A 72,089-nucleotide genomic window follows, 5' to 3' on the forward strand; every position below is an offset into this window, starting at 1 on the left:
ATGAGTGGTTGACAGAGTGAGGAGGCTTCCCCAGATGTCATCACAGGTATATTGACTGTTCAATCTCATGATGTGTATGCCCTTATTGATCCCGGATATTCTTTGTCCTATGTTACTCCTTATGTTGCTACGAGTTTCGGGATAGAACCGGAACAGCTTCATGAGCCGTTCTCTGTATCTACCTTAGTTGGCGAGTCTATTATGGCTGTGCGGGTTTATAGAGATTGTGTTGTCACGGTGCGTGGTCGGGATACCATGGCTGATGTCATTGAGCTGGGGATGCTTGATTTTGATGTAATAATGGGAATGGACTGGCTCTATTCATGTTTTGCCAAACTCGACTGCCGGACTAGAATTATGAGGCTTGAGTTTCCTAACGAGCCAACTGTTTAGTGGGAGGGAAATAATGTTATTCCAAAAAGGTAGGTTTATTTCTTACCTTAAGGCCACAAAGATGATCAGGAAGGGATATATTTATCATTTGGTCCGAGTTATGGACACCACTGCTGAGGTGCCTACTCTTGAATCTGTACCAATTGTGAATGAATTCCCCGATGTTTTTCCGGATGAGCTCCCTGGAATTCCTCCAGACAGGGAGATTGAACTTGGGATTGATGTGATGCCAGCCACACAGCCTATATCTATTCCACCTTATAGAATGGCACCAGCAGAATTAAAAGAGCTAAAGGAACAACTAAGGGATTTGCTAGAGAAAGGTTTCATCCGACCGAGTGTGTCTCCTTGGGGCTCACAGGTTCTCTTTGTCAGAAATAAAGATGGTTTGCTGCGAATGTGTATTGACTACCAGCAGCTCAACAAGGTCACAATCAAAAATAAATACCCATTGCCAAGGATAGATGATTTGTTTGATCAATTGCAAGGTGCTAAGTTCTTCTCCAAAATTGATTTGTGATCCGGGTACCATCAATTGAAGGTAAGGGAGCATGATATTCCAAAAATAGCTTTCAGAACCCGGTATTGGCACTTTGAATTTTTGGTAATGTCTTTCGGGCTAACAAATGCCCCGACAGCTTTCATGGATCTTATGAATCGGGTCTTCAAGCCGTTTCTTGACTCCTTTGTGATAGTATTCATTGACGACATCCTTGTATATTCACGAAGTCGAGAGGATCATGCCGACCACCTCAGGACAGTTCTGCAGACTCTTTATCACCACCACTTGTATGCAAAGTTCTCGAAATGTGAATTTTGGCTTGAATCTGTTATATTCCTGGGTCATGTCATCTCCGGAGAAAGAATTAAGGTTGATCCTCAAAAGATTGCAGCGGTGAAGGATTGGCCTAGACCTACTACTCTAACAGAGATTTGTAGTTTCTTGGGTTTGGCTGGGTATTATAGGAGGTTCGTGGAGGGGTTCTCCACACTTGACTCACCATTGACTAAATTGACGCAGAAGGCGATTAAGTTCCAGTGGTCCGATGCTTGTGAAAGGAGCTTTCAGGAATTGAAATCAAGATTGACTTCGGCGCCGGTATTGACCCTGCCAGAGGTACCGAGGGGTTTTTGGTGTATTGCGATGCTTCAAGGATCGGTCTTGGGTGTGTATTAATGCAACATGGTAAGGTTATAGCATATGCTTCAAGGCAACTTAAGAATCATGAAAAGAATTATCCAACTCATGACTTAGAAATTGCGGCGTTGGTTTTTGCATTAGAAATTTGGCGTCATCATTTGTATGGAGTCCATGTAGATGTATTCACGGACCACAAGAGTCTTCAATACATTTTCAAGCAGAAGGAATTGAACTTAAGGTAGAGAAGGTGGCTTGAATTGCTCAAAGATTATGACATCGACATTTTGTATCATCCGGGGAAAGCTAATGTGGTGGCGGATGCTCTTAGTCGGAAATCTATGGGTAGTTTGGCTCACTTGGAGGCATGTCAAAGGCCCTTGGCCCGGGAGGTTCACCAGTTGGCCGGTTTGGGAGTTCGTCTTGCGGACTCTAATGAAGGGGGAGTGATTGTGCGAAATAGGGCGGAATCATTGCTTGTGACGGAAGTCAAGGAGAAACAATATAATGATCCAGTGTTGGTGCAGCTGAAGGAAGGGATTCATAAACATAAGACTATGACTTTTTCTCTTGGCATGGATGACAGTACATTACGGTACCAAGGACGACTATGTGTTCCAAACGTAGATGGTCTTTGGGAAAGAATCAGGGCAGAAGCTCATACTTCTAGATATTTCATTCACCCAGGCTCTACAAAAATGAATCATGATCTCAAGGAAGTTTACTGGTGGAATGACATGAAGAGGGGTGTGGCGGACTTTGTGGCAAAATTGTTCAAACTGTCAACAGGTGAAGGCCGAGCATCAAAGGCCCGGTGGGTTAGCTCAGAGTATAGAAATTCCAATATGGAAATGGGAAATGATCACTATGGATTTTGTGGTAGGGTTACCGCGCACTCCACATAAATTTGACTCAATTTGGGTGATTGTGGATCGACTCACGAAATTAGCTCACTTTTTGCCGGTTAAATCCACTGACACTGCGGAATAGTATGCTCAAATGTATATCAAGGAGATAGTCGGGCTTCATGGCACTCCAGTTTCCATCATTTTTGATCGAGGGGCCCAATTCACAACTAATTTCTGGAAGAAATTTCAACACGGTTTGGGTACGCAGGTAAATCTTAGCACATCTTTCCATCCACAGACTGACGAGCAAGTAGAGCGGACTATTCAGATGCTTGAGGACATGTTGCGTGCGTGTGTGCTTGACTTCAAGGGTAGCTGAGATGATCATTTGCTGCTCATAGAATTTTCTTATAACAACAGCTTCCATGCCAGTATTCAGATGGCACTGTTTGAGGCCTTGTATGGTAGAAGATGTAGATCATCGATTGGGTGGTTTGAGGTTGGAGAAGCTGAACTAATAGGACCAGACCTTGTGCATCAGGCTATAGAAAAGGTAAAGATTATAAAAGAGCGGTTGAGAACTGCTCAGAGTCATTAAAAATCCTATTCGGATGTTCGTCGCAGAGACTTCGAGTTCAAGGAAGATGATTGGGTGTTCGTGAAGGTATCTCCCATAAAGGGGATCATGTGGTTTGGAAAGAAAGGGAAATTAAGTCTGAGGTATGTCGGGCCGTATAAAATCATTCAAAGGATAGGCCAAGTGGCGTACAAGCTTGAGCTACCACCTGAGATGTCATTAGTGCACCCGGTATTCCATGTGTCCATGTTGAAGAAGGTAGTTGGAGATCCATCCGCTATTGTGCTGGTTGAGACCATCAAGGTTAGTGAAGAACTGTCATATGAAGAGATTCCGATTGCTATCCTTGACAGATAGGTCCGAAAGTTGAGGAACAAACAAATTGCATCTGTAAAGGTATTATGGCGAAACCAGCAAGTCGAAGAAGCTACTTGGGAAGCCGAGAATGAAATGAAAGAGAAGTACCCTAATTTATTTGAATAGCCATGTAATAGCTCTATAAAGTTCCCCCCCCCCCTAGAGTTTGTATCACTTGTTCGGCTAATATAAAGACACTCCTTTCTAGCTATATGTCCCCCATGAGGCTTCGGTTGGTGTTATTTTGCATTCTGTTGTGTCATTTAATTCTATATATGTTGCTAAGTTGTGCTTGGGGGGCCCTCTGACAGGTGGATAGGCCTAAATACAAAGGAAACTCTGGCGAAATTTTTAGGAAGTTAGGAAAATTTGGGGCTGATGGTATGTGGAATAACTGAAACTGTGTTAAGTGAACCTTGATCCTCATTCGAGGATGAATGATCTTAAGTGGGGGAGGATGTAAGGACCCGTAAAAAAAATTTTAACCAAAAACTCGGGTTTTCGTGGTGCCAAGATAGATTCCTGCGTTACTATAGTAGAAATAGTAATGTATGTATGTTGGATTGAACAGTACCCTACGTACTTAGAGGAAAATGTTTAGCAATAGAACGCGTTTCTGCGGCCCATTGTGCGGCCGCATAATCACTCTGCAGACCGCATAATGGCCGCAGCGTGATGCAGAAAGTTTGGCCAATCTGAGGTTAGTTTTGCGGTCGATTATGCGACCGTATAATCACTATGTGGACCGCATATTGGTCGCATAATTCTTCTTGGTTTTCTGCGGAGGAAGTTCTGCGGTTCATTATGCGACCGCAGAACAAGTATGCGGACCGCATACTGGTTGCATATCTGGGCCGAAAGTTTATGCCTCTGAGGGCCATTTCTGCGGTCACTTTGCGGACCGCATAACCATTATGCGGTCGCATATGCGACCGCAGACCTGTGCCGGGGCACCCTTTTTCTTAATTTAAAACCTGACACCCATTCCGTTAAAACACCCCTTTAGTCTATTTTGAAGCTCATTTCTGATATTCCTAGAGTGAGAGAGAGGGTTCTAGAGGGAGGGCCTAATTTTTCATCAAATTGATCTTCGACCATCACTCAAAGCTTTGGAAATATTCAAGTAGAGCACCAAATTCTTCATCCTAAAAGGTAAGGCTTCATCACCCCATCTCTTAATTTCAAACATAGCTATAATGGGGTACTAGAGTGATACTTCATGGGTATGAGGGTGGTTTATCTTGCATGCATATGTGATAAAGAGTGTGGGAAAAAAGTGAGCTAGAACCATGAACGTTTTCCTAATTATCGGTTCAATTTGTATATTGCTAAAATAGATTGAGGTTTCTAAGGGTTTCGGATAATTGTAGAGTTTAAAGAAGCGCAATTGAGGTATGTATGGCTAACTCTCTTCTTCTTAGGATCAAACTCCTGTGTCCGAAGAATTGGTGTAAGTTCCAACTTGATCATACTAGAATTGTTTGCCTTAGTCTGTTGGATTGAACGATTTATGTTCCCTAATTGTTTTAGATAGTTACCATGTCATCATGCTATTTGAGAACGTAATTATGATTTTCCAAGCTCCTTCCCTTATGTGCGCAATGCCTTATGTGATGGTACTTATCGACATGAATTATGATGTTATTTGAGCGAATAAAAAGGGAAAGATTTGAATTGTAAAATGTTCCCAAGTGCCAAGAACTACTTAATTAATGAGGTTGTTTGTGCCATGTAACGAAAAATAGGAAAGAAATGTGAATTGAGTGAACAATTGAAAGAGGTTATGTCTCAAGTGAGATGGCTTAGCCGATCGGGCCGAGATCGAATGCCATGCTATACACATGGTGGCATTTGTGTTGGAATTATTGATTTACATGGTGGATATAGATATGTCTCACTTGAGATAGCTTAGCCGGTCGGGCCGAGACCGGACTCCGTGTAAAAACACGGTGGCATTGTGAGTTGTGGCTTTGGCACTAAAGATTATTAATCTAAAAAGATCGAAAGATTGAATTGGAAACTATGTGATCCTTACTTGGTGTTTATTTGTATTTCTATGAAGTACTTCTTGATTATTATGACTGCCTTCTCTTTGTTTCACTGTTCATTCTACTAAGATTGGTGTTTACCTTACATACTAGTACTATTCGATAGTAATAACGTCCCTTTTGCCGAGGGCGCTACATCTTTGAATGGATGTAGGTGGTTCCATCGCAGATAGTGCCGATCACAGATAGTGGTGCTCTCTTTCTCTCCTCACAGCAGTCTTGGTGAGCCCTATTTCTCCCAGGGGTCATGTAGTCCTTCTTTTGTATAAGTTTTCACATTTTGAGGTATAGCCGGGGCCTTGTTGCCGACATTATCATGTTGCTCTTTTGTACCCTTAGAGGCTTCATAGACGTTTATGTGGGTCATGTATGTATGTTGGGGTAGTCGTTGGATCGAGTTGTATTTTGGAAACTCAACTATGGCATAATGTATATAAGGAAAAAAAAATAAACTAGCAACGTTTATATATTTATATAACTGATCTCTCCCCTGTTTTACAAATGGTGATGCGATCCCTCTTTGGATTATGAATGAGTCGGGTAGGAAAGTTTTAATAGGCTTGCTCGACCGGGTTCACTCGGTTGAGCGCCGGTTGTGCTCCCCGAGGTTGGGGCATGACATTATGGTTTTCCTATTTCTGGTATATAGTGATATCCATATCTCCTTAGTTATGGTCACGCGCTTCGTGTGCTTGATGTTGATATGCTTATGGTTGTTGATTGTGAGTATCATGGCTCGACATATTCCAGGTGGACCGGTGTTGGATTGGGCCATGCATCGCAGCAGCGTTATGCTAGGATATGATTCTTTGTGCTTATTTCGTGTGTTATGTTTCCCCTTGTGTGGTGGATTGATTGCATTGCACTTCGTGGTGGTATCTTTTGAGTTGGCGAGATGGTTTCTTTATTTCCATTCTCTTTCCATCATTGGGTATATTTGAGTTATTGTTCATTGGTGCACGGATTGCATGGTATGTGGCTCTAAGTAGGATTTGTATGACAGGTCGGTCGAGTAGCTTGTACTGGATGAAGTGAGGTTATTGGGCCTGAAATGAGTGCCATCAAATTTGATTAAGGTATGTTTGCCAGAATTGTGTCACTAGTCAGCTTAGATTTTGGCTATGGTTCTTATCGGGCAAGAGAGCTCCACGACTTGTTAATCCGATGGGTGGTTATGAGTTTCTGTATGTTTCTTTCATCATTGGTGGTATACGAAGGTTTAGAACAAGGTTTTAGTTAATATGAGGTTTGTTACCGGTGTCAGGTTGGTTATCGAGAAACTATTGCGGCCGGGAGTTATTGCTCTGAGTATTTCAGTTATGTGGTATATCATGTGATTATGTCTTGAGATATGGTTATGGATTGATACAGCTTGTTCAGAGTTATACGGTGACTAGATGCAAGAATCGGGTCATATAATGAGTTTCGGATGTTGGGGATTTGGGTTTTAAAGTTTATGGACTAAGGTTGAAGTAAGGATCCTCTCTTAAGTGGTGTTGTCAGGCTTATATGGATTGGAATGATGTGGGATCACCCATGGTTATGTGCATAGTAAGGTTATATGGCGATTTGATGGCTTTGGAACGACTCTTAGTACGTTCGAGGATGAATGTATGTTTAAGTGAAGGAGAATGTAACGACCCGACCGGTCGTTTTGAGCTTCAGTGTCCATTCGGTGGTTTGAGACTTTGAGTAGCTTCATATTATGTATTATGACTTGCGTGTATGGTTGGTTTCGGTTTTCGAGAGGTTCGAGATTAATTTGGAAGAATGATTCTCGTTTTAGAAGCTTTAAGTTGGAAAGTTGACCAAGGTTTGACTTTTGGGTAAACGGACTCGGAATTAGGTTTTAATTATTTCAATAAGTTTGTATGATGATTTTGGACATGTCCACAATGTTTGGTTAAATTCCGATGAGTTTTGGAAAAGTTTGGGTTGTATGGTGATTATTTTCGGTTTCGATGTTGATTTGAGCATAAAGGTTACCATATTGAGCAAACGGCCTTTGATTAGTGTTTCGACTAAAACCATTATATCTGTATCGCAATTTTGGAACTATAACAACTGAAATCATCAAGTTTTGACATTGTATGAGGAATTTATGGTCTTTTTACTAAGAATTGGATTGCCAGATTTATCAGATTAATTACGAAATGGGTAATGATTTCATATTTAAAAATCTGCACTATTTTCAAATATTAAAACCAACATATCTCTTTCATTATAAGGTCAAATGGAGTGATTCAAAATCCTAACTTGACTGGAATGTTATGAGGAATCCATTGAAGGCATCAAAAGTGAGTTTTGGGGACCGTTTGACATAAGAAACGAGGCAGAACCGATGGGTATTTTTGGCTATTAATGTTGTTGGAGTTTTTCTCATCTTGAAAGTTTGGAATTGGGAGAATTCAAGGATGTTCTTCAAGTTTATTCCATGGGGTAAGGTTTAAATCATAAATTAAGTATTCCGCTTTGATTCATTCCCTTTGTTTAAGCTTTAATCCAATAATTTAATTGAAAACCCATTTAATTCTTTAAATCGGGACCTAGGGTTATGTCCTGAATTTTAAAAATTAAAAATGAGTTAGAGGTGTTTATTTCCCGATTATTTTTGGGGTCTTGTTCTCCTATATTAGGAGAACAACATACTCGAATTTGGCGAGTTTTGGACGAGTATTTCAGGAGATATGGGGCCCAACTAGTGTGGGTTGGACTCTTGGGTTATGAACACCCAAGAGCGATGTTTTGGCGAATTGGTTGAACTATCGAACTCCGTTTGAATCGATTTTCATTCATGTGAGCTTGTATTGTTCGTACTTCACTCGGGTAAACTTGGATTTGGAATCTAAGGCAGGCCAGTGATCATAGCTTTATTTATTATAATTGATTTCTCTTGCATTATTTGATGTTATTAAGTCATTTTTGGTTAGATTTGAGCCGTGTGGAGGCGAATTTTAGGGGAAAAGCTATTTCGGAGGGTTGAGGTTGCCTAGTTGAGGTAAGTATCTTGCCTAACTTTGTGTGGGGAAAAACTACCCCTTAGGATTTGGGTTGATTGTGCTATTTGTGTTATGTGAAAGCCGTGTACGCATGGTGACGAGTTGGTACACGGGGTATATGTGGTATTTGACCAGTTTAGATTATCTAGACTCTTTTTATGCCTTTAATTGAACTGTCATAACATGTTATATCTCTCATTGTTAATCTACTCTTACATGCTCTATTTCACGTTGCTAGCACTTGTTCTATCTCTTACTTGTTATTCTACTCTTATATGCTTTAGTTGAAGTTATTGCCTTCTTTATTGTCTTGTTACCTCTTACTTGTTGAATTACTATTAATTGAAGTTGTTATTTCGTGGAATATCATCTTGTTGAGTTATTGGTGTTGAAGTTGTAATAGCCGTTATCACATTGAGGCGAAGTTGTTAATTGTTGAGATACATTTCCTTGTTGAGCTTTCCCATTCATTTTGTTATTGTTGAAATTCTTGTACACATTATGGTTTAGCCATGGGCTATTTGTTGTATATATTGGTGTTGTTGACTTTGTGGCAAGTTGTGGCATATGGGCACTTGTGGTGCGAGTTGTGATTATGTTGTGATATTGATACACATGCGGTGGTATAAGGCTAGGGTTTGATATGCATGCGATGAGATAAGGTGGGCTTGATACGCATGTTGCTAGTTGGGGAACTACTTGAAGCCACGCAGTGAGATAAGGTGGGCTAAAACGCGTGTAGCTATTTCGGGAAAATGATTTTCAAAACTAAATGTAAGGCTCATTGTCACGACCCAAAATCCAACTAGTCATGATGTCACATAACCCAACCCGCTAGGTAAGCCAATCAGCAACAATCCAATTCAAATGAGATCTACTGAGAGAAATAATGATAATATAACTGAACTTTTATATAAAGAATCCCCAAGGACTGGTAGTACAAATCATGAGCTTTTAAGATTTAGAGTTTACAAAGCTAGTTGAAATAAATACATCATCTGTTTGAAATGTACATAAACATATTTTTATAAATCTAAAGCTACCATGGACAAGAGGCAGATACAACCGGAACGCAGGTTCATTTTCAATTCCAGCTCCCGCCATACAGAGCAATATCAGCTCCAAATTTGGACACAAGGCGCAGAAGTGTAGTATGAGTACAACCGACCCCATGTACTCAATAAGTAACAAGCCTAACCTTAGGTTGAAAGTACTAAAAAGCTTGGACGACGGTCAGAGTCCAACACCAATAGCCAGGAACAACTCGTAACAATGTAATGAAAATCGTACAAATAATACTCAAAGATACGATGCTAGCTCATTTACAGTTATGAAAAATAGGCATGCTTCTCAGGTATAACTATAAAACCTAAATCTTTCACCGAAATCACCAAAAATGTGAGTATATCAGAAAATTATGATTTTTCCCAAGAACTTTCAACAACAGATAAGATGTTTCTCTTTATCAGATGGCATGAGGAAAGTAAATCTCTATGCCTACTTGTCAATGTGCATGTGAAGTCATGAATGTCACAATACCGTACATCATGAGGAAATGCATCTCCATGCCTGCATGTCAAGTATGCATGTCAAGTGTAATGCACCACAGTGATAAACTCATGTGCTAATTGTTACACCCCATATTTTTGTACATAAAAGTACGTCGTAAGTCGGTTGATGTAATCTCAGAAGGAATGAAATCCCTCTACAAGGATACAGAAGGTTTATCGAAGTATTAAGTAAGTTAAGTTGAATGAGACTTAGAAAAAACAAATGAGATAATAGATACATAAAATATGATTGCTTGCTTACCGGGATACTTGTTTGAGCTACTTAACACATGTAGTGACTATTAAATGAGGGTAAGATACGTGTCTAAGTGAATAAGGGCAGCATGTGACACCTATTAATTAACCAAGCAGGTGACAAGTAGGCGTGTTACCTACTTGCTAAAAGGGAAGGCCCAAATTAGTACACTAAATTAACATGTGTAGGTTAGCCAAGAGGGACCTTTTAGGGGCTGAATCAAGTCATATATCCTCATAATATCCAAGTAGTAGAAACATAAAGAGAGCCACGAAATTCTCTCCCAAATTGACCTACTCCAAACTCTCAAGAAATTGTTGATAATCTTCTTCTTTCAGTTCAAGTTAAAGGGTAATCTTCAATCTTGAAGGATCTGATGTGAAGCAAGTTAATGGCCATCAAGGGAAATATACTACCATTGTTTCATCCCTATATGATCTGATATAGGTAAGAAAATTCTCCCTCCTTCATATATTTGAGTTTATCTAAGTTTTAGCTGGGATGTTTGGTGAAAGACTTGTGAAGCAGGGGCTGGAAATTGAGTTGAAGTTGTTGTGGTGTTATGGACTGTTTGGAGTAGTTTCATATTATCATATGGCTATCACATAAGAGTATTGTCTTGTACATGTTGTGTTTAATCTTATTGGTGCTTTAACTAAGTTGTGGGAGTAAGAATTGATGAAGTAATAATCTGAAAATCAGTTTTCAGTTGTTGTAATTTGTGGATTAATAGGTGTTCGTTGTTTATGTGGTGTTGTGGCTTTAAAATCAGTATGTATAACCTGAGTATATTGTGGTTGTCATTATTGAAGTGCATTCAAGTTCTAGCTAAGTTATAGGGATGGAAAAATGCAAAGTAGCACTTGGTTGTTGTATGAGATTTTGTGGACTGTTTTGGTGATGTATTGCGATGGATATAAGGTTGGATATTGATGTAATATATTTATTGATATTTTGGACATGTTGGTCTTGTTTGTGGATTTGAGGAAAGTGAAAAGAATAAGGGGAGGTGCTGTACAAAATTTCGTAGATGAGCTAGTCGCTCATTTGTGTTGAGTTCTAGCTTCCGTAAGCTTAACAATGGTCCCTTATTGTTTATTGTAGATTGATGCACTAACGGGCTGAACTGACATCGTGTGGTTAGGTAAACGAAAAAGGTATGTTAAGGATATCCCTTCTTTTCGTTTGGCATGATCCATATGATACAATGGAAACGAGCAAACGCGCAACTTTCACAAATGACACTATTCTTAAAAGTACTAGGGGTTCCTATGTTCTTGATTCCCCATGTATCCTATTATTCTATCGTCTGTTCACGGGTCTCAGAAAATACAAAAGTTGACAAAGTTTATTTCATGATATTAGTCGAAAGCATAATGATTTTATGACATTCCGAGAGATCTTATTGACTTACTTCTCATGCGTTGCATTCATTTATACATGTACATTGACCCATGATCAAATGGCGTTATATACCCGTATATTATATGTATATGGGTATGGGAAAAAGTTATGGCATTATATACGCATCACCACCTGATCAGCTGATATACGTTGATGATTTCGCCCATAGAGACCGAGATGATATGATGGGATGCCCTCATAGACTTGATGATGTTATGTACTCATATACCTATTCATGGTATGACATTTACACACATATGCATGACATTATAAATTTTTCATGCTTCACAGAGCTATCCATACTAACAGGCGAGTCCTTTACTTCATGTCTTTTATATACCGATTTACATGCCTTACATACTTGGTACATTATTCGTACTGACGTTCTTTTGTTGTGGACGGTGCATTCATGCCTACAGGTGTAGGTAACCAGTTTGACGAGCCTTCATAGTAGACAAGGTTAGCATTCGGCGAAGGATCGGTAAGACCCCACTTCATTAGGAGTGCGGTCGAGTCTATAAGTCATCGTGTAAGAGTATTGCTACATACTTATAGGTAGGCGGGAGGGGGGGGGGCTGTCTCATTTGATGTCGAATACTCTTAGAGGCTTTGTAGACACAAGTTCATTTTGTAAAGTATGTTAGAGGCCATGACTTTCACGCCCCAAACTCGGGGAGCGCGACCGGCGCTCAATCGAGTGAACCCGGTCGAGCAAGCCTATTAGATTTTCTTCAACCCAAACTCATCCATGAATAAGGATAATACATATTTTCGTTAATTAGACAGTAGAGAGATCATGTACACAATACTAAATCATTTCATTAGTTACCTCATTCAATAATTCTCAAATCACACACACACCCCTTCATGGTTCAAAGTGGAACGAGTGATTTAATCATAACACAACTTGTTTAACATTCCCAACACCCCATATACAACCCACACTTAGTCTACGGAGCCTCTAAAAATACCAGAAAGTACAATGATAGTGCCGGAAATAAGGCTCAGGCTATACCTCAAAATACGATAACTCATACGAAACAAAAGATGCACAATTCCAGAATGAGATGGGGCTCACCAAGTCAGCTGGGAAGAATGAGCACTGCTATCACTGGTCAGTATCCTCCGCTATGGAACCACCTGCATCTATTAAAGATGCAGCACCCTTGGCAAAAGGGACGTTAGTACATGTCGAATAGTACTAGTATGAAAACCAAACACCAATTTAAGAACTCGGAAATACAATATGAACATGATGAACCAGGGCGACAATAGCTGTCATGATGAACCAGGGTGACAATATGATGAGCCGGTTAAACCAAATCAAGCTTATCAAGAGCTGTCATTAATATTTATAGAATTCAAGATGAGATGCTCTGTAACCATTTCCACACAAAGCGGCACCGCCTCCTCACCCCAATGTATGCGGGTGGAGGTGTAAACACAATACCAAAACTCTACTCAAGCGGCCCTGCCGCCTCACCCCAATGTATGCGGGTGGAGGTGTAAACACAATACCCATTTTCACACAAAGCGGCCCCGCCGCCTCACCCTAATATATGTGGGTGGAAATGCATCAATGATACCAATATCTACACAAAGCGGCCATTCCGCCTACCAATACTTACACAAAGCGGCCATGCCGCCTCACCCCAATATATATATATGGGTGGTGGTGCAACAACAATACCAAAATCATACACAAAGTAGCCCTGCCGCCTCACCCCAATATATGCGGGTGGAGGTGTAACCCCAATCACAATCTCTACACAATTTGGCATAATAGTTTTCCACATAAATCACGACTTGGAATCATAAAACGTAGATACACAATCCAGAGTTTGGAACACATCATCAATTTACAACACAATATCATGAGAGCATTTGAAACACAAATTAAACATATATCTTTGTCACAAAACTTATTCGGAATACTCAATTTGTAATAAATATCTTGGAACTTACAAGGATATTGGGGTTCCAATTCTTAAAGAAGTGTTTAGCCAACATACCTCAAATTAGCTTCCTTAAACTCTAAAATATTTCGGAATTCTTAGCAACTTCAATCTATTTTAGCAATATAACAAATTGAACCAAAAAATTAGGAGGATGATTATGGTTCTAGCACATTTGAGCATTTTATCAAACATTAGGTGTGCATTGAGGTTTCAAGGTCCTTTTATGGAGGATTCCATCACCCCCACAACCCACTCTTTACAATTTTTAGCTCACAATCTTCCTACACCATATGATAACACATGCATGCAAAATAAACAACTCCCATACCCAAGAAATATTTTGCTAATTACCCATCCTTAGCTAAATTTCGAAATTAAGGGTTAGGGTGTAGAATCTTACCTCTAGGATGAAGACCTAGTGAGTTTTCCTTGTTAATCTTCAAAGATTTGAGCAAGAACTGAAGGACAATTTGTTGAAGATCACTCTCCCACTCTAGAGCACTCTCTCACTCTCAAAATATCACGTTTTAGCTCAAAAATGGTCCATTGCATCTATTTAATCGAAGTAGGGTCGGGTTATAAAAACCCAAAAATGAAGCTCCGGAACGGGGTATGCGGTCGCATATGCGACCGCATAATGGATATGCGGTCCGCATATCAGCCGCACAATTTTGTGCCAAAAATTGGAAAACATCTGCTTGGGTCTGCGGTCACTATGCAGCCCACAGACCTATTCTGCGATCACATAATAAACCGCAGAACAGTTCTGTGGTCGCATAGTTGATCACAAAATGCCATCCAACCCAGCCCATAACTGCCTCACTTTGCGGCCATTATGCATCCCGCAGAGTGATTCTGCGGTCGCATAATTGACCGTAGAAACGCATTTATCTGCCAAAACTTTTCCTTTACTCCTCAATGCATTGTTTGACCCAAAAAGTCCGAGCCACGGTGAGCTTTTGTATTCATGTTTTAAATACGAATTTCTAGAATCCTCAAACATGTAAGCCTAGTCCGGCACAATGAAACATTATTTTCCTTTGCAAAATTTTACGGGGCCTTACAATGATGGCCCATGTGTATTCATGTTTTAAATACGATGGATCGCTGATATAGTGTTTGCCCACTAACAATTATACATTACGAGTTGTGGCCATGTTGGCCCATGATAGTAACAAAAAGAATGAATTTAGCCAAGTCGGCCTATCTATGTTCTAGTTTTCGTCAAACGATCATGAGTTATAGAGTGGTTCTCTCGGGCCAGTAAGGCACTGGGTGCCAGCCACGCCTCCCCAGGTTAGGGCGTGATAAAGTGGTATCGGAGCAGTTCTTTCTTAGGGAGTCTACAAGCCGTGTCTAGTAGAGTCTTTTTTATGGGTGTATTGTGCACCACACTTATAAGTAGGAGGTTACAGGGAATTTAGGGCTGTCACTCTTTCTTCTTACTCTAGATCATGTGGTAGAGCTTAGTTGTAAGAATTCAAACTCCTAAATTCTATTTTATTCGTAATACAACGATACCTACATCTAGAAAGACAGATGGTAAGAGATTGACTGTGGCTGAGGAATATTTGAGTCAGAGGAACTCGATTTTGCATCAAGCTTATGATGAGTAAATGTGAGGTCTTCAGTAGATCATATGTGTACTAAGACGTGTAAACTTCTTGATAAGGAGCCCTAAGGCATGAATATCTTTCCACCCATATGGTTTAAAGCAACGAGATAATTAGAAGGTAGATACAAGTTTCAACAAGTAAAGGAAGCAAGGCGAAGAAGGGTACGATGTACCTAATTAATGAAGACTATCAGTATTTACAATTCAGGCGGAGAAATATAAGCATTTTGAGTTACCTTCAATTGTAGCAGAGGTATGTACAATTGGCACACCCATCTCAGTTATTCTCCATGGGAGCCAACATATATAGTTTAAGAGAAGGATGGGATATCAGGATCCAGCTGAGGTTAGAGTAACCCAAAATAGTAGATGGATTGTTAGAGTTAGCTGACATTTCCGAAGGATTTTATAATAGTCGGCATCGTGAGAATTTTAGATATAGAGTTCCAGTAATAATAGAATGGAAAACAAAAGAATAACCTTTAAAGTTCATTCAAGAAGACGCTTCCCTAAATCAAGCACTTTGAGTAGAGTTAAGTTTAAGGGACTGTGTGCCACTTACACTATGTTACACCATGTGCGTCTCAAGGTGATGCATAATAAATATGAGACTTGTTAATCATGATTTAAATGATTTTAAAGTCATAATATGACTATATATGATGTTTGGATAGAAAATATAAAGTTTGGGAAAAATCGGATTTAAGGTGCGGAAAAACCGACTAAGGATTTTCCTTGTAACAGAGCTTTTTGAGAAATATATTTCGTGTGATATATGAGGTATTTTTGGGACATATTATATACCAAATTTAAGATCTTGGATTTTAGTTTCCAACTCACTTAACCGTTCGTTCATACGACATCCGGATAAAAAGATATAAGCGTCGGAAGATGGGCCAATGCGAGGGTGCCAAGCTAGCACCTCTTTGACTTTTCAAAAGTTGATATATAGGTTTTAACTCGTCTCTCTCTTCAATTTTTACATAGAACCCGACAAAGAGAACATCATAAAACCTATCCTTGAGATCTCTAATAGGGTTTCAAATAATACTAACATCTCGGATACAAAATCGAGTAGCGATAACATCATAACGATACCTACGACGTAAGTATCATTATACCACCTTTCTTTTTTCTTTGTAGTTCGTATTTTGTAAGGTACTTCATAGTTAAGAAACTTCTAATTTCTGTATTTAAGTGTTTAAATATCAAGGAAGGTTGATAAATTAGTGTCCTAATAGTTAGAACTCACGGGACGGTGATCGGAAGCCGTTAGTTTGATTTTTTTTCCACTTTTAGTGGACTGTTTTGTAGTCCACTCGTGATGGCCTATTGTGCTGCTGATTTATGGAGTTTGGAAGGATAAAATGGCATGGAGAAACACCACATGTGGTAGGGTAGTAGGTTGGTCGCTCGTCATTACAGTTTCAAGCTAATTGATAACTTATTGATTGGGTGTGTTATGGTATATTTGAGGTTTTTGTTGTATTGAAGGTCCCGAATTGTAATTAGGTTAGTTTTGAGTAGCTGATTGTATTGTGTTTGTATCTCGTCTATATTAGGCTTGAGGGAGCAGTAAAATCAGGGGAAATGCTGCCCGTTTTATTTTAGAATCGAGTTATCGTTTGAGATACGTAATATACTAGCGCCATCTAAGTTCTACATGTATTTCTTTGTTATAGGGTTGGCGTGCTAGTTATCATAAGTTTGTGGTTGAGTTGCATTGACGACTTGAGGTATGTTAAGGCTATCCCTTCCTTCCTTTTTGCACGATCCATATGATACAATGAAACGAGCAAGCACACAACTTTCATAAATGATTCTATTCTTAGAAGTACTAGGGTTGCCTATGTTCTGGATTCCCCATATGTCCTACTATCATATCGTCTGTTCATGGGTCTCATGACATTCCGAGGGATCTTATTGAGTTACTTCATTATTCATTGCATCCATTTATACATGTATACTGACCCATGACCAGATGGCATTATATACGCGTATAGTATATGTATATGGGGTATGGGGGAAGTTTATGGTGTTATATGCGCACCACCACCTGATCAGCTGGTATACGTTTATGATTTCGCCCACAGAGGCTGAGATGATATGATGGGATGCTCTCATAGGCTTGATGATGTTATGTATGCATATACCTACGCATGATATAACATTTATACGCATATGCATGACATTATAAATGTTTCATGATTCACAGATCTATTCAGACTTACAGGTTGAGTCCTTTACTCCATGTTTCTTTCATGTATGTTATATACTAATTTTTATGCCTCACATACTCGGTACATTATTCGTACTGATGCCCCTATTGCCTGGGGGCCTGCGTTTCATGCCCGCAGGTGCAGGTAGAGAGGCTGACGGTCCCCCATCTTAGGATCCTTGCTCAGCAAAAGTTGGTGTGCTCCATTTGACCCAGAGCTTCTATTGAGTTTTGGTACGATACTTTTGTATACATATGGGTATGACGGTGGCCAGTCCCATCCTTTATACAGTTGTACACTCTATTAGAGGTCTATAGACAGTCATGTATAGTTGGATAGTATGTGACATTTCCGAAGGATTTTATAATAGTCGGCATCGTGAGAATTTCAGAGATAGCATTCCGGCAATAATAGAATGTACAACAAAAGAATAACCTTTAAAGTTCATTCAGGAAGATGCTTCCCTAAATCAAGCACTGTGAGCAGAGTTAAGCTTAAGGGACTAAGTATGCCACTTACACTAGGTGTCACCCTCGTGAGTAAGAAATTTCATTATCCTTGATATAGAAGGATTATCGCAAGGCGAGTAAGAGTCAGTGAATATGTGAAAAGACGCCAAAGATGAAGAGAGGGGGAAAGATGGTGTGATATGTTATTAAGTAGGAGTTATACGGTTGAGGAAACTATAGAATAGTAAAGGAAAAATGCGATAAAAATGAGAAAGGGATGATATTGCACTTATTCAAATCCCACAGATAGGTTACAACTCCAGAACATTACGCAAGCACGACGACAGGGAGGGGCAGTAAAGGTTCCCGTCCAGGATGTTATTGATAAATAAGGATGAATGAATACTTGATACATAAGGAGCTAGTGCGAGAGGTAAGTTAAGACAAAGGACATATCCCAAGAGAGATTACGCGGAATATAGATATGAGAATGGACCAACGAGTAGTTAGTAGTTGATTCAGGAAGATCCTAGTTATGGCTAGACAAGAGGATACATACAAATCAGCATATCGTTCAAGATAAATAGATACATACAAATCAGCATATCGTTCAAGATAAATATAGTGAAACCCAATATGGTGAATTCAGTCTCGCAGTTATGATATTGTAACCCTTGAGAAATATTCAGATAGATTTAGGGTAGTTAAAGGTAACATATTGGTGTTACGGAAATAAAAGAGAGTGCCACTGGGAAGACAGTCAAAATATCAGTTCAGAAGTAACCTTACAAGCACAAGGTCATGGAGGTGAGTAACTAAGGATAATTATAGGCGAGGAAGAACATCAAAAATATTCCGTCGAGTATACGATGTAATAAGCTCGCAACTTTACAAAGAGACATAGGGTCCTCCCTAAGTACTACAATGAAAGACTAGCTAAGAAAATAAGGAAGAAGGATTCAACCTAAGCATAGTAACTTGAAGAATAAATGGTCATGTAAAAATAGTCTCACTACAACAGTGTATGCACTCCATAAGAAAGTGGAACCTACCGTGGCTAATGAATGGGAAGTGATAAAAAAATCCAAAAGTGACATTTGAGATCATATGAGTCATAGGGAATTCTAGTATTTGTGGGCACTAAGATAAGCCAATTATTCATGCAGTGGGTAGGAGAATGCCCAGGAAAAGTAATTGCCTACGTTTAAAGAAAGCTAAGAAGGAACAAAAGGAATTATTTTATCAATGACCCATAGTTAGCTACGTTATAAACACATTTAAGATTTTGGAGTATGATCAATGCAGCATATATGTTGACATTCATACAGCCGTAGAAGACTCCGATATAAGTTAAAAGAAAGAATTGAGCCCGGGTCATAGACAAAGGATTGATAGAAGAGTATATCATGGATATTTCATAGCGTCCATGAAAGGCTAAAATAATAACTAATACCCTGAGCCACAGATCAGAAGATAGCTTAAGCCTACATAAAGGCTGAGAGAGAAGAGGAAACTAAAGAGTTACATCAGCTAGGTAAATCAGGAGTCTGATTATTGGACCTAGATAATTATAGAAATCGTGATTGAAACCATTGCAGAATCACACTTAATATCAGAGGTATAAGAGAGATAGTACATCAGCCATATTCTATAATGGCTCTACGATAAAGCCAGTTAGAAGAGTATCAGCCTCATAGGAAATCAGTATGAAGCTTCCATCGGATTGTGTATGCACCAAAGGTACAAGTATTATAGTAGAGCTTCAAGTTGTGGATGTGAATTATACCTATGTGGAAGGGAGTTTATGAAAGAGATGGAAGATACGATGTGAGATTTTAAGGTATGTAAGGTAAAGGTAAATAAGGTACGAGATACTCATGTGCAGAAGGTTGTGAATAGTCCGTACTTCAGATATAGGTCTAGAAACACTACGATTCAGTATCAAGAAACAATAACGGTGTTGTCAGTGACATATCTACCAGCCTATGGTTTCCAAGTACCGAGAGGTCTAGTTATGAGAGCAAAGAAGAGTAAGAGGCGACATGATGTCTCGCTTGAGGTTCCAAAATAACATAAGAAAATCTATGGTGCTATGAAATTATGAAATACGATTATTGAAGTATAGTATAATCCCTAAGGAGGATCATGCAAATAACTTCAGATGTTCACCGATGAGACGTGAGCCCTAGTGACAATGTATTACGTAAGAAAAACAAGTTATTACTGGTGGATTATAAATCAACATTAAGGTGAATCAGCAATGGATGGAAAAACATTCTGAATCTAGGAAATAGAATATAGCAATCATCGTAAGTTCGATAAAGTACCAAACCAAGAATGTCACTACACCTCACAAAGTAAGGCCTAGAGATTGGCTAAAAGCTAGAGGAAAAAGGAGAGAAGAGCCGCATCGGCACGCGTACAAGGACATATTCGCACAGGCTGTATGACAGAAGGTAGCAACAATTATGAGATTGGAAGAATTTCGACCACAGGTCATGGTGTGAGAAAGAGGCCTAAAGGGGGGAATGCCCTTCCCTTTGGATTTATTCACAGAATAGTTGCCTTGATGGAAAGGATATTATTAAAGTATTTGTGGATTATGAGCTGATAAGTGCATCAGCCAACATTCGACGATGAATGTTCCAAAGGGGGGAATGATGTTACACCCTATGTTTTTGTACATAAAAGTACGTCTTAAGTCAGTTGATGTAAGCTCAGAAAGAATGAAATCCCTCTACAAGGATAAGGAAGGTTTATCGAAGTCTTAAGTAAGTTAAGTTGAATGAGACTTAGAAAAAAACAAATGAGATAATGGATACATAAAATATGGTTGCTTGCTTACCGGGATACTTGTTTGAGCTACTTAACACATGTCGTGACTATTAAATGAGGGTAAGATACGTGTCTAAGTGAATAAGGGCAGCATGTGATACCTATTAATTAACCAAGCAGGTGACAAGTAGGTGTGTCACCTACTTGCTAAAAGAGAAGGCCCAAATTAGTCCACCTAAATGGACATGTGTAGGTTAGCCAAGAGGGCCCTTTTAGGGGCTGAATTAAGTCATATATCCTCATAATATCCAAGTAGTAGAAACATAAAGAGAGCCACTAAATTCTCTCCCAAATTGACCTACTTTAAACTCTGAAGAAGTTGTTGATAATCTTCTTCTTCTTTCAATTCAAGTTAAAGGGTAATCTCCAATCTTGAAGGATTTGATGTGAAGCAAGTTAATGGCCATCAAGAGAAATATAATACCATTGTTTCATCCCTATAATATCTGATATAGGTAAGAAAATCCTCCCTCCTTCATATATTTGAGTTTATCTAAGTTCTAGCTAGGATGTTTGGTGAAAGACTTGTGAAGTAGGGGCTGGAAATTGAGCTGAAGTTGTTGTGGTATTATGGACTATTTGGAGTAGTTTCATATTATTATATGGTTGTCACATAAGAGTATTGTCTTGTACATGTTGTGTTTAATCTTATTGGTGCTTTAATTAAGTTATGGGAGTAAGAATTGATGAAGTAATAATCTGAAAATCAGTTTTCAGTTGTTGTAATTTGTGGACTGTTAGGAGTTCGTTATGTGGTATTGTGGCTTAAAAATCAGTATGTATAACCTGAGTATATTGTGGTTGTCATTATTGAAGTGTATTCAAGTTCTAGCTAAGTTATAGGGATGGAAAAGTGCAAAGTAGCACTTGGTTGTTGTATGAGATTGTGTGGACTATTTTAGTGATGTATTCCAATGGATATAAGGTTGGATATTGATGTAATATATTTGTTGATATTTTGGACATGTTGGTCTTGTTTGTGGATTTGAGGAAAGTGCAAAGAATAAGGGGAGGTACTGTCCAAAATTTTGTAGATGAGCTAGTCGCTCATTTGTGTTGAGTTCTAGCTTCCGTAAGCTTAACAATGGTCCCTTATTGTTTGTTGTAGATTGATGTACTAACAGGCTGAACCGACGTCCTGTGTTTAGGTAAACGACAAAGGTATGTTAAGGTAATCCCTTCTTTTCGTTTGGCATGATCCATATGATACAAACGAAACGAGCAAACGCGCAACTTTCACAAATGACACTATTCTTAAAAGTACTAGGGGTTCCTATGTTCTTGATTCCCCATGTGTCCTATTATTCTATCGTCTGTTCACGGGTCTCAGAAAATACAAAAGTTGACAAAGTTTATTTCATGATATTAATCAAAAGCATAATGATTTTATGACATTCCGAGAGATCTTAGCATTGCATTCATTTATACATGTACATTGACCCATGACCAGATGGCATTACATACACGTATATTATATGTATATGGGGTATGGGGAAAGGTTATGGTATTATATATGCATCACCACCTGATCAGCTGATATACGTTGATGATTTCGCCCACAAAGACCGAGATGATATGATGGGATGCCCTCAGAGGCTTGATGATGTTATGTACTCATATACCTTATTCATGGTATGACATTTACACTCATATGCATGACATTATAAATTTTTTATGATTCACTGAGCTATCCAGACTTACAGGCTGGGTCCTTTACTTCATGTCTTTTATATATCGATTTACATGCCTTACATACTCGGTACATTATTCGTACTGATGTCCTTTTGTTGTGGACGGTGCATTCATGCCTGCAGGTATAGGTAACCAGTTTGACGAGCCCTCATAGTAGACAAGGTTAGCATTCGGCGAAGGATCGGTAAGACCCCACTTCATTAGGAGTGCGGTCGAGTCTATAAGTCATCGTGTAAGAGTTTTGCTACATACTTATGGGTAGGCCGGGGCCCTGTCCCATTTGATGTCGAATACTCTTAGAGGCTTTGTAGACACAAGTTGATTTTGTAAAGTATGTCAGAGACCATGACGGCCCGTGTGTATTCATGTTTTAAATACGATAGATCGCTGATATAGTGTTTTCTCACTTACAATTATACATTACGAGTTGTGGCCATTTTGGCCCATGATAGTAACAAAAAGAATGAATTTAGCCAAGTCGACCTATCTATGTTCTAGTTTTCGTCAAACTATCATGAGTTATAAAGTGGTTCACTCGGGCCAATAAGGCACCGGGTGCCAGCCACGCTTCCCCAGGTTAGGAGTTGACACTAATGCTCTCGGAGTAGTCAACCTCACTCAGCACGCTCAATCACTCAGTCCTCCCAGTCACTAAGTCCTCCCAATCACTCATTCCTCCCAGTCACTCAGTTCTCCCAATCACTCAGCACTCGTGCTCGGCACTCGCACTCAGTAGGTACTTGCGCTCACTGCTGGTATGTCAGACTCCTGAGGGGCGGATCATGCCCAAGCGCTAATATAAGTGTCACGCCCTAAACTCGGGGAGCGCGACCGGCGCTCACTCGAGTGAACCCGGCCGAGCAAGCCTGTTGGATTTCCTTGTAGCCAAACTCATCCATGAATAAAGAGAATACATATTTTCATTAATCAAACAATAAAGTGATCATGTCTGTAATACCACTCCTTACCATTTGCTACTTCATTTTGAAGTCTCAAATTTCATACACATTTTTCATAGTCTGAAGTGGAATAAGTAATTCAAACACAACATAACTAGTTTGACTTCCCCAACACCAATATACAACCCACACTATGTCTACAGAGCCTCTATAGATACAGAAGAGTGATATGATAGTGCCGGCAACAAGGCCCCGGCTATACCTCGAGACATGATAATAATATGAACAAAAGATACAATACGTGAACTCAGGATGAAATGGGGCTCACCAAGTCTGCTGGGAAGAGGATGTACCACTATCGCCGATCAACACTGCCTGCTATAGAACCACCTGCATCCATTTAAAGATGCAGCGCCCCCGAAAAAAGGGACGTTAGTACTGTCGAATAGTACTAGTATGTAAAACTAAACAACATCTTAATAGAATGAATAATAATACAAGGGGGAACAATCAAGAATTCAATAAGAGTTTCAAATAATACTAAAACATCAAGTTAAGGATCACATAAGTTTTCAAGTCAATTCCATGTTATTAGGTTGGGTGATATTTAGTGCTGATATATCATAATTCACAATACCACCGTATTCTTATACGGAGTCCGATCACGACCCGATTGGCTAGGTCGTCTCATTTGAGACATCAACCATAACCACAATTTCATTATAGTTTCCAGCACAGTCATCACCATGTGTGCGGCATGGCGTCCGATCACGACCCGATCGGCTAGGCCGTCTCACCCGAGACATTACCTTTTTCAGTCAATCATCTCACATCATACTTCTTTCATATCCTTTCAATTCATTGGCACTAGTGGCCACAATTATAAAGTCATTCTTGGCACTTGGCCGTATTTCATAATTCCAGTTCCCCTTTCCACATTCAAACATCATTATCATTATCAACAACAAAAAGGCTTTCCATTCAAGACATTAAATTTACATATGAGCAATTTGGGAATCTTAGGCACATAGAGGTTTTTCATATAATTTGGCATAACAACCTTTATTTCGATCTTGACTTGAAGTCTTAACATTTTTAACACATATTCCATGTTTTGAACACATCCTCAATGATAAGGTGATATGGTGAAGCATTTATAGTACATATTGAGCATATATCCTTCAACACAAGCACATTCGGAATAGCCAATTCTATTGTGATTAATTTGGGACTTACACCAATTACATGAACACCGTGGGATTCGATTCTAAGAAGAAGGGGGTTTAGCCAACATACCTCAATTGAGCTTCCTTTAAACTCTAAAACATTCAGGAATTCTTAGCAACTTCGATCTATTTTAGAAATAAAACAAGTTGGACTAAAATTAGGAAGATGGTCATGATTATAGCTCATTTGAGCACATAATCAAACACTAGGTGTGCATTGATGTTTTTAAGGCCCATTTGTGAAAGATTCCATCATTCCACAACCCATTTTATACCATTTTTAGCTCACAACCTTCCCACATTCTTTGATAACACATGCATGCAAGATAACAACTCCCATACCCAAGAATTGTCTTGCTAATTACCCATTCTTAGATAAATTTAGAAATTAATGGCTAGGGTGTAGAATCTTACCTCTAGGATGAAGACCTAGTGAGTTTTTCTTGTTAATCTTCAAAGATTCGAGCAAGAATTGAAGAACAAAGTGTTGAAGATCACTCTCCCACTCTAGGACACTCCCTCACTGTAATGACCCGATCGGTAATTTTAAGCTCTAACGCATCGTTTTGCAATTTGAGGCCATGAGCAGCTTCACTCCAGGAATTATGACTTATATGTGTGGTCGGAATTGAGTTTGGGGAAGTTCAGAGTCGATTTGGAAAGAAAACTCTATATTCGGAAGCTTTAAGTTGGAGGAATTGACTAATGTTTGACATTTGAGTCAACGACCTCAGAATCGGGATTTGAAAGTTCCAACAGGTTTGTATGATGATTTTGTACTTGGGCGTATGTCCGGATCGGGTTTTGGATGACCCGGGAGCATTTCGGCACCTATTGTGGAAAGTTGACATTTTGGAAGGATTCCAAAAATTTGGGTTGAAATTCATTTCAATGCTATCGATGCCTATTCAGGATTCCGAGTCGGGGAATAGCTCCGTATGGTGATTTTGGTATTGGGAGCGCGTCTGGAAGTGGATTTGGAGGTCCGTTGGTCATTTCGAGGTCATTTGGCGAAAAAAATGGAAATTTAAAGTTTTTGGAAAGTTTGACCGAGAGTGGACTTTTTGATATCAGGGTCGGATTCCGATTCCAAAAGTTGGAGTAGGTCTGTAATGTCAAATGTGACTTGTGTGCAAAATTTTAGGTCAATCGGACGTGGTTTGATAGGTTTCGACATCGAAAGTAGAAGTTTGAAGTTTTAAAGTTCAGTAAGCTCGAATTGGGGTGCGATTCATGATTTAGATATTGTTTGATGATAGTTGTGGCCACTAGCGAGTTCGTATGATGTTTTTAGACTTGTGTGGATGTTTGGGGTGGAGCCTCGAGGGCTCGGATGAGTTTCGGACGTGTTCGGGTGGTTGATAAGGCTTCAGTTTTCTGGTTTTTCTTTGCTGGTGTCTCAGGTATCGCAAATGCGAGAATTGGTTCTCATTTGTGAGCCTCGCATTTGCGAGAAAGGCTTTGCAATTGCGAAGAAGCCTGATTTGGACAAGACTCGCATTTGCGAGATTTCCAGTCTGCCTTCGCATTTGCGAGCTTTTGGTCGCATTTGCGAGGTAAGTCTCTTTTCTAACCTTGTAAAAGAGAACTAACCCCATAGGTGAATTGAATTAAAAGGTGCTTCTATTTGTGGGGGCTACGTACACACGAGGTGACGAGAGTCCATACGTAGCTACTAATTATGCTATTGTCCGGGTAGTCTAGGACCCATATCATGCTATACTTATAAATGTTTGTACCTTACTTGTTAATTTAATTGCTTAAATCATATTGAAACTTGGTAAAGGAATTGAAAAAGGTTAAACTTCATTTTCTTGACCGTTAATGAGAATTTGGTATTCCCTTGAATAATTGCCCCATAATAAATCTTGAATTGATTGTCGTAAATGTATTTTCTCTTTTGTGGAGCAGGACGAACTCCTCGGTAGCAGATAGATGAATCTATGGTTCATGCCATTCGACCCTCGGCAGTACATAGTTGAAATATTATGTTGGATCGGGCCGTACGACCTCGGCATGATTTGAACATGATAAATCTTTAGAACTAATAATAATTGATATTGCTTTATTGGCTTGAGATATAAATTGTTAAATGACGAAAAATAAATTTGGAGACTTCCTATTATTAAAGGAATTATTTACTTACCTCTTGTTTATTGGGTTTTCAGCTATTTTATACAATCCATGCTCAATTATATCGGTATCTTATTGTTAGCCCATAGTAAGTGTAGGAGTCAACCCCTCGTCACTACTTCTTCGAGGTTAGACTGGATACTTACTGGGTACGCGTTGATTTACGTACTCATACTACACTTGCTGCATATTTTCGTGCAGGTACATATATGTCTAGTGGCCTTGTGGGCGCAAAGGTGTGGTTAGTGCAGGGACTTAGGCGAGCTGTATTCTATATTACGATCCGCTGCTAGCAGAGTCTCCATCAGAGTTATTTATATCTTTCCTGTCTAATTTGTATTCCGGACAGATGCTGTATTTTATTTTACTCCCTAGTTAATGCTCATGCACTCGTGACATCGGGTTTTGCGAGTGGTTATGGGTTGTTCAGTATTTTAATTGCGAAAATATTTTTATTTACTTCGTAAGTTCTATCTTTTACTATTTAATTGAAGGAAATTACGATTTGAAAATACTAAAATGGGTAATTAAGTTAATTTATTATTGTTGGCTTGCCTGACAGCGGTGTTAGGCGCCATCACGACCTTTAATGGATTTCGGGTCGTGCCAATTTGGTATCAGAGCACTAAGTTCACTTAGGTCTCACAAGTCATAAGCAAGTCTAGTAGAGTCTTGCGGATCCGTATGGAGACATCTGAACTTATCTTCGAGAGGCTACATGGCTGTTAGGAGCACTTCCTTTTCTTGATTCCTCATCATGCGATTTAATTCCTTTGAGGCTTATGCCTTTGTTTCTTTCTTATTCAATCTTATGCGACGTGAAGCGCTTGTTATCAATTGGGAATCGAGGAATTTTAATGGTACTACAGATGTGGTGCAGGATGTTTCTCCCTGCGTAATTGCTTGGGCTATAGTCGTCGCCTTGCAGAAGGCTGTCCTGTCGTTTCAGCTCAGTATTAGTAATTCCTATGGTTTTGAGGTTGGGCACTGGTTGTTATGATGTTTATGAGTTGTTATAGCACAATATTGATGTAATGGTAAGATACTTGTCTACGTGTCGGGGCAGTGAATGATTCGAAAGGAGGTTTTTCTCAATGCATGATTGAGAGATTCAGTGTTTTATTTCCAGCGGAGGAAAGGCAATCAGACTAAGAATGGTTAGGGTTGGGTTGATGGAGTAACGAGACTTGGTATTTTCGGGTGTGGTGGAATCTTCATCCGTGATGTGGTGTCGTCGTCCTTGATTGAATGTGTTAAGCTCACCGATGTTATGGCCTTCTTAAAAAATCGCCTCTAGGGCAGAGTATTGTGAATGGTACCGGGAAAGCGGCTGTTAGAGGTCGCAGTGTGCTGTGGTTCAGAATCGAATCGGTAATCCTAATGTTGATGGCTCAAGGAAGATGATATTCGGGGAGGTTTAGAGTGGGCGGCGAAAACAGAAGTCGAGTAGTTGCTTAAAGGAGAGGGTCTGACCAAAGTGGGAGAGTGGCCGGGTAGCATATGTGTTCTATAGTAGGATAGCTACACGCGTTAAGGAAAGTTTAGAGTGATTTTGAACTCATGGTGGACAGTGACTAAGTCTACGAACTTAATTTGGAATATTGGATGCTATATGGAGAAAGGTTGGATACGACGGAAATGAGTTGCTTGATATGAAGAATGATACAACATGACTTTGGATTGGAATGTATTGTCGCACCTTTAGTTGATGTCCATGAGGAGTGAACGGACTTGTACAGCTGGTGAATGAGCACGAGCTCAAGATGGTTTATTGGTTTCGTGGTGATTGTACTCGATGCAGCGTCGTCGGAAGGTGTCGGCATTGACTTTCTACAGGTGGGTTATCTCTTGTGAGCAGACTAGTGGTTGCATGGTGTTAATGAAGCTTCTACGAAGAATTTTACTGGCTATCCAGTAAGAGGTCGAATATGTGAATGTGGCTAGTGATTCAAAATGTTCATGAAATGTTTAACAGGAAGATTCCGAGGAATTTGGCGGGTCGATTGTGCGAGATCGTGTTAATGAGGAAGAAGGAATTTTGGTGGGTTCCGGGGTTGTGTAATAGTAGCTTTAAGCTAAGTGGGAGAGCCCCACCATCTACGATTGAATTGCATGGTTGTCTACTTGTGAGGTTTCTGGTTATTGGCATATTGGCGGGTTATTACGGCTAAAGCAAGAAAACATCAGTGGTAATTTGAGCAAAGGATTTGGGGGAATGTGTGATATATTTGGCCTTATCGATTCATGTTCAGGCTTTGGGAAGACTCAGAGTTTATACTTCGTGTAGATGTGATGTACAAGAAAAGTGATTCAGCCGGTTGCGTCCTTTAGAGGGTGTTCATGTGCTAGCAGAGCCTTGGAGTCGATTATATTCAGGACCAAGTCGGAGTGGGTGACTCTCAACAACGGTCCTAGTGGGTTCAAAAAAAATAAAAGAAATATTAAAATATTAAAGTGCGGTGCCTAAGGATTTTCAGTTCATGGTATGGTTAAGTATCGAGCTTTTGCAGTGGATTATGAAAGGGGCTTGGAGTGTTCTATGTTTTTATTGGTCTGCGGTGCAGCATTAGGAGGAATGGGAGAAATAACTTCGGATACATAGAGAAATTATCAGAATGGGTATACCAGTCGAAGATGTGAATATTCGCACAAGGAGGGTATGAGATGGTTCGTGGGTTTTGAGACAACATGGTCTCATGAAATGAGGTCACTCCAGATGAGTGCGAATTGGGTTCGTCATATTTTGAATGGAGCTATTATTATTCCTAAGGCAAGTCCGGAGTAAATTAGAAGAAGTCGGATCGATTAACAATGGTTGAATCGGCATGATGTGGCAATGATCAGTTCCTTCAACATGTTAAGTTTTATAGGTAGTTGTGGCAGTACGTGCGAGGCTTGATGGCCATCGTAATTGATTTTACTTGGAGGCATTCGAGTTATTATGGCATGTTATGTGTAGATGGATCCCGGAAGGGTCATGGTGGTTTAGACCACTACTTGGGGTTGTATTTTCTGCGGTTATGAGAATTCGGTCGCGTGTTGCAATGGTTCTGTTGAAATGAGTTAAGTGAAAGGTTGCTATATGAAGGAGTGTTTATTCTATTAGTGGATCATGGGTTATTATGGAATTCTTGTACTCTCACATTTTGTCATGTTAGATGCAGTGAGCGGCATGGAAATCGGAAGCTGAGGATCAAGGTTGCGATTCGGTGTTGACAAGAATGTCACGAGCTCGGACGAGCAGGAAAGAATTCAGATGGTTAGGATCAGTTGGTATTGTCTTTAGCGTCACCTGAGATCGGTGTCCCGTGTAAGAGGCTTTGTGTACTGATTTGCGGATTCTTGATTTGCTTTACAGCATTAATGTGGCCGACGGTTTGGAGGTGCAGACTTGTTACCTGGTGAGGAAGGTCGTGGGAGCGTATCCCACGGGAAGATTGTATAAGTGTGACATGTAATCACTTGATTAATTAAAGATTGAAATCAAGTACGGAGATTTTCGTACTACTGCTAATGTGAGGGTTTAGGTCTGAAAAGGGTGCTCTATTCAGTTGGTTGTAAATTGTGGAAGTTTGTTCCTGATTCGATGGTTGTTCTTGCGTGTCATGGGAAGAGGGTCATTGTGGATCCTTGAGAGGTTATTTGCCCAAGCATGGTATGATCATAATCGGTTTGAGATCCATTGATGGGTCCAAATATGGATGTGTACCCTACACCAACCTGGGTGTGTTCATTCAGCAAAACATTCCTTATGGAAGAGTATTCGGGCGTGGGATGTTAATTTCGTCGCCATCTATTTAATGTAATACTCTATTGTGCCATGTGGGTCATGAGACAACTTGATTATTTGTACAATGTGTTGAGGTCCCACGTAGTGATGATGTTATATGAGCAGGATGGCTCTCGAGATGCAGATCATATATCGCACCTTAGTTGTGCTTGTGTTTTATAGCGTATGACGCTACCTGTCTCCCCAGGGTTTGTATTATGCACTTGGCGTGCTTATGGTTGATATTCGGGCATTTCGTGAGTATAAGCGATACAACTCGATGTGTGTTTTTCTTAGATTATTATGTGTGGATCGGGTGGCATGCCGCCACGGGTATCATGGTTAGATCGGGTTGCACGCCGCAATGGTATCATGTGTGGATCGGGTTGTACGCCGCAACAGTGTGATGTTGAGTATTAGTTTCCCATAGATATTCTTGTGTGTTTTGTGTCTCATTTCTGAGGAAGGTTCATAACATCTTTTTGGTTATTAAATTAGTTACGTGGGTTGAGTAATTCATTCTAGATTTCGTTTTTCTTATGTATCATATTCGAGTTTGTAACTTGTCAGCACAATGTGGCATCATATGAGGCTTTTGTAGTATCTGAGGTGGCTTATTGCCTGAGCAACTTGTACTAGGTGAAACGAGATTATTGGACCTGGGATCAGTGCGATCAGATTTATATAAGGCATATTCGAGGGTAAATATTGTTATTCAATCCAAAATGAAGTAATGGTTCTTGTCGGGGGGAGAGACTCCATAAATTGTGATTCAGCAGGTGGTTATGAGTTCTACACATCTTCTCTATCGTGGCAGTATTGCGAGAGTTAAAGCAAGGCTTAATTGGTCATGAGGTACACTACGGGCTTCAGGTCAGTGGAAATTTTAGCTATTGTGCTTTGGAAAGATTGCCTTGGGCAAATGAGTTACGCGGTGCATGGTAAGAATTCAAGGGTATACAATCGTGTTTGGTGCAGTGTGTAGTGATTGATACGGTGTTCGTATGTTGGAAACAGGCCTGGTGGAGAATTCTGAATGTTGGAATTTGACTTTAAGGCTTACTTGACTAAATAAAGAGGAAGATCTTCAGATTGGCTCAAGCTAATGTGCTCAACTAGATTGTGGTAGCACCAGCAGGTGCACGAGGTGTTAAACAGGTATTTTGGACAACTCCAGAGAAGTTCTTAGCACGTTCGAGGACGAACGTATGTTTAAGTGGGAGAGAATGTAACGACCCGACCGGCCGTTTTGAGCTCTCGCGTGTCGTTCGGCAGTTTGAGGCCATGAGCAGCTTCACTCTAGGAATTATGACTTGTACGTGTGGTCGGAATTGAGTTTCGGGAAGTTCAGAGTCGATTTGGAAAAAAATTCTAAATTCGGAAGCTTTAAGTTGGAGGAATTGACTAATATTTGACTTTTAAGTAAACGACCTCGGAATTGGGATTTGAAGGTTTCAACAGGTTCGTATGATGATTTTGGACTCGGGCATATGTCCGGATAGAGTTTTGGATGACCCGGGAGTGTTTCGGCGACTATTGTGGAAAGTTGGCATTTTAAAAGGATTCCATAAATATGGGTTGAAGTGAATTTCAATGCTATCGATGCCCGTTCGGGATTTCAAGTCTGGGAATAGCTCCGTATGGTGATTCCGGTATTGGGACCGCATCCAGAAGTGGATTTGGCGGTCCGTAGGTCGTTTCGGGATCATTTGGCAAAAAAAATAGAAATTTGAAGTTTTTTGAAAGTTTGACCGAGAGTGGACTTTTTGATATCAGGGTCGGATTTCGATTCTGGAAGTTGGAGTAGGTTCGTAATGTCAAATGTGACCTGTGTTCAAAATTTGAGGTCAATCGAACGTGGTTTGATAGGTTTCGGCATCGAATGTAGAAGTTTGAAGTTCTAAAGTTCATTAAGCTCGAATTGGAGTGTGATTCAAGATTTCGATGTTGTTTGATATTAGTTGAGGTCGCGAGCAAGTTCGTATGATGTTTTTAGACTTGTGTGGATGTTTGGTGTGGAGCCTCGAGGGCTCGGGTGAGTTTCGGACGTGTTCGGGTGGTTGATAAGGCTTCAGTTTTCTGGTTTTTCTTTGCTGGTGTCTCAGGTATCGCAAATGCGATAATTGGTTCACATTTGCAAGCCTCGTATTTGGGAGAAAGGCTTCGCAATTGGGAAGAAGCCTGATCTGGGCAGGTCTCGCATTTGCGAGATTTCCAGTCGCATTTGCGAGCTTTTGGTCGTATTTGCAACCTTGGCAGTGGGGAGCTCAGCTTCGCATTTGCGACCTTCGCATTTCCAAACCAGGTGTCGCAAATGCGACATCTGCGACTTGTGCAATGACTTTTAATGCGGGACTTAGCTCATTTCCCACTTGGACTTGGGCGATTTTTGAGAGCATCTTGAGAGGGGTTCCATCAACATCAAAGAGGTAAGTGATTCACGTGGAGTTTGAGTTAAATACTTGGATTATACCTAGATTTTAACATGGAAATTCATGAAAATTTGTAGAAATTTGGGGTTTTGGTGGAAAACCTAGAAATTTGTATTTTTGGATTTTGACCACGAATTTGGGCATGAAATTGAGAATAATCTATATATTTAAGTTCTTGAAGCTATGGGTAATGTTTATCTTCGAAAATTTTTGGAATCTGGGCATGTGGGCCCAAGGGTGATTTTTATTGACTTTTCGAGTAGAGTTGGGAATTGTTGTAAATTGGATTACAATGAGTATTAGATTATATATTTATGGATTTGCACATTTATTGACTAGTTTTGGAGCGATAGGCATCGGTTTGAGTTGTTGGAAGGGCTTTGGAACCGGTTATGGAATTTCGGAGCGAGGTAAGTCTCTTTTCTAACCTTGTAAGAGGGAACTAACCTCATAGGTGAATTGAATTAAAAGGTGCTTCTATTTGTAGGGGATACGTACGCACGAGGTGACGAGAGTCCGTACGTAGCTACTAATTATGCTATTGTCCGGGTAGTCTAGGACCCATATCATGCTATACTTATAAATGTTTGTACCCTACTTGTTAATTTAATTGCTTAAATCATATTGAAACTTGATAAAGGAATTGAAAAAGGTTAAACTTCATTTTCTTGACCGTTAATGAGAATTTGGTATTCCCTTGAATAATTGCCCATTAATAAATCTTGAATTGATTGTTGTAAATGTATTTTCTCTTTTGTGGAGCGGGCCGAATGCCTCGGTAGCAGATAGATGCATCTATGGTTCGTGCCGTCCAACCCTCGACAGTGTACAGTTTAAATATTATGTTGGATCGGGCCGTACGACCTCGGCATGATTTGCGCATGATAAATCTTTGGAACTAATAATAATTGATATTTCTTCATTGGCTTGAGATATAAATTGTTAAATGACGAAAAATAAATTTGGAGACTTCCTATTATTAAAGGAATTGTTTACTTACCTCTTGTTTATTGGGTTTTCAACAGTTTTATACAATCCATGCTTAATTATAATATCGGTATCTTATTGTTAGCCCATAGTAAGTGTCGGAGTCGACCCCTCGTCACTTCTTCTTCGAGGTTAGACTGGATACTTACTGGGTACGGGTTGATTTACGTACTCATACTACACTTGCTACACATTTTTGTGCAGGTACATATATGTCTAGTGGTCTTGTGGGCGCACAGGTGTGGTTAATACAGGGACTTAGGCGAGCTTCATTCTATATTATGATCCGCAACCAGCAGAGTCTCCATCAGAGTTATGTATATCTTTCCTGTCTAATTTGTATTCCGGACAGATGATGTATTTTATTTTACTCCCTAGTTAATGCTCATGCACTTGTGACACCGGGTTTTGGGAGTGGTTATGGGTTGTTCAGTATTTTGGTTGCGAAAATATTATCATTTACTCCGTAAGTTCTATCTTTTAATATTTAATTGAAGGAAATTACGATTTGAAAATACTAAAATGGGTAATTAAGTTAATTTATTAATATAGGCTTGCCTAACATCTGTGTTAGACGCCACCCTCAATGGATTTCGGGTCGTGACACTCACCTTCAAAATATCAGATTTTAGCTCAAAAGTGGTACAAATAGTCTATTTAACGAAGTAGGGTCAAGCTATAAAAACCCAAAATGAAGCTCCAGAATAGGGTATGCGGTCCGCAGAATTGGCCGCATAATTGCCCTCCAGAACTGGGCAAAACTGGCTCAGTTGGCGATCATTATGCGGCCTGCAGATCTGTTCTGTGATTCTCAAAGCCGGATATGCGATCAGAATGCGACACACAAAATGGTTTTACGGTCGCATAATGGGCCTCGAAAATGACATCATAAATGGCCCAAAACACTGTCTCACTCTGCGACCATTATGCGGTCCGCAGAGTGATTCTGCGGCCACATAGTGGGCCGCAGAAGTGCATTTCTTCTGCCCAAAAAAATTTTTCCTTTACTTTCCAGTGCATTGTCCAACCCAAAAAGTCTGAACCGCAGCGAGCAAGCTCGCCGCGAAGAATTTATACAATCCTCAAACAAGTAAGCCCAGTTCGGCACCACGAAACATTATTTTTCCTTTGCGAAATTTTAGGGGGCCTTACAATAAGCCAATCATGGCATGTTGCAACGTGCAACCCAATCCCATCGTGAATCAATAAAGCGTGATGCGGCGTGTAGCCCGATCCCATAAATATCACTCACAATCAGGCCCTCGGCCTCACTCAGTCATCATCCTCTCGAATCTCTCGGCCTCACCAAATCTTATGCTAATCAGCCCAAACAATGATAACATGATGTGACAACAAATAATAACATAGACTGAGATATCATATGCAAATGATGAATGTGACTGAATATGTAATTGCAATTTAAGCAAATAACTCAACAGCAAAAATGACCGCAGTGGGTCCCAACGGAGTAAGTATAGGGGTTAAACATGGTTTCTAACGTGGATCACAACTCAATTACTCTAGTACGTAGGAATTTCATGGATAGAAACAAGGTTATGTAACTTCACAGTACAACATAATCAATTGAGTCATAATTCGCACGGTGCACGCCCACACGCCCGTCGCCTAGCATGTGCGTCACCTCTACACCAAACACATAACACGTATATATATAGGGGTTCATACCCTCAGCACCAAGTTTAGAAGTATTACTTAACTCGAACAAGCCAAATCCAATACTGAGCAAGCCAAACAATACTCTAGAAATTCCATCCCGAGCGTATCGACGTCCGAACGTCGCGAAACTAGCCAAAATCAACTCAAAAATATCAAATAATGCCAAAGGAAACGAACCCAATCGATAAAGGTTGAATCTTTAATCAAAATTCCAAAGTCAACCAAAAATTCAAATCCGGGCTCGCACCTCAGAACCCGACTAAACTTATAAAATCTGATAACCCATTCAATTACAAGTCCAACCATACTAGTTTTACTCAAATCCGACTCCGAGTCGATGTTCAAAACTCAAAAATTCAATTTATAAAATTTTAGATAAAACTCCCAATTTTCACTTTGAAATCATCAATCAAATGCCAAAAACGAAGATGGATACATGAAATATAACCAAAACCGAGTATAGAACACTTAACCCAATCCATGTGGTGAAAATCACCTCCAAAATATCCCAAATCCAAGCTCCCCAACTCAAAATATGACCAAATAAACAAACTCTCGATATTATATGTTTCTGCCCCGCTGTTCTGCCTCGTTTCTCATGACAAATGATCCCGAAACTCACTTTTGATGCCTCCAATGGATTTCTTGTGAAATTTCAGTCAAGTTAGACTTTTGAATCACTCTATTTGACCTTATAATGAAGGAGATATGTTGGTTTCAACATTTGAAAATAGTGTAGATTTTTAAATATGAATTCAGTGGCAATTGCATAATTAATCTGAAAAAAATCTGGCAACCCAATGATTCCAGTTGCTATGGTTGTAATTTTACAATACAGATCTAATGCTTCAATAAAAACCGAAATTGGAGCTCATTTTCTTAATTTGGTACGATTTATGCTTCAGGACACGACGTCGAAACATAAAAAACGAGCGCAACACAACCCAAACTTATCCGAAACTCACCCGAGCCCCTCGGGACCCCGTCCAAATATACCAACAAGTACCATAACATAACACAGACTTAATCGAGGCCTCAAATCATGCATAACAATATCAAAACCATGAATCGCACCTCAAATCGAATTTAATGAACTTTGAATCTTTTAACTTCCAAAACCAGTGCCGAACCTTATCAAATCAACTCGGAATGAACTCAAATTTTGCACACAAGTCTCAAATGACATAACGATGCTATCTAATTCCCGAAACCACAATTCAAATCCGATATCATCAAAGTCAACTACCGGTCAAACATATGAATAATCCAAACCTTCAAATTTTTAACTTTCGCCAGATAGTGCCGAAAACTTCTAGAAATATCCAAATACAAATCTAGGTATACGCCCAAATCCAAAATCTCCATCCGGACCTAACGGAACCATCTAAACTCTGATCCGAGTTCAAGTACTAAAAGGTCAAACTTGGTCAACTCTTCTAACTTAAAGCTTCCTAGTTGAGTATTATTCTTCCCAATCAATTCTAAATAACCTGAAAACTAAAATTGACGATTCACACAAGTCATAATACATCATGTGAAGCTATTCAAGATTTCAAATGACTGAACGAAATGTAAATTACTCAACACGGCCAGTTGGGTTGTTACACTCACGCGGTGATATAAGGAAAGATTGTGATTGAAATTGTTAAATGTAAACACGAGGCGGTACCTCGGTTGTGATTTTCATTGTACATCTCATGTTGTAACAACTTGTTGATTTGAATGGTCATTTTTATTCCTTCAATCATTCATCCGTATTTTGATTGTGTTTGGTTATTCGTTGTTATCTTGGTGTTGGAACGATTGTGGTTTCTTGTGTGAGTCATGCATTCTACTTGATTTTTTGTGTTGCTTTAATATGCCAATCCGTGCATCCATTATACCTTGATGAATTGATTGTCAATGTGAATTTAATTGCGTGGAGTCACTATATCATATTCTGTTGAGTTGTTGGTAACATAATGGTTTAAATAAAAGAATTATTAACCTGCTTTATTCTATGTGCCTCTTAAGATAGAACTCGTTATCTCACTCGGTGCCTTATTATTCTAAAGGGTTATCGCACTTTCACTATAATTGGGTTCTCAAATTTTACTCATCACCCTGTTAGATGTTTACCTAACTTAAAATTGTTATCATGTTTTTTCTTAACAAATTCTATATTTAATCTGTTAATTCAACGTATGTTTTGTTTTGTTTAAAAATAATACTTTTACTCAATTTTATTGATTTCTAAACTAACCCATCTTATACTCGGTTTCGTATAAATTGTATATTATTTTACACTACTTGATTTCTAAAATAAACTCATTATTTCATTTGACACCTTACTTTATTCAAGATTGTTATTATGTTTTATGGTATTTAAATATATCTTTCGTTCATCTAAATTAATATTTAATATTTATCACAGTTGCAAAGTACATGGTAGCACGCGGGCTTTGCCGTGCGAAGGTGATTGTTATTGTGGGCACGAGGTGCCATATGTGTAAGATTTGGAAATGGTGATCCATGACTTGTGGTTTATGAGGTGTGGTGCCTCGGGGTAATTCTTGTTGTAAGTCCATGCGTTGGGAGCGATTTGATTATTTGAGTTGTCATCCATTTTTCCTTATTTGAGTTCATTTACATCTCATCGATGTTCTAATTATGTTGTTCTTCATTTCTCGTTTACTACTTCTACCATTTATGTTTCTATTACTTCATTGTTGGTTGTAAATCAATAATTTTTCCGTCGTTGGTCTTACATTAGTATTCTTTCCATTGTTAGCTTATGTATATCTTGAACAGGTTTCTATGTCTGGTAGATGTCTTGACCTGGCCTCGTCACTATTCTACCGAAGTTAGGCTTGATACTTACTGGGTACCATCATGATGTACTCATGCTATGCTTCTGCATATTTTTTGTGCAGATCCAGGTGTTCTGATTGTGTTGTTGAGAGTTGCATCTGCGCGGCGGGAGACTTCAAGGTATACCTGCTTGACGTTCGCAGGCCTCGGAGTCACCATCTTACTTCATTATGCTACTGTTAAATTGTAATTCAAAACATTATTGTGTTTAGAAATTTTAGTGTGTTTTAGTAGTGCTTATGACTCCGTACTATCGGTTTTGGGAAATGTATAACTATTGGCCGATTGCGGCTATGCATGTCATTTAATGGTTTATGATAAATGATTAAATAGTTCAATTCTGCTATTAAATCAGCATATATTAGGCTTACCTAGTCTTAGAGACTAGGTGCCATCACGACATCCTAAGATGAAAAATTGGGGTCGTGACATGTCTTGAGTAGAAAATCTGGAAGTTATGCTCTAAATTAAATTATTGAGCAAGAAACCTAGCATTCAAGTTGCGGGTTGATAATAAACGCACAGGTAACCATCTCATAGATGCATCTTTATAAGGTTTACATATTAGGTGAATGGGCCCATATTCACCTTTGATATTTCCAGTATTTATGGGATCTAATCCCAATTTTAGTTGATCTATTAATTAATGAGAACAAGCAACACAAGAGAATTCGTAAAGAACTTTCTAGTTCTTTAATATTTACCCATGTGAATTCTCTTTTAATTTTGCATATCATACTTAACATGGCTAAACCAATCATGCCAACTGGATAAATTATCAATATTGATAAACTTCAGATTTACACTATGACATTTGCAATTATCAATAAACTCTAAGTTTATTATGATGAGTTTTTATATCAATAAATTTTTACTTTATTGTGGAATTCTTTTATTTGTGTAGTACAAACTAGAGAATAAAGCGGATAGCTTTTTACATACATATTACCCCGCTACAAGTTATAGTAATAGAAGATATGAAATCTTTCCTTTATTTATAGTCTCAATATAACCAACCGCTTTCGCTAATACTTTAGAAACTCAATAAGTTTCTTTGAGACTTACTACGACACAATTCCTTATTGATAATTATTTTTATTTCTCCAAAATAGTATAATTGGCTCCTCCAGAGCTCTCAATTAATTTTGAACTACCGCATCTTGTAACGACCCGGCCGGTCATTTTGAGTATTTTAGCCTCGCCCCCTATTTATTGCTTCCTCTATGTTATATTGTGATTATGTGACTTGCCGGGATGGTTGGTTTTGGTTTCAGGTGAGTTTCAGAGTGAAATGGGACACATAGTCCCTAGGTTGGAGGCTTAAGTTGAAAGAGTTGACCGGAGGTTAAATTTTGAGTAGAGGACTTCGGAATGGAGTTTTGACTGTTCCAATAGCTCCGTATGGTAATTTTGGGCTTAGCCACTTGTCCGAATATTGATTTGGAGGTCTGTAGGTCGTTTCGGCTTCAATTGGCAAAAGTTAGAAAGTTGAATGTTTGGAAGGTTGAAAAGTTTGACTGGGAGTTAACTTTATTGATATCGGGTCTAGATTTCAGTTTTGGAAGTTGGAATAGGTCCGTTGTTTCAATTATGACTTGTGTGCAAAATTCGAGGTCAATTGGAGTTGGTTTGGTATGTTTCGGCATTGGTTTTTTGAAGTTAGAAGTTCATAAGTTCTTAGGCTTGAATCGATGCGCGATTCGTGATTTTATTTTTTTTTGATGTGATTTGAGGCTTTGAGCAAGTTCGTATCATCATTTATGACTTGTTGGTATGTTCGGACGAGGTCCCGGGGCCCCCAAGCGTGTTTCGGTTTGAGTTCGGACTATTTGCTCTTGGATTAGGACTGCTAGTTTCCTGTTCTGGTTTCCTTCTACGCGTTCGCGTAGGTTCTCCCGCGATCGCGTAGAGTCCTTAGGGACTATTGGGACTTTTCTCTTCACGTTCATGAAGTCACGAGTGCAATCGAGAAGGTTGTTGAGCTTGGGCATCGCGAACACGTATGGTCGATCGCGTTCGCGTATAAGGAAGGTGAGGCTGGGGCTGAAGCACGCGTTGTTCTTCGCATTCGCGTGGCCTGAGATGTGATCGTGTAAGTTGAGGAAGTTGGTCATCGCGTTCGCGCCTGGCTTCACGCGATCGCGAAGAAGGTATTATAAGCTGGGGAAGAATTGTTCTATGCGATTGCGAGTCTTTGTCCGCGATCGCAAAAGAGGATAACTGGGCCGCAGTGTTAAATTTCCAAACGAGGGTTTTATCTCATTATTTATCTTTTGGACCTAGACAACTTGGTTTGTGGCGATGTTTCGAGGGATTTTCAAGGAAATCATCGAGGTAAGTGATTCTAATTCGGATTTGGCTATTATACATGAATCCATCTTCTTCTTTTTTTGTCATCTAATTAGTGATTTGAGTTGGAAAATTTGGGAAAATTTGTGAAACTTCATAGACCAAATTTGGGAATTTGAAAGCCGGTTTGAGGTCGGATGTGAGTAATTTTTGTATGGTTGGACTTGTTATCAAATGGGTGTTCGGATTTTGTAAGTTTGGTCAGTTCAGAGACGCGAACCCGGGGTTGACTTTTTGAGTTGACGTTTTGTTTCTCTTTAAAGATTGCAACTTTATTGTTCGGAATAGCTTCCTATAGTTTATATTTATGATATGAAGTTATTTTGGCTAGATTCGAGCCGTTCAGAGTTGGATGATCATGGGAAAATATTACTAGTAGATTGAGTCTGCGTATTTTGAGGTAAATGTCTTGCCTAACTTTGTGTGGGGAAATTACCCCATAGGATTGGTGTTGTTTTGTGTTAATTGTGGTATGTGGAAGCCGGCTAAATGTGTTAATTGATCCGTTTTAGCTATGTAGATTCTTTCCATGCCTTTAATTGAGTTTCCATAACATGTTATATTTCTCATCATTAGTCTATCTTCACATGCTTTACTTGACATTGTGAATACTTGTCTTATCTCTTACTTGCTAACTGTCTTTACATGCTTAGTTGAAGTATTGTTCTCTCAATTCCCTATTCATTTAACCGTTGAGTTCCTTTAGTTAAAGTTGTTATTTCTTGGAATATCTTATTGTTGAATTTTTGGAGTTGAAGTGATAAAGGCCGTGATTCACATTGAGGCAAAGTTGTAAATTGTTAAAATACCATTCTTGTTGAGTTATTCACTATCAGTTGCTATTGTTGAGACTCTTGTACATATTGTGGTTGATCCATGGGCTATTTATTATGGAAACACTATCATTGTTGACTTCTTTGGCAAGTTATGTTATTGGGCACTTGAGGTTCGATTTGTGTTATGTTGTGATATTGATACGCATGCGGTGGTATAAGGATTGGGGTTGAAACGCATGCGGTGAGATAAGGTGGGCTTGATACGCGTGTTGCTAGTAGGGGAACTACTTGAAGCCATGCGGTATGATAAGGTGGGCTAAAACACGGGTAGCTATTTCGGGAAAAATGATTTTTAAAACTAAATGCAAGGCTCCCGCAGTGATTTAAGGAAAGATTGTGATTTGATTTGTGAAATGAGACTACGAGGCGGTACCTCGGTAGTGATTATTCTTGATACCTTTCAATTACATCACTTGTGTTTTGTTTGCATTGCTTCCTTGGAATTCTTATTATGTGTTTTCTTCCGTGGTGTCTTAATTGCCTTAGTTCAGTGTAGCTATTCTTGTTATATTTCTTCATTGTATCATTTCCATTATTTTTTTCATTATCATACTGTCATATACCTGTTCAGTTGTCTTATTTATTCCAGTAGGTGTCTTGACCTGGCCTCGTCACTACTCTACCGAGGTTAGGCTTGATACTTACTGGGTACCTTTGTGGTGTACTCATGCTACACTTCTGCACATCGTTTTGTGCAGATCCAAGTACCTCATACCAGCCTAGGCACCAATGAGTCGAGCTCGGATCATAGATTTCAAGGTATACCTGTCGGCGTCCGCAGGCCTCGGAGTCACCCTCTATATAGTGCTATATCATTCTTATTTTATTAGATACTATTGTATAGGGATGTTCAGTATACTAATGTAGAGCTTGTGACTTGGTATCGCCGGATTTTGGGAGTTTTGTTCTGTTGAGTTGTAGAGTCCTTTTTATGATAGTTGTTGGTTAATTTGAAAGTTTTATCATTATCTCCGTTAAATTCTGCATGTATGTTAGGCTTACCTAGTCTTAGAGACTAGGTGCCATCACGACATCCTACGGAGGGAAATTGGGGTCGTGACACCTCCTCATCAATATCCACATGGTTAATATATCTTTTAAGGAGAACGTTATACCATTATGGTCATGGTCATGGTCAAAATCATTATGGGCAAGATATATTGTTTCCATTACTTTTGCCTTGTAATAATCATATTGCCACAATATTTTGGCATAATCATAATAGTATGTGATAAATAACCATTCATGCCATAATAATGAAATTATTTTCTTATTTCATCTCAAACCCCTTATAGAGGTGAGTGTGGTATATTAACTACCACTAGCATGTTCATATTCTTCCAAGAATGAATAAGTATTCATAAATCAAATGTTGTCACAGTCACATCATGAATGGACCATAATAATCTATATATGCTTTACAAAATCTCATGTCAAATCGATGACGAACATTACTTTCACAGAGTAAAGGATTATTTTGAGAATCCCTATTATTTTCATTACCAAAATGATGACGATTATAATTTCGTTTATTGCCACGTCCACATCCATTGATACCTTCACATTAATATTGTCTTTTTCAGACTTATCACATACTTTTACCACATTCTCTTACGGGAACGAGAATGAAGTAAATTCAATGGGACGATTTTCCACTTCTTGTGCTCACAATCATACATGATTTTGATCATGGCAAGACATAGAACTTTTACCACTTCGGGTGGTTATAATTTCTTACAAACTCTATTAGAGTTATAACAAAATTTACCGTCTTTGCTTCTATTTAAAATTAAATTATAAAATTTCAAGAATTTAAAAGAGAAAAATACGGTAAAATACATACCTTGAATCCAGAATTTATTCCTGAAGGAAGTTCATGGAACAATTAACAATCATTATGCTCAATATTATGTAAAAGTTGAGCACCATGCACGTATCCAAAAGACCAATGACCAAAGCATATGCCTTGTATAGGAATATCAATGCATTCACACAAGAGACTCACAAAAATTCCTATATCTTCTCCCCACGAGTGGTTTAATTTCTCAAACAATAGATTATTAATTAATAGTATATCTATAAATTAAAACAACCGCCCTCTACTCAATTGGTTAGAGTCCCGTGCTGATAACGTATTATAAAATAATAAAAGAAGAAGAAAGAGTATTGGAGAGAAAAGTAGAGAGCGAGAATTTTTATTGATTTGGATGAATTACAATGTAATAGAATCCCTCTATTTATAGCGGAAAAGTGACTTAGCCACAAAGTAACAAACTCTAAAATCTTCTAAAAGATAGACATTCACCATAAATAATATACTATTTATAACAATAGTTAAATTTTCGTCTCTCCCTATTTTAGACCCTAATCTTCTATCCTTTTTGATTTCGTATATTTTTGTAATATCCATATTTTCGATAAAATTTCGTATTATTTTGGTATTAGAGCATAGGGCAAGGATTTTTTAAATAATTCCTTGTTTATGTTTTGATTATCATCAAAATCTTTTTAAAATAAAAAAATTACCAAAAAAGAAAGTTCATTGTTCATGTGTTTCACTAAAATAGAAATAATGTGTACTGTCTTTCATTGTTTGGTTCCAAAAAATGAAATCCTTCACTCTTTTGAATTTGAGTTCGTTGAAGTTTTGTTGGATCCAATCGATTGTTAACTAATTGATTTGAACTTGCAGCCGAGTTTTGAGCATCAATATGAGTTGGGAGTTCGAAGACTTGAACTGAAATTTTATCGCACGCCATTATCGCATCTTGGAGAAGGTGGGTTTCCTCCCAGATTTGGAAAATTCGAGCGAGAAATTAACTGAGTAACATCGATTCCCTTTTGGAAACTTCATTTAAACTTGAATTTGAAGTTTGGGATCAATTGAACCTGATTTGCTAGGGTTTGGTCAGAAATATTTAAACAAGAGTTGCGACTGGTTTTGCTTGCACTCCGGTTAGGAAGCTATATTCCTAATTTGACTTTTTTTGGTAAAGATTTGTAATGACCTGACCAATCGTTTTGAGATTTAGTGATCCGTTCAGTAGTTCGGGGTCTTGGGTGGCTTCCTATGGTGTAATATGACTTGTGTGCATGGTCGGATTCGATTTTCGGATGTTTCAACATTTATTTTGATAAGTGATTCTCGTTTTATAAGCTTAAGTTGAAAATGTTGACCGAGGTTTGACTTTTGTGAAAAATACCGGAACGGTGTTTTAATAGCTCCGATAGGTTCGTATTGTGGTTTTGGACTTGGGCATATACCCGAAATCGAATTCGGAGGTCCGTAGGTTGATTTATGTTATTTTGACGAAAATTGGCAACTTGAGGTTTAGAAGTTTGACCGTAGGTTGACTTCATAGCTATCGTATTTGGATTTCGGTTTCGAGACTTGGAATAGGTGCATTTTGTTATTTGGAACTTGTCTGTAAAGTTTGGCATCATTCCAGTTGATTTGATAGGAATCAGACGCGCGGTTGTGTTTTTAGAAGTTCTTGAGTTTCATTGTAGATTTCATGTGTTTAGGAGGTCCGATTCAAGGTTTCGGATGTAATTTTGATAGTTTGATCACGCGAGCGAGTTTTTAGTATGTTTTTAGACTTGTGTTGATGTTGGTGTGGAGACCCGAGGGCTTGGGTGAGTTTCTGATGCGTTTCAGAGTGTTTGAAGAGTTTTAGTTTTTGCTGGTTTTGATTAGGTGCTGCAGATCTCACAAATGCGAGATTTTGTTCGCATTTGCGAGTAGGGAGCTGCATTTGTGAAGGTAGCTAAAAATTGTCATGCTGGCATTTGCGAACTCATGGTTCGCATTTGTCATGGGACCTGGGATGGGGGAGTTGCGCATTTGCGATGGTTGGGTCGATTTCGCGAATGGTCCATTATTCGCTTTTGCGAACTTTATGTCGCAATTGTGACAGTAGCAGGGGTGTGATGATTGTCGCATTTGCGAACCTCAGGTCGCATTTGCAACACCTGCGCCTGGACATAAAAGCTGAGGGATGGGAGTTTTGTCTCATTTTCATATCTTTGAACCCTAGGATCAATAGGAGGTGATTTTGAAGAGGGATTTTCATTTACAATCATTAGGTAAGCAATTTTGATCTTTACATGATTATATATGAGATTTAACATCAATTTTGTGAGAATCAAAGTGAAATTTAGAGAAACTTTGTCCATGATTTTAAAAATGGGAATTTGAGTTTTGAGTTGACTTAGACTCGGATTTTGGAACAAAACACATGTATAGGCTCATGGGGTAATGGATAGCCATAATCTACCCTTGGACCGGGTTTCGAACGGGCGGGCCCGGGGTTGATTTTTGTTGACTTTAGGAATTGTGCAAAGATCATAGCTTTATTTATTAGAATTGATTTATATTGCATTATTTGATGTAATTAAGTCAATTCTAGTTAGATTTGAGCCGAGTGGAGGTGAATTGTAAAGGGAAAGCTATTTTAGAGTATTGATTGAGGGTTTTGGAGGTAAGTATCTTGCCTAACGTTGTGTTGGGGAACTACCCCATAGGGATTGGTTTGTTTGCACTATTTGAACTCCGTGAAAGATGTGTACTCGAGGTGACGAGTGTGTACACGACTCTATATGTGTAAATTTGAGCATTTTAGACTCTTAGGGTTTTATGCACGCTAAATTGAAGTTGCTCTATCATGTTATGTCCTCCATTTTTAAATTAACTCTTATATGTCGTATTTGAAGTTGTTGGTTCATGTTCTATCTTTTGTTGCCAAATTTACTCATAGATGCTTTAGTTGTAATTGTTGCCTCTTTATTATCATGTTTTCTCTTTCATAGTGGAGTTATTTGTATTTGAAGTTATAGTTACATGTTATCTCCTCCGTAGTTGACTATCCTTATTTGAAGTTATTGTTATATGTTATCTCTTCAACAATTGGTTATCCTTATATGAAGTCGATGTTATATGTTCTCTCTTTTTGTTAAACTACTCTTACTTGAAGTCATTATTACTTGTTATGTATTTCATTGTTGAGCTTATTGTTCTGTTTCATTGTATTGTTGTAATTCTTGTGTTGATTTACTTGTCGTACCCTCGTGTTATTGTTGTTCTTGTTGTACTCGGAATTGTTGAGCCATGGGCTATGTGTGGTTGTGGTATTTGAATTGTTGTTGTGGAAACATTATGGTATATGGGCACATGCGGTGCGGGTTGTTATATAATGTTGTTATTTTTTTGGCACATGTGGTATTGTTGAAAAGATTATCGGGGTGTTCGCACGTGAGTTGTCTGTGCTATTATTGTTATTGATATTTTCACATGCGACATGACAAGGCGGGCTATATATGTTGGGTTTGCGCATGTGGAGAGACAAAGTGGGATAATTATTATGCGCATGTGGCAAGACAAGGCGAGCATTTACTTTATTGTTGCGCACGTGACGAGACCAGGGGGCTACATCGAGAGATGAATTGTGATGGCCTGAGGGTATTTTCATTGATGATATTTGTGTGGTGGTGACTATCTTGTGTGAGTCATGCATATTACGAGTTTTGTTGTGTTGCTTCCAACTGGAATAGTACACTTGCACAAGCATACACCGCAACCTGTCATTTAGATCAGTCCAATAATATGAACCTTGATGTTTGTTGATCATTTACATGTATTCTTGTATACTTGCCTTCTGTGCATGAGGTACTATTACTATTGGCACGTGAGTTGTCCGTGCGGATATGAGATTTTATTACTGTTAGCACATGAGTTATCCGTGCAAATATGAAGTATTAATGGTATTGGCACGTGAGTGGTTCGTGCAGCACGTGAGTTGTCCGTGCGGTCGTGATTGGTAATGTGGGCACGAGATGCCATGTGATTAGGGTTTGTGATTTTGGGATCCGTGATTTGTGATTATGAGGTGTGGTACCTCGGGGTAATTCTTGTATAAACTTGGTGTGAAAGCGGTTGATTACAGGGTTGTTACTTGTTTTTTCTTACTTGGTTTCACTAGACTTTAACTATATTCTTCTTACTTTGCGGCATTATTACCTGTTTTCTCCTTGTTGCTTCTAGTTTTCATGTGCAAGTATTGTATTGTTATTCTTACCATGTTAAGCTTTATATTGATATTGTTCCCTGTTAGTTTTATATTCATATTTGTATAGGTTATTATGTCTAGTAGGTGTGTTGACTGTTCCTCGTCACTACTCCACCGAGGTGAGTCTTGATACATACTAGGTACCAATGTGGTGTACTCATGCTACGCTTGCTGCATATTTTTGTGCAGATCTAGGTATCTTGGAGCATTCTGGTCATTAGATAGTTGATCAAGTATTGCAGTGGAGACTTCAAGGTATACCTGCCGTCGCATCCTTAGGCCTCAAAATCACCTTCTAAAGTTTTATTTTGTACTGTTTATTTCTATTCCAAATAGTGATGTATTTGATAATCTACATTACTCTAAAAAGGCTTATGACATGTACTACCGGTTTTTATATGTTGTATATATACTTTGGATTGTTGGCTTTGTATAAAAATTTTCGGTTCATGTTTAATAATGAACTAGTTTACATATACTGAAAACTCTCTATGTGTTAGGCTTACCTAGTCTTAGAGACTAGGTGCCATCATGATGCCTAAGGCGGGATTTTGGGTCGTGACAAGTTGGTATCAGAGCTCTAGGTTCATAGGTGCTACGAGTCATATGCAAGTTTAGTAGAGTCTTGCGGATTGGTACAGAGACATCCATACTTATCTTCGAGAGGCTATGGAACTATTAGGAAACTTCACTTCTTTCACTCCTATCATGCGGGTTGTTGATTCGGATATTCCGAAGACGGCTTTCTGGACCTGTTACGGGCACTATGAGTTTCTAGAGATGTCCTTCGGCTTGACTAATGCCCCGGCGGAATTTATGGATTTGATGAATCGGGTGTTCATGCATATCTTGACTCATTTTTCATTATCTTCATTCATGACATATTTATCTACTCGCGTAGTATGGAGGAGTACGAGCAGTATTTGAGAATAGTGCTTCAGACCTTGCGGGAACAAAAGATATATGCTAAGTTCTATAAGTGCAAGTTCCGGCTAGATTTTATAGATTTCTTGGGGCATGTTGTATTGGGTGAGGGTATTAAGGTGGATCACTAGAAGATCGAGGCAGTTCAGAGTTGGCCTCATCCTACCACAGCGATTGAGAACAGGAGTTTCTTAGGGTTAGCATGTTATTATCGCCGGTTTGTAGAGGGTTTCTCATCTATTGCAACTCCTTTGACTAGATTAACCCAGAAGAGTGCTCAGTTCAGATGGTTCGATGATTGCGAGGCAAGCATTCAGAAGCTTAAGACCGCATTGACTATAGCACCAGTGTTGGTTTTGCCCTCCGGTTTGGGGATGTATACTTGTATTGCGATGCTTCACGCATTGGTTTGGATTATGATTTGATGCAAGAAGGGCGAGTTATTGCATATGCTTCATGTCAGTTGAAACCCCCACGAGAAGAATTATCATGTGCACAATTTGGAGTTAGCTGCGATAGTTCATGCCCTCAAGAAATGGAGGCATTATCTTTTTGGGGTGTCATACGAGGTTTGCACCGATCACCTCAATTTACAACATTTTTTTAAGCAGAGGGATCTTAATCTGAGGTAGCATAGGTGGCTTGAGTTATGAAGGGATTATGATATTACCATACTCTATCATCCGAACAAGGCGAGTGTGGTAGCGGATGCCATGAGCAGAAAGGCCAAGAGTATGGGTAGTTTGGCATTCATTTCAACGGAGGAGAGGCCATTGGCCTTGGACATTAAGTCCTTAGCTAACCGACTTGTGAGGTTTGATATTTCAGAGCCCGAGCGAGTTCTTTCATGTATTGCTGCTTAGTATTCTTTATTCAAGTGGATCAACGCTCGTCAGTATAATGATCCGCACTTGATGGTCCTTAGAGAAACGGTGCTACGAGGTGATGCCAAGGAGATTACGATTGGTAATGATGGTATTTTGCAACTCCAGGGTCGCTTAAGTATTCCTAATATTGATGGCCTGAGGGAGATGATTCTAGAGAAGGCACACAGTTCACGTTATTCTATTCATCTAGGTGCCATAAAGATGTATCGCGACCTGAGGAAGCATTACTGGTGGTAACGGATGAAGAAGGACATAGTTGAGTATGTGTCTACATGTCGAAATTGCCAGCACGTAAAGTACGAGCACCAGTGTCTAGGTGGCCTATTTCAGCAGATGGTTAGTAGAAGTGAGAGTGCGCCACTATGGATTTCGTGGTTGGTTTACTGCGGACATTGAGGAAATTGGATTCCATTTGGGTCATTGTCGACAGACTAACCAAGTATGCACACTTTATTCTGGTGGTAACTGCTTACACTTCAGAGAGGTTGGACCAGATTTATATTCAAAAGATTGTCTGATTGCATGGCGTGCCTGTTTTCATTATTTACGTAGAGGCACTCAGTTCACTTCATAATTCTGGAGAGATGTACAGATGATTTGGGTACCCGGGTAGAGCTTATCATGGCCTTTCATCCGTAGACCGACGGGCAGTCGGAGAGGATAATTTAGATTCTGGAGGATATGCTCAGAGCATGTGTGATGATTGACTTTGGAGGGCAGTGGGATCGATTCTTATCATTCGTCAAATACAACAGGGCCAAGTTTGACTTGAGTCAACACTTTGAGTAACCAACCTCGGAATCGGGATTTGAAGGTTCAAATAGGTTTGTACGATAATTTTAGACTTGGGCATATGTTCGGATCTAGTTTTGGATGGACCGGGAGTGTTTCGGTACTTATTGTTAATAGTTGGCATCCTGAAGATTTTAGAATTTCCTAAGTTTGATTTGAAGTAGACTTGGTGTTATCGATGTTCGTTTGGGATTCCAAGCCATGTAATAGGTTCTTATTGTGATTTGTGATTTGTGACTTGTGCGTAACATTCGGCGTCATTCCGAGTTGTCTAAGTATGGTTCGTTGTGTTCGGAGTTGGTTGAAATAAGTTTGAATTTTAGAAGTTGATTAATTTGGTTTTGAGGTGTGATTCTTGGTTTCGGTGTTATTTTATGTGTTCCGAGACTTTGAGTAGGTCTGTATTATGTTTATAGACTTGTTGGTACATTTGGACGGGGTCCCGGGTGGCTCAAGTGTGTTTCGGACCACCCAGAGCAAAGTTAAAGTTGTCTGAAATTGATGGTGTACTGGTGTGCTTTGTGATCGCGAAGGTTGTCCCTGGATCGTGAAGGAGGATGGAGTGGAGTCTGGGATTTTACTCTTCCCGAACGCAAAGAGGTCCCGCGAATGCGATGGAGGATCTAGTCCTTCTTCGCGAACGCGTAGATATCTTCGCGTGCGTGAAGAAAGTTGACATTAAGATTGGGTGGAAGGCTGTTGGCCTTTGCAAACTGGGCTGGGGGACCGCGAACGCGAAGGGCTGGGTTCGTAAGGCATCGTGAACGTGACCTAGGGGTCGCAAACATGAAGAGTAAGTTTGGTCAGCTGAAACAGTTGGTTTTCGCAATCGCAAGGGACCTTCCGCGATCGCGAAAAAGGAAGACCTGGGCAGACATGATTTTTAATACGGGACTTAGCTCATTTTGTCTCATTTCACTTGGGTTGGCAGGATTTGGGAGCCCTTTTGAGGGGATTTTCATCAAGCATCACAAGGTAAGTTAATTCTACCCATTTTTGAGTTAAATACATGGATTATGGTTAGATTATAACATAGAAATTAGTTAAAATTGTGGGATTTTGTTGGTAACCTAGGGTTTGGTAAAAATGGGATTTGACCATAAAATTGATTATGGAATTTGGAATAAATTATGTATTTGAGTTCGTGAGGTCATGGGTAACAATTATCTTCAAAAATATTGGGAATCCGGGCACGTGGGCCCGGAGGTGACTTTTATGGACTTTTCGAATTGGGTTGGGAAATCACTTTAATAGATAAATGATCAACTTTTGAGCATATATTGATCATTTTGTATGACTTTTGAGTAGTTTCGGAATGCTCAGCATCGATTGGGAGCTACTAGTGAGGTTTAATAGCCGAGTAGTGAGCTTGGAAGCGAGATAAGTCTCTAGCCCAATATTGTAATAGGGAACTATCCTCGTAGGTATATTAATTGTTGTGTGCTACTTGGTGTGGGATCTACGTACGCACGAGGTGACGAGAGTCCGTACGTAGCTAGATTCATGTTTATGTTCGGGTAGATTTAGATTCACGCATGCCTTAAATGTGCTATTTGAATTAATCTTGTATATTTGATTTCTTTAATTTATGACTGAGAATTAGAGTAGAATAAAATATTGACTGAGTCTCTTACTTTGGAAATTGTAAAATATTTGATGAATGGTAGTTCCGTGTCTTCTCGATTTGCATGTATTTTCGCGAGCGAGAGAGTTTCTCTACTCTTATGGGATCGGGATGCTTGCCTTGGCAGGATTATTAATTATTCTTATGGGATCGGGTCGTTTGCCTCTGCAGGATTAAATATTATTTTTATAGGATCGGGTTGTTTGCCTCGGCAGGATTATAAATAGTCCTATGGGATCGGACCGTTCGCCTTGGAAATATGGTGAGTTATTCTTATGGGATCGGGCCATTCGCCTCTACGATATTGTGTAATACTATTCCTATAGGATCGGTTCGTTCGCCTTGGCAGACTCGTGCGTAACACTTGAGAATTGATTTGGTATTGGTATCAATTGATTTTGTGCCTTCGAGGCCGGTTATAACATTTTAGTGATTTCATAACGATCCATGTTTGGAATTTTTTTATTAAAGCTTATTTGTTTCTCTGTTACTTGTTGTGTTTCATACCTATCTATTTTATGTATTTCATTATTTGACCACTAGTAAGTGTCAAGTCGACCCCTTGTCACTACTTCTTCGAGGTTAGAGTATATACTTACTAGGTACGTGTTGATTTACGTACTCATGCTACACTTCTGCACTAATTGTGCAGGTACTGACATAGGTACTTCCAGTGATCATACGGGCGCGTAGACGCATTCACACGGAGATTTAGTAGTGAGCTGCCTTCCATGCTTCGATCTGCAGCACCCGGAGTCTCCCTCTTATTTTATTTATTGTTCTATCTGTTTCATTTCAGACAGTAGTTGTAGTAGTATTGTATATTTCCTAGATTGCTCATGCACTTGTGACACTGGGTTTTGGGGTCTTCTAGTGGACTTTCACAGTTGTATTTATTGTTATTAGCACTTTTCTTTATTTACAATTCGTGCTCGTTATTTTGGTAAAGTAATATGTATGCTTCCATGAGTTCTAGATTTAATTTTCTATTTATCTAATGAAATTTCTAAGTTTAAAAGTTAAAAATGGATAATTAAATTGGAGGTTCACCGTTGGCTTGCCTAACAGCATCGTTGGGTGCCATCACGACCTATTATGAGATTTGGATCGTGACAATTTTCTAAAAAAATTAAATATAAAAATTATTTTAGGTATAAGAAAAATACAACTTCTTAGAATGCTTATCAAATTACTACATGGAGTTCTGATTAACATATCAAAGTAAAATAAAATCATTTTGTCTCTTATTAGTAATTGTCGGTGTTGGTATAATTACTAATAAGTATTTCTCTTTTGTTAATCAACTATTAATATTCACGTAATTGTTTTAAAAAATTACATAGATTATTCAAAAAATGCGAATAACTAAGGAAAAAAATTTAAATCTTGAAAATAATAAACGTCAAATATATTTATCTAACTCGATAACGGAAGAACTCTCCCCCACAAAAATCGTCGGATGCCTATTATTTGAACTTTCATTAGGGATAAATTTAGCTAAGTTCTCGTGTCATCTTTATAGGTGTAACGACCCGGCCGGTTATTTGGAGTACTTTAGCCCCTTTTCCGCTATTTGATGCAATACTTATGTGTATTTGAGGTTGTGTGACTTGACGGGGTGGTTGGTTTGGTCTCGGGGAAGTTTCAGAGTGAATTGGGACACTTAGTCCCAAGGTTGGAAGCTTAAGTTGAAAGAGCTGACCGGAGTTTGGCTTTTGATAGACGACTCCGGAATGGAGTTTTGATGGTTTCAATAGCTTCGTATGGTGATTTGTACTTAGGTAAGTTCGGATTTTGATTTGGAGGTCCATAGGTTGGTTTGGTGCTTATTGTCAAAAGTTAGAAAGTTGAACATATGGAAGGGTAAGAGGTTTAATCAGGAGTTGACTTTGTTGATATCGGATTCAGATTTTGGTTTTGGGAGTTGGTAGGTCCGTTGTGTCATTTGAGACTTGCATGCAAAATTTGAGGTCATTCCGAGTTGTTTAGGCTTGTTCGGCATAAGGTTTGAATTTGGAAAGTTCATGTAACGACCTGACCGGTCGTTTTGAGTATTTTAGACTTGTTCCCCTATTTATTGCCTCCTTTATGTTCAATTGTGGTTATGTGACTTGCCGGTGTTGTTGGTTTGGTTTCGGGTGAGTTTCGAAGTAAATTGGAATACTTAGTCCTAAGGTTGAAAGCTTAAGTTGGAAGAGTCGATCGGAGTTTAACTTTTTGTGTTGATGACTCCGTAATGGAGTTTTGATGGTTCTGGTAGCTTCGTATGGTAATTTTGGACTTAGGCGTATGTCCAGATATTGATTTGGAGGCCCGTAGGTTGATTTGGTGCTTTTTGACGGAAGTTGAAAAATTGGAAGTTTGGAAGGTTGATAGGTTTGACCGAGGGTTGACTTTGTTGATATCGGGCTCGAATTATTATTCCGGGAGTTTCATAGGTCTATTGTTCCATTTGGGACTTGCATGCAAAATTTGAGCTCATTCGGAGTTGGTTTGTTATGATTCGGCATTAGTTTTAGAAGTTGAACGTTCCTTGAATTCAATAGGCTTGAATTGGGGTTCGATTCGTAGATTTAATGTTGTTTTATGTGATTTAAGGCCTCGAGTAGGTTCGTGTTGTGTTTTGGGACTGGATGGTATGTTTGGACGGGGTCCCGAGGGGCCTAGGTGTGATTCGGATCGAATTCTGGTTCATTTTGGACTTAGGAAGATTGCTGAAGAAAACTGAGTTCTGGTGTCATCGCACCTGCGACGGGCTTGGCCGCAGGTGCGGCTGGGGATCGCAGAAGGGAAGGGAGGCTGGCCAGAGGAAAGTCGCAGGTGCGGATATCAGGGCATAGGTGCGCATGCGCAGAAGCGGTGACTTCTCTACAGATCCGGGATTTGGATTGGGGGTGAGGGACCGCAAGTGCGGTGACTGCTGCACATGAGCGGATGTGAAGATGCGCTATTGGTCCTCAAAGCGCAAGTGCCGACGCACTATTTTGGCCGTAAAAGCGGGAGTCTTAGGCTTGAGTGGGAACCGCATCTGCGATGTTTCTTCCGTAGATGCGGAGTCGCTGTTGCGACTAAATGACCGCAAATGCGGAAAACGCTGGGCAGAAATAGCTTCTTCGAGGGTTTTATTTCATTCACCATATTTTGAGTTAGAGAGTCCGGTTTTGGGCGATTTTGGAGGGGATTTTCAAGGATTGGGTCAAAGTAAGTGTTTTTGACTCGGTTTTGTTAGTTAACCATGATTCCATCATTGTTTTTATTATTTAATTAGTGATTTGAGTTGGACAAATTGGGGATTTTTGTGAAAACTTTCCAAAATCATAAATTGAGGATTTGAAGGTCGATCTCAGGTTAGAATTGGATAATTTTTGTATGGTTGGACTCGTATCGGAATGGGTGTCCAGATTTTGTAAGTTTGGTCGGGTTTCAAGGTGCGGGCCCGAGGTTGACTTTATGAATTGACTTTTTATTTTCTTTAAAGATTGAAACTTTATTATCCGAAATTGCTTCCCATGGCTTGTATTTAGGTATTAAATTATTTTGGCTAGATTCGATTCGTCCGTAGTTAGATTTTCGCAGGAAAGGCTTATTAGGTGATTGATATAGCTTCTTTGAGGTAAGTATATTGCCTAAATTTGTGTGGTAGAACTACCCCTTAGGACTTGGGTTGATTTGTGTTATTTGAATTATATGAAAGATATGTACACGAGGTGACAAGTGTGTACACGGGCTTATGTGTGGTATTTTGACCGGATTAGATCCTTACACTCGTTCGTGCATTTAATTGGAAATTGTAATATCATGTTATATCTTCCATTGTTAAATTTCTCTTACATGCTTTACTTGGTGTTGTTATCACATGCTCTAGCTTTTACTGCCAAACATAAGGTGGGATTTATGTACGTGTTTCTAGTAAGGAAATTACTTGAAGCCACGCGGTGACATAAGGGGGCTAAAGTGCATGTAGCTGTTTTGAGAAAAATATTTTCTAAAATATCTAAATTTGAGGCTCACACGGCGGTATAAGGAAAGGCTGTGATTTTTAATTGTGAAATGTGGATATGAGGCAATACCTCAGTTGTGAATCTTGTTGTACATTCTATGTTAAAGAGGCTTGTTGGTTGAATAGTTTTGTAATCACTTTATTTTCCTTACTTTATAAGGAAAGGTTGTGATTTTTAATTGTGAAATCTGGATATGAGGTAATACCTCAGTTGTGAATCTTGTTGTACATTCTATGTAAAAGAGGCTTGTTGGTTGAATAGTTTTGTAATCACTTTATTTTCCTTACTTGAAATTGTCCGTGTTGATGTCTTGATGTTCTTATCATTTGTACACTCCTTGTTGCTTTTATTGCTTTAAACTCCATTGTTTGTTTACACTATTGAATAGCTTTATTGTCATTCATTTCCTGGTCTTCCTTTATTTTGACTACACTATACTTGTTCAGTTTTTCTTATCCTAGTAGGTGTCTTGACCTGGCCTCGTCACTTCTCTACCAAGGTTAGGCTTAATTCTTATTAGGTACCGTTGTGGTGTACTCATACTACGCTTGTGCATATTGTTTGGCAGATCCAGCTACGTCAGCTTAGGCTAGGCATCAATGATTTAACCATTCATTTTGGAGACTTCAAGGTATACATGCTTGGCGCTCGCAGGCCTTGGAGTCACCTCCTGTCTTTACTTTTACTACTGTTTATTCTTTATTTGGATAGTGTCGTACTAGGAATTTTCAGTATATTTCTGTAGAGCTTATGACTCAGTTCCACCGATTTTAGGAATTTTGTTACATATGTTCTGTTTTGGAGCTATTATGAGTTTTATCGAATTGTCTTATTATCCTAGTTTGTTATTTATGTTAAGCTATCAATGAATGTTAGGCTTACCTAGTCTTAGAGACTAGGTGCCATCACAACATTAGGGTCGTAACAAGTTGGTATCAAAGCTCTAGGTTCATAGGTGTTACGAGTCATAAGCAAGTTTAGTAGAGTCTTGCGAATCAGTACGGAGACGTTTATACTTATCTTCGAGAGGGTACGGAAGTGTTAGGAAAATTCAACTTCTTTGATTCCTTATTGTGGGAATTTGTTGATTTCAAAATCAGAGTTTTTGTCTTTCTATTCTCTCACAAATGGTGAGGACACGCACTGCTGGATCCGATGATCAGACACTCGCGCCCCTCTTAGAGCCGCGCGAGGCCGAGGCCGGGGTAGAGGCCGAGAAGAAGCACATGGTGCAGCCAGAGCACCTGCCCGAGCAAAGACTGAAGAGCCACCAATAGCTCCGATTGGGGGACAGGCACCCGAGACACCTGTTGCTGCCCCTGGACTTAAGGAGACCCTAGCATAGTTTTTGAGAATGTTCGTCACTCTAGCTCAGGCGGGATTGATTCCCCTTTCAATAGGCTAGGGGGAAGCTCATACTCCCGCAGCCCACACTCCAAAGTAAGAGGAGCAGCCTGTTGTTCCGGCTCTGCCCGAGATTAGGGCTGAGGTATATGAGGAGGAGCAGCTGAGACTTTAGAGGTTCAAGAATTATCATCCTCCTACTTTCAGTGGCACAGCTACCGAGGATGCACAGGGTTTTTTGGAGAAGTGACACCATATTTTCTTGCACCATGGGTATTGTGGAGACGAGCGAAGTTGCTTTTACTACATTTCAGATGTTTGGAGCAACCAACAGGTGGTGGTTGGCTTACGAGGAGGGTAGCCCAGCTGATGCAACTTCACTCACTTGGGCTTAGTTTTCAAAGATGTTCTTAAGAGAGTTTATTCCCCAGACACTTCGGGATTCATGTGGCACAGAGTTTGAGCAGTTGTGTCAGGGTACCATGTCAGTGTCAGAGTATACTATCAGATTCAGTGAGTTATCCTGATATGTGCCTACTTTGGTTACCACAATAAGACATCGAGTCCACAGATTCATCAAGGGCTCAACTATGGTATTAGATTCAGCATGGCTCGAGAGTTGGAGACAGATACTCTGTTTCAACAGGTGGTGGAGATCACGCGGAGGTTAGAGGGTATGCGAGGCCGAGAGAGAGAGGGCGGGAAGGCCAAGAGGCCTCGGGTTACTGGGGGATTTATTGGTGGCCACACCGTAGCAACAGCTCGACATGGTAGGGGATATGTGAGTTAGCCAGTTCATTCAACACTTCCAGCTACTAGCAGTGCTCCTGCTATTTCTAGGCCTCAGGTTGCCCACTATGCATAGCCACTTTCTAGTGCACCTCCCACACTGGGTGCCTTCAGCAGTCAGTCCAGCAAATCAGGCCAGAGTCAATTTTAGTAGCCACGCCCACCGAGAGCTTGTTTTAAATGTGGTGATACCAGGCATATGATGAGGGACCACCCCAGACTCAGGAGGGGTGCACCTCTACAGACTACTCAGGCTCCACGAATTCTACAGGGTTCACAGACTATGGTTGCTACTCCAATTGTCGCCACAACGGCACCGCCAGCTAGGGTTGGAGGTCAGGCAGGTAGAGGTCGCCCTAAAGGGGGAGGCCAGGCTTGTTTCTATGTTTTTCTGGGTAGGACGGAGGCTGCCGCTTTAGATGTTGTCATCACAGGTATTGTTCCGATTTTTCTAAGGGATGCCTCAATTTTATTTGATCCAGGCTCCACTTACTCATATGTGTCATCTTACTTTGCCCCGTATTTGGATATCTCACATGATTATTTGAGTGCTTCTCTATATGTGTCTATGCCTGTGGGAGATTCTATTGTTGTAGACCGTGTTTATCGGTCGTGTTTAGTCACTATTGGTGGTTATGAGACTAGAGTTGATCTATTGCTACTCAATATGGTAGAATGTGATGTGATCTTGGGCATGGACTGGTTTTCACCCTATCATGCTTTTTTGGATTGGCACGCCAAAATCGTGACATTGGCTATGCCAGGATTGCTGTGGTTGGAGTGGAGGGGTACATTGGATTATATTCCTGGCAGGGTTGTGTCCTTTCTTAAAGCAAGACGAATGGTTGAGAAGGGGTGTGATGTGTACCTAGCCTTTGTGAGAGATGTTAGTGTTGATACTCCTACTATTAAGTCAGTTCCGGTAGTGAGGGATTTCCCAGATGTATTTCCAGCAAACTTACCGGGCATGTCGCCCGATAGGAATATCAATTTTGGTATTAACTTGGTGCCGGGCACGCAACCCATTTCTATTCTACCATATCGTATGGCACTTGTGGAGTTGAAGGAGTTGAAAGAGCATCTTCAGGAGTTACTTGATAAGGGTTTCATCCGGCCGAGTTTCTCGCCTTGGGGTGCTCCAGTTTTGTTCGTGAAGAAGAAAGATGGTTATATGCGGATGTATGTTGATTATAGGCAGTTGAATAAAGTTGCAGTCAAGAACAAGTACCATTTACCATGCACCGATGACTTATTTGACCAGCTACAGGATAATAGAATGTTCTCAAAGAATGATTTGAGGTCAGAGTATCATCACCTGAAGATTCGGGACTCAGATATCTCGAAGACTACTTTCAGGACTCGGTATGGTCACTAATAGATCCTAGTGATGTCATTTGGGCTAACCAGTGCCCCAACAACATTTATACACCTGATGAACAGTGTATTCCAGCCATATCTTGATTCTTTTGTCATTGTATTGATTGACGACATCTTGGTATGTTCTCGCAGCCAGGAAGATCATAAGCAGCATTTGAGGATCGTGCTTGTCACGCCCCAAGCTTGGGGAACGCAACCGGCGCTCAAACGAGAGAACCCGGGCGGAGCAAGCCTATTAGACTCCCTTCTACCCAAACTCATCCATGAATAAAGAGGAGATGTACTCCATTAATCAATCACTGAAAAGATTTTATTAACAACTTCCTTTTCATTCCCATTAGCAGCTTCATTCATAATTTTCAAAACATTACGAGTTTATAGAATTAATGAAAAATATAATTTTCAAGTACCAACATTTCTAGTTCAATTCCCAATATCAACCATAACCCACAACCTATCTACGGAGCCTCTAAATACAATAGAAGAGTAACATGGAAATGCCAGCAACAAGGCCCCGGCTATACCTCAAAACACAGTACATGAGAAACAAAATATACATAACCCCGAAATGAAGTGGGGCTCACCAAATCAGCTGAAAAGAGTGCACGACTATCACTGATCAATGCCGCTTGCTGTAGAACCACCTACATCCATTAAAGATGCAGCGCCCCCGGTAAAAGGGACGTTAGTACTGTCGAATAGCACTAGTATGCATAGCTAAAAGTCCTCTTTCAAAATATAATGCCCATATAAGGAAAGGCAACACATAGAAATAACAAGTCATAATTAACAATATCCATATGTTCAGTTAAAACATAATAATTTTCAAAATATGAACTTCATATACAATTTTGGTTGGGAGATCATTAGCACCGATATACCACCATCTTTGTTAGCACGGAGTCCGATCACGCCCGATCGGCTAGGCCATCTCCCCACAAACAATGTGGTTTGACATGTGATGCGAAAGAAAGTTGTTACCAAGAGTAGTACCACCATATGCGCAATATGGCGTCTGATCTCCACCCGATCAGCTAGGCCGCCTTCCCATATATGCCGTACGGGTTGAGTTTTCCAATCCAACAAAGGTTCTAGTTTCATCCTAGTTAAGGGGAATAATATCACAATCCACCCCTACACCGATACGTGTAGTTTCAGGTGTGGGCCTTATGACCCAAACTTCCTCGATTTTGCTAATGATGCTCCCAAATAACATTTTTGATTTGATTTGCAAACAGAAATATCATAAATACAATTGTACTCACCTCAACATCTTTCACATTGTATAAATTCTCATTAGTATTCCCAGTCATTCACAACGACAATATTTCCTTGGCTCATTAGGCCATTCACAAGATTCTTTATTCCTGGCACGATGGCCGTATTTCATATTCCACACTTTCATCTCTTTAAATTTCAAAGATCACCATCAAGTATCAACATATAGGATATTTCAGAAATCATATACTTCAAATCCATTTGAAATGGAAACTTCAAACACATATGGTTTCTTCCCAAAGAATGAGGCATACCATCCAACAATTGAAACACATATGAAAATCATAAACAATCAATACACCATTTATTCTTACAATGCTCTTCCCTAGCAATGACAATGTTCCAGTTCAACACATGAGTATATAGACTCGAATCACACCAGATATATTTATAAAGAAAATCATTAGTTAAAGAAATCACTAATGGGCATGAATTGAGTACAAAAGCTTTTAGGTAATTCTATCTTCGAAGTCATTTTTAAATAATTGAGTCGAGGCTCATTTCATATTCTTTATCGCATCTTCTAAAATCATTTGCACTACTAGACACAATCATAACTTAAATTCTTGGCACGTTGGCCATACTCTATATTCCCAATTAACTTATTTCACTTCCAACCATCTTTATAGATTATCAACAATAAAACATTTCCAAATCAAGACTTTAGGTACACATATGAGCAATTAAGAGTCTTAAGAATATTGAGATTTTCTCACACAATTTGGCATACTATCTTTCATTGAAACACGACTCAAAGCCATAAACTTTTTAATACGCAACCCATACTTTAAAACTTACGAAAACCTTATGGAATTCAATTCTAAGAGAGAAAGTTTAGCCAACATGCCTCAAACGAGCTTCCTTAACTCTAGAATGATCTGGAATTCTTAGCAATCCCGATATATTTTGAGACATAACAAAATTGAACCATAATTAGGAAGATATTCATGGTCTCAACTCATTTGAGCATTTTATCAGACACTAGGTGTGCAAATTTAACCACAACCCAATCCTTACTTATTTCAGCTCAACAATCTTCCCACAATTCTTATTGGCACATGCATGTATAAATAATTATATCATACCCATGAATCATACTCCTACTCAACCATCTTCTATCCAAATTCGAAATTGAAAATTAGGGTATGGAACCTTACCTCTTAGAGGAAGAACTTGTGGGTTTTCCTTGTTAATCTTCCAAGATTTGAGCAAGACTTGATGAATAATTAGCCTAGGGTTTCCTCTCTCTCTAAAACACTCTCCCTTCTCTCTAAAACATTAGAATATTTGCTTAAAATGACCCTTTGCGTGTATTTAATGAAGTAGGGTCGGGTTGTAAAAACCCAAAAATGGAGCTCCGGAACAGGTTCTGCGGTCGCATATGCGACCTCATATCGATCGCATAATTACAGACCAAAACGATCAAAAATCTATCCGTGTATGCGGTCACTATGCGGTCCGTATAACTGTTATGCGATCGCATAATGCACTGCATAACAATTATGTGGTCGCATAGTTGATCGCATAATTGCCCCCAGACTGGCCCTTCTCCTGCTCACTTCTGCGGCCATTATGCGGCCCGCAGAGTGGTTCTGCGGTCGCATAATGGACCGCAGAAATGTATTTTTCCGCCAAAATTTTTTTTTACTTTCCGGTGCATTGTTCAACCCAAAAAATCCAAACCGCGACCATCCACAAACACGTAAGCCTACTCCGGCATCACGAAACCTTGAATTCACTTGCAAAATTTACGGGCCTTTACACTGAAATACTTCAAAAAAAATTTGGGGTGTTACATTTTTCTCCGCTTAGGATCATTCCTCCTCGAATGAGGGTAAAAATCCGTCATTAGCATTCAATGTGGTTCAACTGTTGGTTCACATATACCAGTAGTTTCAAAATTTGGCTAACTCCCTAAATTTCCAAAAATTTCGCCAGAGTCTCCCCTGTAACTGGACCTATCCAACTGCCAAAGTAACACCAAAACAATTCCTAACAACACATCCACAACTTGACAAAACATCACCATGTATAACAACGTCACTAATCTCATCATTACAGGCATTATACTATCAAGAGTGGTATCTGGACATGAGCTGCACATATTTAAATCATAACACACAGAAGTACCTTTCAAATCACAATCATTTAACTATACACTCAAGTGGGAACATTTTATTTCCTTAACACTTTTGCCCCTCCATGTGGTCTCCTCGACTTACAGACTTCGCCATAACACATTAACGGAGACAATCTCAACTCCCGGACTTTTCTAACAAGGATAGCAAATAGTTGCTCCTCACAATCCCATTATCCCTTATCCTCACCTTATTAGACATAGACACATGAAACATCGGGTACACGGAGAACAATAATAGAGAAACATCATACTCATAGTTTAGCCTATTTTCTTTCAAAATTTCATAAGGCCTAATGTGACTTCACATACTTTACCTTTATTAACAATTCACATAGCATCCTCATGTAGAAAATATTGAGAATAACCCATTCACTTTCTTCAACTCTAAATCTCCACGCCGAACACCCAAACTAAACCTTTGTCAACCTCCAACAATTTCTCTAAGATGTGCTAGCTTGACTATGACCAAAAAATTTCCTATCCTCAAACACATAAGCCTACTCCGGCATCACGAAACCTTAAATTCACTTGTGAAATTTACGGGGCTTTACACTGAAATACTTCAAAAATATTTTGGGGTGTTATAGTGCTCCAAGCATTGAGGGAGAAGAATTTATGCGAAATTCTCAAAGTGTGAATTCTGGCTTGATTCGGTGGCATTTTTGGGTCATGTGGTGTCGAGTAAGGAGATTAAGGTAGATCCGAAGAAGATTGAGGCAGTTAAGAGTTGGCTCATACCGTCTTCAGCCACGAAGATCCCGAGTAATCTTGGTTTGGCCGGGTATTATCGCCGCTTTGTAGAGGGTTTCTCGTCCATTGTTGCACCTTTGACCAGATTGACCCAGAAGGGTGCTCCATTCAGGTGGTCCGACAAGTGTGAGGAGAGATTTTAGAAGCTCAAGACTGCCTTGACCACAGCTCCAGTCTTGGTTTTGCCTTCACCATCGTGTTCAGATACAGTTTATTATGATGCTTCGCGGATTGATATTGGGTGTGTCTTGATGCAGGAGGGTAGGGTGATGGATTATGCTTCGTACCAGTTGAAGCCCCTTGAGAAGAACTACCCCGTTCAAAATCTTGAGTTGGCAGTTAATTTTCATGCATTGAAGATTTGGAGGCATTATCTCAACGGCGTGTCTTGCGAGGTATTTACATATCATCGGAGTCTACAGCACTTATTTAAGAAAAAGGACCTAAACTTGAGGTAGCGGAGGTAGCTAGAGCTGTTGAAAGACTATGATATCACTATTCTGTATTATCCCGGGAAGGCCAATGTGGTGGTCGATGCCTTGAGTAGGAAGGCGGAGAGTATGGGTAGCCTTGCATATATTCCAGTTAGTGAGAGACCATTAACATTGGATGTTCAGGCGTTGGCTAATTAGTTTGTGAGACTGGATATTTCGGAGCCCAGTCGGGTTCTTGCTTGTGTGGTTTCTCGGTCTTCTTTGAATGAGCGCATCTGGGCGTGACAGTATGATGACCCTTATTTGCTTGTTCTTAAGGACACAGTTCAGTACGGTGATGCCAAGGAGGTTTCTATTGGAGACGATGGGGTATTTAGGATGCAGGGTTGGATTTGTGTACCCAAGGAGGATGTGTTGCGTGAGTTGATCCTTGAGGAGGACCACAGTTTTCGGTACTCCATTCATTCGGGTGCCGCTAAGATGTATCAGGATTTGAGCCAACATTATTGGTGGAGGAGAATGAAGAAATATATAGTAGAGTATGTGTCTCAGTGCTTGAACTGTCAGCAGGTGAAGTACTAGCATCAGAGGTCGGGCAGTTTGCTTCAGAGACTTGAGATTCCCGAGTGGAAATGGGAGCGTGTTACCATGGATTTCATTGTTGGACTCCCAAGGACTTTGAATAAATTTGATACAGTTTGGGTTATTGTGGATAGGCTGACCAAGTTTGCACATTTCATTCCGGTTGTGACTACCTACTCTTCAGAGCAGTTGGCTCAGATCTATATCTGTGAGATCGTTCGTCTCCACGGTGTGCCAGTGTCCATTATTTCCAATCGAGGCACGCAGTTCACATCGCATTTCTGGAGAGCTGTGCAGTGTAAGTTAGGCATACGGGCTGAGTTGAGTATAACATTTCACCCCCAAAATGGACGGGCAGTCCGAGCACACAATTCAAATCTTAAAGGATATGCTACGCGCCTGTGTTATGGATTTTGGGAGTTCATGGGATCAGTTCTCGCCGCTAACAGAGTTTTCCTACAACAACAGCTACCGAGTATTCAGATGGCTCCTTATGAGGCCTTATATGGGAGGCGGTGTTGTTCTCCACCTGGTTTGTTTGATCCAGGGGAGGCTAGGTTGTTGGGCACTGATTTGGTTCGGGTTGCCTTGGAGAAAGTTATGTTGATTAAGTATCGGCTTTGTACAGCACAGTCTAGACAGAAGAGTTATGCCGATCGGAAGGTTCGTGATGTAGCATTTATGGTGAAAGAGAGAGTTTTGTTGCGGGTTTCACCCATGAAGGGTGTGATGAGATTGGGGAATAAGGCAAGTTGATCCCTAGGTATATTGGTCCTTTTGAGATTCTTGAGAGGATTGGTAAGGTGTCCTACAAGCTTGCATTGCCACCCAGCTTATCGACAGTTCACCCGGTGTAACATGTATTCATGCTCCAGAAGTAGTATGGTGATCCGTACCCTGTGTTATATTTTAGCTCAGTCCAATTGGACAAGGATTTGACTTATGTTGAGGAGTCGGTGGCCATCTTAGACAGGCAGGTCCGAACATTGAGGTCAAAGAACATTGCTTCAATGAAAGTTCAAAGGAGGGGTCAACCGATTGAGGAGGAGACTTGGGAGGCCGAGCATGATATGCATAGCCATTATCCTTACCTCTTCAATACTTCAGGTATGTCTCTATGCTCGTTCGAGGACGAATATTTGTTTTAAGAGGGGGAGAATATAACGACCTGGGCGGTCATTTTGAGTATTTTAGCATTGTTCCCCTATTTATTTCCTCATCTATGTTCAATTAGGGTTATGTGACTTTCCGGGGTTGTTGGTTTGGTTTCGGGTGAGTTTAGGAGTCAATTGGGACGTCCTATGGTTGAAAGCTTAAGTTGGAAAAATTTATCGGAGTTTGACTTTTGTGCAGATGACTATAGAATGGAGTTTTAATGTTCTGATAGCTTTGTACGGTGATTGTGGACATAGGCGTATGTCCGAATGTTGATTTGGGGGTTCGTAGGTTGATTTGGTGCTTTTTGGCAAAAGTTGGAAAATTGAAGGTTTGAAATGTTGATAGGTTTGACCGAGGGTTGACAGTATTGATATTGGGCTCAGATTGTGATTCAGGGAGTTGGTATAGGTCTGTTGTATTATTTGGGACTTGCATGCAAAATTTGAGCTCATTCAGAGTTGGTTTGTTATGATTCGGCATTAGTTTTAGAAGTTGAGTGTTCATTGAATTCAATAGGCTGGAATTGGGGTTCGATTCGTAGATTTGATGTTGTTTGATGTGATTTAAGGCCTCGAGTAGGTTCGTGTTGTATTTTGGGACTTGATGGTATGTTTGGACGGGGTTCCGGGAGCCCAGGGTGTGATTCGAATCGAATTCGGGTTCATTCTGGACTTTGGAAGATTGCTGAAGAAAACTGAGTTATGGTTTCATCGCACCTGCGGTGGGCTTGGCCGCAGGTGTAGAGCCGCAAGTGTGGCTGGGGATCGCAGAAGCAAAGGGAGGCTAGCCAGAGGAATGTCGCAGGTGCGGACACCTGGGTGCAGGTGCGCACGCCAAGAAGCGGCAACTTCTCCGCAGATGCAGGATTTGGGTTGGGGGCAAGGGACCACAGGTGCGATGACTGTTGCGCAGGAGCAGACGCACATATGCACCATTGGTCCGTAGAAGCTCAAGCGCAGACATGCTATTTTGGTCACAGAAGCGGGAGTCCTAGGCTTGAGTGGGAGCCGCATTTGCGATGTTTCTTCCGCAGATGCGGAGTCGCAAATGTGACTAAATGACTGCAAATGCAGAAAACGCTAGGGAGAAATAGCTTCTTCGAGGGTTTTATTTGATGCACCACATTTTGAGTTAGAGAGCTCGATTTTGGGCGATTTTGGAGGGGATTTTCAAGGATTGGATCGGGGTAAGTATTTTTGACTCGGTTTTGTTCATTAATCATGATTCTGTCATTGTTTTTATCATTTAATTAGTGATTTGAGTTGGAGAAATTGGGGATTTTTGTGAAAACTTTCCTAAATCATAAATTGAAGATTTGAAGGTCGATATGAGGTCGGAATTGGATAATTTTTATATGGTTGGACTCGTATCGGAATGGGTGTCCGGATTTTGTAAGTTTGATCGGGTTCGGAGGTGCGAGCCCGGGGTTGACTTTTTGAGTTGACGTTTTTATTTTCTTTAAATATTGAAACTTTATTATCCGAAACTGCTTCCCATGGCTTGTATTTATGGTATTAAGTTAATTTGGCTAGATTCGACTCATCCGGAGTTAGATTTTCACGAGAAAGGCTTAATTAGGGGATTGATTTAGCATGTTTGAGGTAAGTATCTTGCCTAACATTATGGGGGGAACTATCCCTTAGGATTTGGGTTGATTTGTGTTATCTGAATTATGTGAAAGACATGTACACGAGGTGAAGAGTGTGTACACGGGCTTATGTGTGATATTTTGACCGGATTAGACTCTTAGACTCGTTCATGCATTTAATTAGAAATTGTAATATCATGTTATATCTTCCATTGTTAAATTGTTCTTATATGCTTTACTTGGTGTTGTTATCACATGCTCTAGCGTTTATTGTCAAACATGCTTTTATATGCCTTAATTGATGGTTTTATCTCTTTTATTATCATGTGCCTTTAATTGTGTAGTTATTCTCATTTGAAGTCGAAGTCATAAAAGCTATTATCACATTGAGGTTGAAGTTTTTGATTATTGAGATATCTCCCCTTGTTGACTAATTCTCATTCACTTTGTTATTATTGAGATTCTTATTCATATTATGGTTAAGACTTGTGCTACAGAGTGTGGTAACTTTGGTATTGTTAGTTTTGGCAAGTTGTAGCATATGGGAACTTGTGGTGCGAGTTGTTATTGTATTGTGATATTGATGCGCATACGGCAGTATAAGGATAGGGGTTAATGTGCATGTGGCAACATAAGGTGAGATTTAAGTGCGTGTTGCTAGTAAGGGAATTACTTGAAGCCACGCGGCGACATAAGGGGACTAAAGTGCGTGTAGCTATTTCGGAAAAAATATTTTCTAAAATATCTAAATGTAAGGTCATGCGGCGGTATAAGGAAAAGTTCTGATCTTGAATTGTGAAATGTGAATATGAGGTGGTACCTCGGTTGTGATTCTTGTTGTATATTATATGTTAAAGATGCTTGTTGGTTAACAGTTTTGTTATCTATTTATTTGCCTTACTTGAAATTGTCCGTATTGATTTCTTGATGTTCTTATCATGTGTACACTCCTTGTTGCTTTTATTGCTTTAAACTGTGTTGTTAGCTTACACTATTTAACGACTTTATTGTCAATCATTTCCTCGTCTTCCTTTATTTTGACTACAATATACTTGTTCAGTTTTTCTTATCCTAGTAAGTGTCTTGACCTTACCTCATCACTACTCTACCAAGGTTAGACTTGATACTCATTGGGTACCGTTGTGGTGTACTCATATTAAGATTCTGCACATTTTTGTGCAGATACAGGTACTTCAGCTCAAGCTAGGCATCAGTGATTTGACCATTCATTTCGGAGACTTCAAGGTATACCTGCTTGGCGCTCGCAGGCCTTGGCGTCATCTTCTGTCTCTACTTTTAATATTGTTTACTTTTTGTTTAGACAATGTTGTACTAGGGATTTTCAGTACATTTCTGTAGAGCTTATGACTTAATTCCACCTGTTTTGGGAATTTTGTTACACATGTTCCGTTTTGGAGTTATTATGAGTTTTATCGAATTGTCTTATTATCTTAGTATGTTATTACTGTTAAGCTATAAATGAATGTTAGGCTTACCTAGTCTTAGATACTAGGTGTCATCACAACATCCTAAGGTGGGCAATTGGGGTCGTGACAGTTCATTAATTTTCTTAGGCTTGAATTAGGGTGTGATTTGTGGTTTGGATGTCGTTTGGTGTGATTTGAGGCCTCCAGTAAGCTCGTGTTATACTTTAGGATTGGTTGGTGTGATTGGACGGGGTCCTGGGGGCCTTGGAAGTGTTCCGGATTGAGTTCAGACCATTTATCGACTTAGAGAAAGTTGTTGAGGGTTTCAGGTTGTTGGTGTTTTCGTGCAGGTGCGACCGGTGTGTGCAAGTGCGGAAGTTGGGCCTGGTAGGAGAAGTCCGCATAAGCAGCCCAGGTGCACAGATGCTCTTGCGCAGGAGCAGAAAGAGTCCGCATAAGCAGACTTGCAGGTGCAAAGGAGTATTCGCAGAAGTAGAAGGTCGGGCTTTTGGATGGGTTCGTAGATGCGGACCTTGTACCGCAGAAGTGGTACCGCTGAAGCGGTTAAGTGACCGCAGGTGTGAGATTGCTAGACTCTTTTCAGTGTTTTTCACATTTTGGGGATTGTTGAGCTCAGTCTAGGGCAATTTTTGGAGTGCTTTTCATCATAATTGAAGAGGTAAGTGAAGTTTATTAAATTTTGGTGTTAGATATTAATTATCCATTGATTATTACACCTATTTTCATGAATTAAAGGTGGGATTTGGGCTTTTTGGACTATGTTTTTGGAGAGTGAGATTTGATCATTTGAGGGACGATTTGTGGTTAGAATTTGATGATTTTTGTATGGTTGGACTCGTATCAGAATGGGTATTCAGAATTTTTGAGTTTGGTCGGGTTTCGAGGTGCGAACCCTGGTTTGACGTTTTGGGTTGAGTTTTTTATTTTGGTTAAAGTTCTTAGCTTTTCTCATGAAATCAATTCCTATGGCATTTATTGATTATATTAAGTTAATTTGGCTATATTCGGGTCGTCCAGAGGTTGACGCACGCAGGAAGGGATTCTTAAAGTACCGATTTGGCTTACTTGAGGTAAGTATCTGTAACATCCCAGAAAATTTCGAAGTGTTTTAAGACTATTTAAAAGATTGGCAAGTACTAATTATATTAATTCGGGTATGAACAAGACTAATAATATGAATGATATCAATTGATCATGATAATATATGTATGAGGTACATTAAGAATGGTTTATGGTCTAAGAAGAGACTCAAGGCTAAGTCAAGATGGAAATAATACGATGGGGTAAAGTTTCAAGTGAGTTCGCACAAAACCTAACTTCAAACGAGCATAACTCTTCAGATATGAAGTTTTATATGGTTTATGACCTAGAAAATGAAAGGTCTATGTGTCTAGTTTCTATTGCTTCAAACCGTTCATCATTTGGAGATTCCTACAAGAGGTTATGACCTTTTTACTAAATGGTGTCAGAACAGCTACGTGAGTCTTGCGTAGCCTACGCAACATAGCAGCATAACCTACGCACCATAGCAGCGTAACCTACGCACCATTGCGTAGGCAGATCCAGTAACTTCCAATTTAAGGGGAATGGAAGTCCATCCTGCGTAGCCTTTGTGCGTAGCCTACACAGGAGGCTACACAGCTTCAAGGGTCATTTTAAGGAGCTGAAAACGTGGGTTTAGAGAGAGAATGTGTTAGTTCTTCATCTTGGAATGGATTTCTAGAGAGAAGGAGGAGCTCTTCCACCATGGATACACTTCAAGGTAAGTTGTTTTGGCACAAGGATGATTATATAATATCATTTAGTGATAACACTAACATTATTATGGATCAAATTCATAGGAAATGGGTTGAATCTTCAAGAACACCAAAAAGAGGAAAAATGAGATTCTTCTACCAAGAGGTAATCCCTTCACTTGAGCTTCATATATATTTCATATTGGAGAATGGGTAGCATGTTTATGAGTTTTATTTAAAGTTATAATGGGATATTGTATGAACCCTAAGGGTGGGTCTTGAGAATGCCATTTTTGGGTAAAGAAGAAGATGAATAGTGATGAATTAATATAAATACATGTCTTGAGTTTCTAATGATTCCAATACACTTGATAACTTAATTGATGAGGGAATTTAGTTGGGAATCACCATTTGGATAAGATACAACACTAGTTCTTGAAATGAATGTTCTTGAACCTAAAGTTTTGTTGGAGAAGGCAATAAATAGTGATTTGATGATGTTGGGTAATTAACATAGTATTATTAATGACTCCAAATGAGTATTAAATGACAAGAATTAAATTGAATAGGCTAGTGGATGAGCCTATTGGATAATTTGGGATGGTTGAAGGCTTGTTGCCGAATTGTGAAGCCTAAATGGATATTTATGAATCTTTTCGTATTTATTTTGATATAGTTGGGATATCTAATGGTAGGTATTGAAGTGTGGGTGATATTTGGACATTTTAATCAATTGGAGCATTGTAGTATTTTCGGAGCTTGAAGGTTGAGATTGGGATTGCTAGGATTTTCAGAACATTGTAGTAATTTAAGGAAAGCTCAAATCGAGGTATGTTGGCTAAACTCCTCTCTTAGAATTGAATCCCACGGTATTTATGTAATTTATGTAAGTCCCAAGTGGTTCACTATAAAAACAAAATTGGATATTCCGAATGAGTTGTGTTGAAAGATATATGTTCAATATGTATACCAAATGCTTTTATCATGTTATGTTATCATTTGAGAATGTGTTCAAAATATGAGTTGTGCATTAAAAATGTTTCGACTTCAAGCCATGTCCAAACGAAGGCTATTATGCCAAATCTTGTGAAAAATCTCTATGTGCCTAAGACTCTTAAGTGCTCACATATGTACTATAAACGTTGATTTGAAATGCCTTATTGTGGATGATGATGATGATGATGTTTGAAAGTGAAAAATGTGAGCATGAAATACTAAATACGGCCGACGTGCCAAGAATGATTTTATAATTGTGGCCACTAGTGCCAATGAAATTAAAAGATGTGAAAGAAGTATTAAATGAGATGATTGGTATAAAAAGGATGATGTCTCGAATGAGACGGCCTAGCCGATCGGGTCGTGATCGGACGCCATGCCGCACACATGGTGGTGATTGTGCTGGAAATTATAAATTGAAATTGTGATTGTGGTTTATGTCTCTAATGAGATGGCCTAGCCAATCGGGTCGTGATCAGACTCCGTGCTAAAATTACGGTGGTATTGGTATTGTAAATATTGGTATCGTGAATGGTGGCATATTGGTATTAAAGATCTCCCAACTTAAGATATGGAAATTAATTTGAACATTGTTTTGATCCTAATTTGAGGTTTAATGTTGTTTGTGGCTTCCAGTGATATTATGATTGTTATTCCTTGTATTATTTATTATTCTATTG

The sequence above is a fragment of the Nicotiana tabacum genome, chromosome 12 (assembly GCF_000715075.1).
Source record: "Nicotiana tabacum cultivar K326 chromosome 12, ASM71507v2, whole genome shotgun sequence".
In the NCBI taxonomy this organism is placed as follows: Eukaryota; Viridiplantae; Streptophyta; class Magnoliopsida; order Solanales; family Solanaceae; genus Nicotiana; species Nicotiana tabacum.